The 72,089-nt window shown below is 38.9% G+C and overlaps 2 protein-coding genes, 1 non-coding gene and 1 pseudogene across 3 annotated transcripts in view; all 4 read right to left on the bottom strand.

The window, feature by feature from the left end:
* The window catches only part of LOC122898982 (cytochrome P450 2C41-like), a 19,909-nt gene extending 6,884 nt beyond the window's left edge, over window positions 1–13,025 (bottom strand). The window contains exons 1-5 of the mRNA XM_044236635.1: window positions 12,848–13,025; window positions 10,635–10,797; window positions 10,315–10,464; window positions 6,147–6,307; window positions 3,612–3,788 (exon numbers count right to left, since the gene is read on the bottom strand). Coding sequence (XP_044092570.1) covers window positions 3,612–3,788; window positions 6,147–6,307; window positions 10,315–10,464; window positions 10,635–10,797; window positions 12,848–13,015 — 819 coding nt within the window. The 5' untranslated portion in view covers window positions 13,016–13,025. The remainder of the gene's footprint in view (window positions 1–3,611; window positions 3,789–6,146; window positions 6,308–10,314; window positions 10,465–10,634; window positions 10,798–12,847) is intronic.
* Window positions 13,026–15,574: 2,549 nt separating this feature from the next.
* LOC122901465 lies at window positions 15,575–15,720 on the bottom strand. The gene has a single exon (XR_006383493.1). It is a non-coding gene; the product is annotated as a U4 spliceosomal RNA (small nuclear RNA).
* An 8,782-nt stretch (window positions 15,721–24,502) lies between these two features.
* Window positions 24,503–64,639, bottom strand: HELLS (helicase, lymphoid specific). The gene is made up of 22 exons (XM_044240144.1): window positions 64,298–64,639; window positions 63,755–63,873; window positions 56,390–56,512; window positions 52,843–52,899; window positions 50,708–50,744; window positions 50,553–50,617; window positions 47,755–47,796; window positions 44,722–44,946; window positions 44,190–44,372; window positions 43,399–43,542; window positions 40,171–40,367; window positions 39,880–39,976; window positions 39,214–39,375; window positions 37,998–38,137; window positions 37,775–37,913; window positions 37,074–37,157; window positions 36,874–36,993; window positions 34,082–34,198; window positions 33,621–33,780; window positions 31,538–31,634; window positions 31,368–31,444; window positions 24,503–25,072 (listed from the first exon to the last, which is right to left on the bottom strand). Exons 1-22 carry the CDS (start codon window positions 64,326–64,328, stop codon window positions 24,978–24,980), a joined length of 2,511 nt encoding a protein of 836 aa, XP_044096079.1. The 5' UTR covers window positions 64,329–64,639; the 3' UTR covers window positions 24,503–24,977.
* Window positions 41,272–41,356, bottom strand: LOC122901438 (annotated as a pseudogene).
* Window positions 64,640–72,089: the final 7,450 nt, after the last annotated feature.

Genomic DNA, 72,089 nt, shown 5'->3' with positions numbered 1-72,089 from the left:
AATATGTTATATGTTTATAAAAAATAAAAAAAAAAATTTAAAAATGGTATAAGCCAGGATCAAGAGTTTGTAATTCTCTTCTGTTATAGAATTTATGTGGACTCTATATTGCCTAAAAACTCATTACAAAGTTGGAAATATGCAAAAGCTAACATGGCAGCACATCCTAGAACAGATTGTAGCGAGAACACATTTACAAAGACAAAAGGGGGCCAGCCCCTATGATACTCCAGATGTAAGGCAGAACTATTTGGTTTGGGAAATAAGTGCAGGAATTAGTGAAGATATACAAATAGAAGAAATATTACAGACTTGAAGACAGAAAATTTGGACATTAACTGCCCATAAGGGATGAAGGAGACTATGGGAGTAAGGCAGATGCTGAGAATAAGATACCGAATGAATAGAGATCTCATAACTTTTCATAGGGAGAGTAAAAGCACCTCACAAGGACAGCTAAAGCTGGTTTAAGATAAGGGTGACACAAAATTGAAAACAACAATGGGGCCATTTGAAATATTGACTATGAGATCACTAAAATTAAAAAAAAAAATTTCCTATCCAGTCCTCTGGGCCAACGTTAATTTAATAAGGTTCTTACAGTCCCCAAGTGACCTGTGGCACACCTAAATTGTCATCAACTCCATTAAGACAGGCTTAACCTCCATAACTGTATTTGCTAGACCCATTGGTAACATCAACATCACACACTTTTCTAACCTTTCCAACCCAAAACTACTCTAAAGCCAGGAAAAAGAGTAGGGCACTTATAAACCATTATTAGCATTTCATCTGTTGAAGTGAATTTGAAGAATCAGTGCTTACATACACATAGATGATCAATTTTAGCCAATTTTATGCCTAAGTTTTCTTCTAGGAGTTTTATATTTTTAGCTCTTACATTTAGGTTTTTGATTCACCACATTTCCACTCAAGGCTAAATAAAGTTATCATATGATCTAGCAATTCTACCACCAGGTATGTACCCAAGAGAAATTAAAACATAGGTATACACAAAAACTTGCACACAAATGTCCATAGAAGCATTATTCATAAGAGCCAAAAAACCAGCAGTGCCTGTGTGGCTCAGCTGGTTAAGAATTTGCCTTTGGTTCAGGTCATGGTCCCAGCATCCTGGGATCAAGCCTGGAATTGGGCTCCCTGTTCAGTGGGGAGCCTGCTTCTCCCTCTCCCTCTGCCTCTCCCTCTGGCTTGTGCTCTCTCACTCTCTCTCAAATAAATAAAATCTTAAAAAGAAAAAAAAAAGCCAAAAACCCAGAAACAATCAAAATGTCCATCAACCAAGGAGTAGATATATAAAACATGGTATATTCTCTCTGGAATATCATTCAAGCACATAAAGGAGTGAAGTGAAAAAAGCTAGAACAAAATAAAGTATAATTTCATTAATATGAAACATCCAGAATAGCAAATCTATAGCGACAGAAAGTAGAGAAGTGAAGCCTGAAAGCTGGAAGGGTTTGGGGGACAGTGGAGATAACTACTCAAGCTTATGGGGTTTCTTTTGAGGGTGATGAAAATGTTTGGTAATTGATTGTGGTGGTGGTTGCACAACTCTGAAAATACACAACTACTAAATTATACTTGAAATGTGGGAGGGTATGGCATGTTAATTATACTCAGTGTAGATATTAAGAGTAAGAAAAAATGGAATAATAAGCTAGAATCTAAATACTATAATGAAGTCCAAAGGAACAATGCAGTTTTTAAATATAATATTAAGGAAATACTGTTAATTGATATATGAGAGAGGTCAGCACCCAGGACCAGTGGAAAGGCTTCCTAGCCATAAGGAAATTGCTCAAAATATATGCAAAATACAAAACATTCATATGGGTTCATTCTTCTGGGAAGGTGTCCATACTTTGTGTATGTATGTGTGTTTCAATAAAACTTTATTTATAAAGACAGGTGAGCTTTGCCAGTCTTTGATCTAAATCAAAATGGAAGGGGAACAGAGTTGGAAGATAAAAAACACTGCCCTAACAGCAGAGAAAGCAGACCATGAAAATATTAATTTCTTCCCTCTTCCAGTTTCTTCAAACAATTCCACCACCTTCTTCACTCCATTGCACCTAGAATATGTGACTTGAGCAGTCCAACTGAAATCCAAGGATAATTCTTTGACAATCAATTTCATCAGCATCTTTTTTCCTTCCCATGTTAGCCTACTCACCATTTCTCATTTCTGCCCAAAGCTACAAAGTGATTGGATAAAGTGATGGCCTCAGATGAAGAAATTTCCTTCTCTAGAATAAGCTTTTTATAATGCACTCTGGATTCTGCCTCTCCCCCATTCAAGGATGTTGCCTTGGTACAATGTCCTATGGCATCTACATTACTTTTGTCACACAATTTCCAGCTTGACCCTATCACTCATCACATTCACTATTCAGATTTACTATCTCAATCTTTCACTCCTTTTTTTTTTTAAAGATTTTATTTATTTATTTGTCAGAGAGAGAGAGAGGGAGAGAGAGCGAGCACAGGCAGACGGAGAGGCAGGCAGAGGCAGAGGGAGAAGCAGGCTCCCCGCTGAGCAAGGAGCCCGATGTGGGACTCGATCCCAGGACGCTGGGATCATGACCTGAGCCGAAGACAGCCGCTCAACCAACTGAGCCACCCAGGCGTCCACTCCTTGGTTAAATTTCTCAAATAGAATATCTGTTCTTATTACTAAAATCTCCCATGCAGTCCTTACTTCTAAAATCAGCCTCTATAGGCTAAACCACTAAAATCAGCCTCTATAGATCTCTGAGATGTGACAAAATGACCAATTTGATTTTATTTCAGGAGTCCCTGTATTTCCATGGTCCAGACTTTTTTCATCAAGCCAAAGTCAAGAAATGAAAAATCTCACAGTTGGTCCTTGGGCCCCATTCTTATCATACAGCTCATTCTACAGGACTCCCAGGATAATTTTCCCCAATAATTATTTGTATTCCACTCTTGTTCAGGCTCATACATCTACCTGAGCAAATCTTTTCATGCCAACATTCAGTCTTACAGTGACTTGACAGGCACCAACATCCAACTCTGTATCTGTCCAAATCCATTTTTGGTTACACTCAGTGAAGACTTCCTTTTTCCATCCATCTCATCTCTTTGCCAACACATACTTCTGAACCTCTCATCATACCATTCTACCAGTCTGAAATTCCCTCCCCTATTCTTATTGCAAATATTTTGAAACTCTACATCAGCCCTCAGTATAAGCAGGAAGCCCAGCTAGGTTAAACATTTCCTTCTTATTCTCCCACACACTGAGATAAGATCACATATACCTTCATTTTATAGCTCCACATTTTGTAATTTCTAACTTGTGTTTTTATTTCCCCTAAAGTGTACATTTTCTTTTTCTTCAGGTAGAAACTTAACAAATAGGTTCCACATATCCTAGTTATTTGACAATTCAATCTTAGATTGAGTGATGTTCCATGATGCTCAATCCAGATAGATCCATGCATACAGAAGTACCTAAAGTGTCTGTCAAGCATTTCTTGCCTGATGATTTAAACATCCTCATGAGCACTAATCAGTGACCAAGAAATGCAGGCAAACAAATAACGGATCTGTCATTAATATCTTACCTGTCCCATTTTCATCAGGAAGTAATCAATGAAGTCCCGAGGATTGTTCACTTCCAAGGATTCTTGGTGTTCTTTTATTTTCTCCAAAATGTAATTATTTATAAAAACAGAATTTTTAAGTATTGTGTTATGACTTCCTGGGAGATGATCAAGGAGAGCAGGGAAGCTATTGTAGATCTTAGAGATTAAAAAATATATATTAAATTTTAAAACATGTATTGAAGACATATAGAAGATATGTCAAACCTGGTTAAAAAGGGAGATGAAGAGAAAATGGTCTCTGTCTCCTGGAAAAGCATTTTATATTGTGTATATAAAGTAATTCTCTATGCTCATGGAGATATCTAAGGGAGAAAACTCTGACCAGATGATGAAATACGACAATAACGTCCTATACTCATACATCGTCCACCTTATAGTATCAAAGCATCTTTACATCAATTCTCTCATGTTTTATATTAATTCTTCCCTACAACCTTGAAATACAGAATGCCGTGAATTACTATGATTCACATTTTATAGATGAAGACTGAGGTTAAGGGAGTTTGGACAACCTCATACACAGCACAAAGCTACTCCTTCATCAGTGCATCCTGGCAGCACCTGTGGTCCCAAATGTTTTCTCTGCTTAAAGGAGACATTCTCTTCCTTCCTAGACTAGCATATTTCTGGTAAGTAATGTGATGAAGAGGTCACTAAGTGTGAGTGGAGGACATATCTTTTAGGCAATGGGAACCTTTCGGCAAGGGCCTGGATGCCCACTGAGTGTGCTATCAGCATGTTTCTGGGCAGTCCCAAAACAGGGCTTTGGGATTTAGGGGAAAGACCACTGGCCAGGGAGTCAATAGGCTTGAATTCCACCAGCTCCATATTTGGACATTTATCTTCTTTTTTTTTAAGATTTTATTTATTTATTTGACAGAGAGAGATCACAAGCAGGCAGAGAGAGGGAGGGAAGCAGGCTCCCTGCTGAGCAGGGAGCCCAATGTGGGGCATGGTCCCAGGACCCTGAGATCATGACCTGAGCCAAAGGCAGAGGCTTAACCCACTGAGTCACCCAGACGCCCTGGACCTTTATCTTCTTGTCCGTAAAATAAAGGTTTTGACTCTCTTTTCAACATGCACACTCCATGAGGTTTGCCCTGGGCAGGAGTGTGGTATTCAAAAACTCACTTCACTGAGTATGACCAGTGAAATTGCCAGAGTAGATATCCAAAGACAGGATACTCCAAAAAAAGAGAGCTGAGATTTTTTGGCAAAAACCATGAGAATCAACTTGTCAGAACTCTAGAAAACAAAGGCTTACAGCAATCAAGTGAATGCTGAATCCCGAAAAAGGCAACTTGAAAATGGTGAAAAAGTTTGTGGAACTTTTAATTTGCCCTCTTCTACCTCCTTCCTAGTTTGGCAGTGGTCTTAACAAGGGCAGCTTCTCGTGTGGGATTCTGGTTTCCAGTGCAAGAGACTAGACTAGACCTTACAAAAAATTGTGTTTTCTCTGTTGCAACTGCTCTGGGGCAACCTGAAGGACTGACACAGGCTCTTGTCTTTGTTTCATCGGACTAGAGCTCAGGGTGGAAAGCAGCTGGCATGTCTCAAAAACTCTGTAAGGCAAATGAATAACTTGGGGCAAAGGCTAGTTAAGACATAAGATAGGGCACCAGAATCCTGGGAAGAAAAGCTGGGGAGAAAGTATCTTCTGATATTAGGGCATTCCAAAGTACCCAGGTATATTGAGGCATTTAGACATTTTAAAATTTAGAAACCAGGGGACACCTGGGCGGCTCAGTGGGTTAAGCCTCTGCCTTCGGCTCAGGTCATGATCTCAGGGTGCTGGGATTAAGTCTCACATGGGGCTCTCAGCTCAGCAGGGAGCCTGCTTCCCTCTCCTTCTCTTTCTGCCTGCCTCTCTGGTACTTGTGATCTCTGTCAAATAAATAAATAAAACCTTTAAAAAAAATTTAGAAACCAGGACATCGGCGAAGAAAAGACCCCAGAAGACCCTAAGCTTTCACCTCTAGCTGATCTTGGCTCAATGTAAGCAACAAGACAGAAAGAATCGAAGAGTCGGTGAAAGCAGTGAAGGAGTTCTCCAGTCCAGAACCAATTTGGAAGAGTTCATTTGTTTGTTCCTGTCTTCCTTCCTTCCTCCCTCCCTCTCTGTCCCCTTCTTCCTCTCTCTTTCTCCCCGCACACCCTTTTCTCAGCCCCTCACACTCAAGGAAAACTGCAGCTAACACTACCTGAACACAAAGAAACAGAGATTTCAGAGACCACACATGATGAAGAAGAGGAGACTTAGAAACATGGTCCAGAAAAGTCACGAAATAAACAATTATCTATAGCCTACAGAAAGCAAAAAGCAACACGAACCCAAAGCAAGCAGAACAAGACAAAACAAATCTCAAGGAGGGGGAGGAACCTCGTTTCCACAGTTACATTATAGTATCCAAAATGTCCAGTTTTCATTTACTTCACAGCATGGTCCATACAGAATTTTGGATGTGTCAGAGGAAAGACCTCACATGACTTTACCTGAATCCATGGGGAACTCAGAATCTTGAGGTTTTCATTAAATATTTTCAGGAAGCCAATTAAAGTCTGATCTGTATAATCAAAACGATTTTGGAAAATGATGGAGCAGATCACATTGCAGGAAGCACAGCCCAGGACAAAAGTGGGATCATAGGGTAAGGCTAAAGAATAGGAAAGATTTAGAAAATACCATTAAAATATACATATAAAACTCTTTGTTGTTCATAATAGGAAATTTTAGGATCTCTAAAACAATATCTACCTAGCAATCCCCTTGCCAGCGAAGATTTCAGCATGCTCAAAATCAACACATCATCTTTCCCTTAAATGGGAAGTCCATCCCACCTTAGTTTGATTAATAACAATCTTCCAAATACTCCATTTAGATCAGTACCTTTGTTTACTTGATTCTGACCCAAGGTGACTATTACTTTGAAGAGCAAAAGAAAAAACTTTAAAGACGCCACTTTTGAAAACACCGAATGGTGCACCTGGCCGGCTCAGTAGGTGCAGGCAGCACCTGACTCTTGATCTTGGGGTCACGTGTTCAAGTCCCACCTTGGGTGTGGAGATTACTTAAAAATAATATAAAAATACATTTTAAAAAAAACACCTAATAATTTAAGCTATCAATGCAGAATCACACCTGTCTGGTAAACTTGTACACTCCTGTAGGAAGGAAGAAATAGCTTGGGACCTGGAAACCTATAGCTAATGAATAGTTAAAGTGAATTATGTGTAAAATCAGCAGAGAAAAAGATTAAAGGAGGAAAAATGATGGAAAAATTCAGGTATTTTGATAGAACAAACAAAAAAGCAAAAGGTATCCATGTTGTCTGAGAGGAAAACTAACACAAATGAGTAAAATTAATGTGTAGATTTGTTTGCCTCAGACAGAAGTAAAATAAGAAATTTTCACTTCAAACTTAAATCATAGCTAAGGCAAAAAAAAAAAAAAAAGATTAAATTTGCAAATAGAGTCCTGGGGTACCTGGCTGGCTCAGTAGGCAGAGCATGTGACTCTTAATCTCAGGGTCATAAGATCAAGCCCCATGTTCAGCATGGAACTTGTTTAAAAAAAATTTTTTTATATAAAAAATTGGGGCACCTGAGTGGCTCAGTGGGTTAAGCCTCTACCTTCAGCTCAGGTCATGATCTCAGGGTCCTGGGTTCGAGCCCCACATCGGCTCTCTGCTCAGCAGGGAGCCTATTACCCGCCCCCGCCGCCTGCCTCTCTGCCTATTTGTGATTTCTCTCTCTGTGTCAAATAAATAAATAAAATCTTTAAAATTTTTTTAAACTTAAAAAGGAAAAGGCAATAAATGGAGTTCTTGTGTTCTTGTGTTTATTACAATACAAAAAATAATAATTTCCTTTAGGAAATAGGTTCCCTCATCACCAATCAGGCCCCACATTTTTTGGAGAGCCTGCCCTCTTATGGAATTCTGGAGTATTGCTATATATAGCCATTAGCAGAAGACCATAGTTATAAATTTTTAACTGGACTACTATTTAGGCCAATTCTGTCATTTTATAGATAAATTAAGCAGAGAAAAAATTTTATTTTTTAGTGAGAAATATTTAAATGTAATTGCTATAATCAAATGATCAATAAACTTTATATGCAAAAGGCCCCCAAATTCACATCAGTGATGTAATTAAGGGTAACCAGAATCCAAAATGAGAGGGAATTAAAAAATAGGAAACGTGTTTAGGTAACTGCTTCTATTCCAGACTCTTTTTCTTTTTTTCCTTAAAGATTATTTATTTATTTACTTACTTGACAGAGAGAGCACACGCAAGGAGATGCAGGCTTCCCCCTGAGTAGGGAGCCCGATGTGACAATCTATCCCAGGACCCTGGGATCATGACCTGAGCTGAAGGCAGACGCTCAATAACTGAGCCACCCAGGTGCCCCCAGACTCTTTTTCAGTTGAAACACTTGAGGACACTAAGCTTTCAGAAAAACTTTAGAAGGTAGGGGATAATTTCTGAAGGTCTTGAGATTTATTTCTCTGTGTGTGTGTGTGTGTATGTGTGTGTGTGTGTGTGTGTGTGTAATATTTCACAAAATGAAATTACTCACACATTAAAAGAATGAAATCTTGCCATTTGCAATGATGTGGATGGATCCAGAGAGTGTTAAGCAAAATAACTCAGTCACACAAAGACAAATGCTATATAATTTCACTCATATGTGGAATTTAAGAAATAAAACAAATGAGCAAAGGGGAAAACGAGAGAGAGACAGAGACAGCAGGAGAGAGACAGGCCAAGCAACAGACTCTTAACTGTAGAGCGCAAACTGATGGCTGCCAGAGCGGAGGTGGGTGAGGGGATGGGTGGAGTAGGTGATGGGGATTAAGGAGGCACTTGTTGGGATCAGCACCGGGTGAAGTATGGAAGCGCTGAATCATTACACTGTACACTTGAAACCAATTAAAAAAAATCCTGTATGTTAGCATGTCTGGAATTTAAACAAAAATTTTAAAAAAATAGTTGCTGACAAGGAAATCACAGTTGATGAGGGTGGCATGAAAGATGCCTAAGCAATTACAACCATAAAAAAAAGTATCATTACTGGCCCGAAATGGACACATGGACTTTGGAAGCAACACTCAGAAGATGAATGAAGTTGACCAAACACATATAGACCAACCAAGTAAAAATAAAAATCAAAGCCACAGTGAGATACCACCTCACACCACTCAGAATCACTAAAATTAACAAGCCAGGAAACGACAGATGCTGGCAAGGATGCGGAGAAAGGGGAACTGTCCTCCGCTGTTGGCGGGAAAGCAAGCTGGTGCAGCCACTCTGGCAAACAGTATGGATGTTCCTCAAAAAGTTGAAAATAGAGCTACCCTACAACCCAGCAATTGTGCTCTGGGTGTTTACCCTAAAGATACAAATGTAGTGATCCAAAGGGGCACGTGCACCTGAATGTTTATAGCAGCAATATCCACAATAGTCTGGAAAGAGCCCAGACATCTTTCAACAGATGAATGGATAAAGAAAATGTGGTATGTATGTATGTATATAGATATGTATGTGTATATATATGTGCATAATGGAATACTATGCAGCCATCAAAAAAAACCCCAAATCCTGCCATTTGCATTGATGTGGATGGAACTAGAGTATTATGCTAAGCGAAATAAGTCAATCAGAGAAAGGCAATTGTCATATGATCTCTCTGATATGAGGAATTTGAGAGGCAGAGCAGGGGTTCCTGAGGGGAAGAAAAGGGAAAAATGAAACAAGATGGGACTGGGGATGGAAACAAACTAATCTCAGGAAACAAACTGAGGGCTGCTGGGAGGCAGAGGGGGTGGGAGAGGGTGGCTGGGTGATGGACATTGGGGAGGGTATGTGCTATGGTAAGTGCTGTGGATTGTGTAAGACTGATGATTCACAGACCTGTACCCCTGAAAAAAATAATCAAATAATACATTACATGTTAATTTTTAAAAAAAGAAATGAGGGGCGCCTGGGTGGCTCAGTGGGTTAAAGCCTCTGCCTTCAGCTCAGGTCGTAGTCCCAGGGTCCCGGGATTGAGCCCCCATTGGGCTCTCTGTTTGGTGGGGAGCCTGCTTCCTCCCCTCTCTCTGCCTGCCTCTTCTGCCTACTTGTGATTTCTTTCTCTCTGTCAAATAAATAAATAAATAATCTTAAAAAAATAAATTAAATAAAAATTTTTTAAAAAGAAATGAAAAGAATGCAAGATTTAAAAAAAAAAAAGCACATGTCACTAGCTACAGGTGCTCCATGTGAAAGGTGTGAAATCATTGCCACTGTGTCCATTTGACAAGTATTCCCTGGGGACCTTTTCTGAAATAGGTAACCCACATTTACATGGGAATGTATTATTACTATTACTATGGGAAAAATACCGTTCTCTAACTCTGAAAAAAATGAGTCCCCAAATGTTGTACCTTCATGGTGTAATGATGTGGAAATAAAAAACTTGGGACAGAAAAGGATTAAATGACCTTTTATACCTACACTATAGCATAGTCATGAAATGCCACATGACCAGCATAGACACACAGAAGCTCCCCTGGCTCTTTGCTGCACTCCCTCTTTCCACGCGAGGGCTGAAATGTTTCCAAGGACATCAGTAGATGAGAGAACAGCCTGCCAAGATCAGAGCTATAGAATAACCCACCTTTGGTTTTTCTCAAAGCTTCTACAAGGTGGCAGGCTTCCTCTTGAACTCGGCTCTCAAGGTCACTCTTTCCCATCCCCAAAGTCCGCAGGGTCATGAGGGAGAAGCGTCGTATCTCCTTCCATTTATTTCCGTTAGTGAAAAGGATTCCTACCAGAGGGGAAACAGAAACTGGGCGGGAGGTCCTAAGCAAGGAGGAGGAAGGTCATACTCAGCAGCCTCATGATGGGCCAAGTTCTGCTGAGTCGCTCTTCAAATTCCAGTTTTCCATCCTTTCCAACCCCATAACCAGTGCCGAACGTGTGTACCTGCTCACCTACCATGTCCTTTATTAACTTTTTCAGCTAAGGGGAAACTTCCTCTTGCAGAAAACTCTTCTCCCAGATCAATCAGGGCTTCCTTCACTGCTTCATACCCATACAGTACAACGGTGGGCTTCATGCCAAAATACAGAGTGAATACAGGGCCATACGCTTTTGAGAGCTGAGGATTTCAAAGAAAACATATATGTTAGCAAAAGAAGTCACAATTTAGTCTATGTTTTGTGCATGATTTTGTGTGTGTGTGCGATTAAGCCTGATATCATCATACTGTCGATGTTTTTATTCTACCAAACATGGCTTCAAATATTCCTGGATCTTACCTATAAATAAGATTGTTACAACTGACACATAGAGAGGGCCACTGATGTGACAGGCAATGGTCCGGGGAATTGGTACTCAGATAATTACAACTGATTATTACACCAATGCCTTGAGCTAGGTTTATTTACCCTGTTGTACAGATAAAGAGACTGAAGTTCAAAGAGTTTCCTATATAATCCCAGTGTCTAATAACAGAACACCCAAATTTCAACCCTACTTAGCCAACCTCTTTTGTCTCCAGTACCTATCTCTGAACCAGTACCCAGCTGTTTCAGGAAAGCCCTGTAAAGCCCATCCTCTGGAGATTTCTCTTTTCTTCTTCTTTTTTTTTTTTTTAAGGGTTTTATTTTTAAGTTATCTCTACACCCGGCATGAGGTTTGAACTCATGAGCCCAGGATCAAGAGTCTCAAGCTTAGTGACTCAGCCAGCCAGGTGCTCCCATCTCCTGAAGATTCTGACTTGGTAGCCTTATGATAGTTACTAGAAATCCATACTAAAAAAAAAGAAAGAAAACCACCCCAGCTGGTGCTCACGCCCACTCCACTTTAAGATCTGCTGGTATTACTAACACTAAAGGCAGGGCCAGGACAGGCAACATCTCACAGAACAACAATTGCTTCTATCCTGCAGCATTCCCAGGGTATAGACAGCAGCTTTGTGCGGAATCTGGGGATTATGTTACCATCCAGTTGGTCCTGATGATTTCTTATTTTTTGCATTCATTCAAGCTAGTTCTGGACCCAGTTACTTGCTTGCCATCAGGTACTACTTGCTTCTTCAGGGTTCAATTTTCATGAACAAAACACACGGACTATATAATAGATGACTCTTCAAATGAAATCTCTAATCACAAAACACCACCCTTACCATTTACCTTTAGCCAGAAATCACAGCAAAGGGCTGTGAAACAAAGGCAGCAGAATTCCTGGCTTTTGTCACTTCATTATTGTTTTTTAAAAGATTTAAAGACTTTATTTGAGAGAGTGAACACATGAATGGGGATTGGGGAGAAGGAGAGTGGGGGAGGGAAAGAATCACAGTCTCTGTGCTGAACGGAGCATGGAGCCAATGAGGAGCTTGATCCCATGACCTCAAGATCATGACCTGAGCCAAGACCAAGAACCAGACATTCAATCGACAGAGCCACCCAGGCACCCTGGATTTATAATTATTTTTTTTAAAGATTTTATTTATTTATTTGACAGAGAGAAATCACAAGTAAGCAGAGAGGCAGGCAGAGAGAGGAGGAAGCAGGCCCCCAGTGGAGCAGAGAGCCTGATGCAGGGCTCCATCCCAGGACCCTGGGATCATGACCTGAGCCAAAGGCAGAGGCTTTAACCCACTGAGCCACCCAGGCGCCCCTGGACTTTATTATTTTAATGCTACCACAGAACAGCCTAAATGTTTCTTTACTCATAGAACACATTATTTTATTCCACTTTTTTTTAAGTAATCGCTACACCCAACATTGCAGCTCAAAATTCATGACCCTGAGATCAAGGGTGGCATGCTGTATTGGCAACGCCAGCCAGGCGCCCCTTATTCCACTATTCTTTTTTTTTTTAAGATTTTATTTATTTATTTGACAGACAGAGATCACAAATAGGCAGAGAGGCAGGCACAGAGAGAGGAGGAAGCAAGCTCCCTGCTGAGCAGAGAGCCAGATGCAGGGAGGCAGGGCTCGATCCCAGGACCCTGGGATCATGACCTGAGCTGAAGGCAGAGGCTTTAACCCACTGAGCCGCCCAGGAGCCCCTTATTCCACTATTCTTGACAATATTTCACAAGTATATGCTTTACAGACGTACCTTGATATTTTAATATAATGTGGTTAATTTTAATATATTTTATTTAAAAGTAGAGCTGGAGAAGCATAAAGCATACTTACATTGCTCAAGGACTTGCTGAGGTTCTTCACATCTAACTGGAGGATATTTCCAATGAAAGGGAGAGGAGTGGGGCCAGGTGGGAGCTTCCCCTTTCCAGAGCTCTGTTTCCAGAGTGAAAGGAGAAGCCAACAGGAGAGACAGAGCACCAGAACCACAACTAGATCCATGGAAGCACTCTCTTTTTGGACGACTGTGAGCTTGACATCTAAAGCTTTTATAATACTCCCTGCTAATTCAACCTGTCCCTCTGACTCATAAACTAATCAATCAGCTGGATTACTTTAATCTCTCTTTTGAAAGGACTTTGGCCTACTGATAAAGATAAAAACACGTGTTTTTCTTTTTGCTTCTACTACTTCTGCCCTGAGATTCTGGTCTAACAGGTCTGGGGAGGAGCCCAGGTACTGGTAATGTTTTCGGTTTTGGGGTTTGTTTTTCTTTTTAACATTCTAGGTGGTTCTAGTTGAGAGCCAGTGAAGTAAATCACTTAATCACAAAAACTGCAAAACATTCTGGATTTGCAGATTTTTTTTTAAAAGGATTTTATTTATTTACTTGACACACACAGAGAGAAATCACAAGTAGTAAGAGAGGCAGGAAGGGAAGCAGGCTCTCCGATGAGCAGAGAGCCGGATGCGGCACTCGATCCCAGGACCCTGAGACCATGACCTGAGCCGAAGGCAGTGGCTTAACCCACTGAGCCACCCAGGCGCCCCTGGATTTGCAGATTAATGATCAGTTGAGAATTTATGATTTTAGAGGAAATCCTTAGACACAAAAACGTTTATCCTTTAATGCTTTAGCAAACACCAGTATATTTTGTCCTAGAAAATGAAAGCCTTTTGAAATATTTGTGTATTGTACTAACATTCAACAAAACCTTGGTAACAGAACTCTTGAATATCCAAATACGTAGCAAGTAATTAGCTAAATAAATTTATATATATTTACCATCAAACTCTTATGCCCACCCCCACCCACACACACAGGGAAAAAGAATTTTAATTTTACAAAAGGAGAAGGGGAAATTTGGAGGCAACAGGAGACCCATCCAGTGTTGTACACCTTCTAAGTGACAAAAATGGGATTTGAACCTAGATCTTTTGAGGACCATTATGATGCATGATGGCTTACACCACAGCAGCCTCAATAATTATAGGAAAAACAAAATCGAACCCCCCAAGTACTAGTTCCTCTGTATGCATACCTCACTGACTGTTCACGAAATAGTAAGTTTCACTAAGTAGAAGCCTTTGTTTGATTCCAAGGATAAAAGGACTATAGGCTCTCAAAAGAAAAAAAAAAATAAAAGAAAGGGATTCTCCCCATCTCCATCACTGCACAGGTGAAAGTTGCTCAGGTAATTGAAAAAAGATGCCGTCTCAGAATTTAGGAGGCAAGACTTGAGAAACTACGGTTTCCCCCACCTTCCAGTGACCTCCAGACATAACTTCTGATTTTTTTTGAGGGGGCGGGCTGCCACTGTCAAAAATGATGGAATGAAGTATGCACAACAAGGAAGGCAAGATTTTAAAACAAAAGGTGTGAATTCAGTGGAGAATGGGATGCAGGGAGTTCATTAAATAGACCCATAGGAGTGGGGCACCTGACTGGCTCTGCGGGAGGGGGATTCGACTCTTGATTTCAGGATTGTGACTTTGATCCCCACATGCCATGCAGTGTTGATATACTTTAAAAAAAAAAAAAAAAAGACCCAAAAAACCACCACCACCACACGAAGACCTGAACAGATGACATTCAGTGGTCAGGAGGATCTACCGATCACTGGAATGATAGCTATACATTATCAGATCACTAATAGTAATGTTCGTACAAAATGATGTTCTCTAAATATATTTGTTCTTAATTGATTAGTACAGTTCTTTCTAAGCTTTTAATAAAGAAAATTAACTTTTTTTTTTTAAGATTTTATTTACTTATTTGACAGAGAGAGTAGGTAGAGAGAGAGGAGGAAGCAGGCTCCCCGCTGAGCAGAGAGCCCAATGCAGCGCTGGATCCCAGGACCCTGGGATCATGACCTGAGCTGAAGGCAGAGGCTTTAACCCACTGAGCCACCCAGGCACGCCCCTAAAAGTTTCTTTTAAAAGAAACCTTTCACTGATGCATAATAAACCTAAAGTCCTAAAAGTGGTGCTCAGTGAGTTATCATCTGAACATATACTGTGAAACCAAGGCACAGGCCAAGGAAAAATTTTGCCAGGACACCAGAAGCCCCATTATGCCTCCTATTCAGAACCTCCCCTCGCCCTCACTAAATGTACCCATTGTCATGTACCCATGTACATTGATTGACATGTACCCATGTCAAAAGCTAGTTTTGCCTGTTTGTGAACTATACATAAATGAAATCATACATTTAGTATTTAGTTTCTTTTCTTCATGCTGTTGCAAATAGCACTAGTTATGTTTTCTTATAGTGTCTTATAACTCTTCCACTATTTTTTCCCCACTGTATTGTGATAGACATATAGGTTGATTCTAGTTTGAGACTATTATGAATAGTATGAATTTCCTATAGAAGGCTTTTCTGTATCCCAGTGTATTGGTTTTCTGATGCAATTGTAGATAGGTTCTTTTTCAGTAAATACTTTCAAATAATTATCCAAAAGGTTGAAAAGTTTTTCTATGAGTTGTCAGTTACACTACTTTCTTGTCAATGCTAAGTATATTCAGTTCTTCATTTTAACCATCTGACAGATATGTAATACCCCATTGCAGTTTTAATTCACATTTCCATGACAATTCGTGATGCTGAGTGCTTTTTCAGATGTCCATTGACAATATCACTTCTTAGCAATAATCGCGCCTCGGATAAACCTCATTGGCTACGATACTGCCACTGCGCAAAGCTGACAATATCACTTCTTTTGTGAAGGGTTTGTAGTTTAGATATGAGTCCATTGCTGGCTTCACACACACGCACACACACACACACACACACACACATATACATATTTTACTTTTAATAATTCTAAGTGTATAGAAAAGTCCAAAGTTTGTAGTTTTCCTTATTTTGCACATTTGAGAGTAAACTGTGGACCTAAAGTTCCAAAACCATATTTTGGGTTAAAAACAACGCAATTCTCCTATATAACCCTAATACAACTTTCAAAATCAGGAAACTAAAGTTGATGCTTTAGGACCCCACAATCCTCATTTCTATTAATGTTTCACCAAAAGTCCCTATGATATTTAGTTCATAATCCAGTTTAAAACCATAAGCACATGTTGCAAGAAGTTGTCTCCTTAATCTGTTTCAGTCTGGAATAGTTCCTCAGCCTTTCCTTGACTTCCATGACCCTGCCACTCTTGAAGATGTATGTTGGTTATTTGTAAAATGTCTCTTGATGTGGGTCTGTCTGGTATTTCCTCATGATTAGATTCAGGTTATGTATCTGCCCCCCACCCTTCAAAGATATTAAGTAATCTCTATCCCCAACTTGGGGTTTGAATTTACAACCCTGAGATCAAGAGTCAAATGTCCCACCAACTGGGCCAGCCAGGCTCCCTGAGGTTATGCATCTTTGAAAGGAATATCACAGAATGCTTTTTCTTCTCATTGCATCCTATTGGATGACAATTCCAATCTACCCCATTATGCGTGTTCACTTTTTTTTGGGGGGGGGGTGATCACTTTGATTACTTAAGAGTGCCTGCCAGAGTCTTCTACCACAAAATTATTTTCTTTATATATATTTTTTAACGATTTTATTTATTTATTTGAGAGAGAGACAGTGAGAGAGGGCATGAGCAAAGAGAAGGTCAGAGAGAGAAGCAGACTCCCTGCGGAGCTGGAAGCCCGATGAGGGACTTGATCCCGGGACTCCAGGATCATGACCTAAGCCAAAGGCAGTTGTCCAACCAACTGAGCCATCCAGGCGTCCCTTCTTTATATTTTTTAAGAAGATGTTATATTTGAGAGTGCACAAGCAGCAGGGAAGGGGCGGAGTCACTACTGAGCATGGAGCCTCAGACAGGGCTCTATGCCAGGACCCTGGGATATGACCTAAGCTGAAGGCAGACACTTAACCAACTGAGCCACCCAGGCATCCCCACTACAAAATTATTTTAATAACATTTGTAATTTTTTAAAAAAGGTTTTATTTATTTGAGAGAGAGAGCCTAAAGCAGGGGGAGCAGCAGGCAGAGGGAGAAGCAGACTCCCTGATGAGACGGAGCCTGATGTGGGACTCGATCCCAGGCAGACGCTTAACTGACTGAGCCACCCAGGAGCTCTTTAACACCATTTGTAATTAAGAAATATTTCGAAGGCAGACTCTTTGAAACCTTGTCACTATTCATCAAGTTTTCACTGGTATTTATATATCATTATGAAATCAGACAATTACTTTCATAGGTCACAATCTATTGTATCATTGATTTTTTCAAATTGTCTAATGATGGGATTCTTTTAAAGATTTTTTTTTTTAATTTGACAGACAGAGATCACAAGTAGGCAGAGAGGCAGGCAGAGAGAGAGGAGGAAGCAGGCTCCCCGCTGAGCAGAGAGCCCGATGCGGGGCTCGATCCCAGGACCCTGGGATCATGACCCAAGCCGAAGGCAGAGGCTTAACCCACTGAGCCACCCAGGCACCCCTAATGATGGGATTCTTTACTCTTCACATAACTCCAACAATCTTTGAGCAATTTCTTATTTTCTAATGGAGCAGTATATTTCAGTCTCATCTCCTACTTCTCCTGCTTGGCTCTCCAACCAGCCATTTCTCTAGAGTCCTGGTTCTTAATAAAAAATGTGGTTTAAGGGGCACCTGGGTGGCTCAGTGGGTTAAGCCTCTGCCTTCAGCTCAGGTCATGGTCTCGGGGTCCTGGGATCGAGCCCCGCATTGGGCCCTCTGCTCAGTGGGGAGCCTGCTTCTCCCTTTCTCTGCCTGTCTCTCTACTTGTGATCTCTCAAATAAATAAATAAATAAAATCTTACTTTAAAAACTTTTTATTTATTTGAGAGAGAGAGAGAGACAAGAGAGAGCATGAGAGGAGAGAAGTCCGTGGGAGAAGCAGACTCCCCGCTGAGCAGGGAGCCCAATGTGGGACTCAATCCTGGGACTCCAGGATCATGACCTGAGCCAAAGGCAGTCACTTAACCAACTGAGCCACCCAGGCACCCTAAATAAACAAAGTCTTTTTTAAAAATGTGGTTTAGGGGTACCTGGGTGGCTCAGTTGGTTAAGAGTCTGCCTTGAGTTCAGGTTGTGATCTTGGGGTCCCGGGATCCAGCCCCATCAGGCTCCCTGCTCAAGGGGAGTCTGTTTCTCCCTCTAGCTTTTCCCTGGCTCATGCTCTCCCTCATAAATAAAATCTTTCTTTAAAAAACAATGTGGGGGCACCTGAGTGGCTCAGTCAGTTAAGCATCTGCCTTTGGCTCGGGTCATGATCTTGGGGTGCTGGGATCAAGCCCCATACAGGGCTCCTTGCTCAGCGGGGAGTCTGCTTCTCCCTCTCTCTCTGCCACTCCCCCCTGCTTGTGTGCTCTCTTTCTCTCTCTCTACCTTTCTGTCAAATAAATAAAAATTAAAACAAAACAAAAAAAAAACATTGTGGCTTGGTGGGGCTCCTGGGTGGCTCAGTTGGTTGAGTAACCAACTCTTGGTTTCTGCTCAGGTCATGGTCTCAGCATCATGGGACTGAGCCCTTCATTGGACTCCTTATTCAGCAGGAAGCCTGCTTCTCCCTCTCCCTCTCCCTGCTTGTATTCTCTCCCTGTCAAATAATTAAAAAAAAAAAAATGAAAGAAAGAAAGAAAAAAGTCTTAAAAGAAATTAGGAGTCTCACATTCTCTGAAGAGAATGTAAGTTACACCCACTTTGGAAAGGACAGGCAGGCATAACAGGTGACCTCTGTGGACCAAGGTTTTAAGTGACAGAAACACCTGCCTCCCAGGCTAGTGTTATCAGATCTGACCCATCCGAGCACCCCAGCAGGGCAAGTTCAGAGGTTCAGAGAACACGAGGTTTTTCCTCTGGCCAAAACCAGAGCGTCCTTCTCAGAAAATTAGTTGGTTTACATGACCCCTGAACCTCCCAGGAGTGTGTACTTTTCCACCAGGATTTTAAACTAGGCAGGGGAACTTTCTGCAGAGTTCACAGAATTCACTGGACATCCCGAGAAGGAAAATAACCCTAAGAGCAGTTATTACATTTTTCTATCAAAAATTCTGGGGGCGCCTGGGTTGCTCAGAGGGTTAATTAAGCCTCTGCCTTCGGCTCAGGTCAAGGTCTCAGGGTCCTGGGATCAAGGCCAGCATCAGGCTCTCTGCTCAGCAGGGAGCCTGCTTCCCACTCTCTCCACCTGCCTCTCTGCCTACTTGTGATCCCACTCCCTGTGTCAAATAAATAAATAAAATCTTAAAAAAAAAATTCTGATTTTCAGGGGCACCTGTGTGGCTCAGTGGGTTAAGCCTCTGCCTTCAGCTCAGGTCATGGTCTCAGAGTCCTGGGATCGAGCCCCACATTGGGTCTCTGCTCAGCAGGGAGCCTGCTTCCCTCCCTCTCTCTCTCTGCCTGCCTGTCTAATTGTGATCTGTCAAGTAAATTTTAAAAATCTTTAAAAAAAAATTCTTTCATACCCCTAAAACATTTTATGCAAAAATTTAACTGTTTTCCTTTTTGATTTATAACATTTTAAGTTCATTATTCATCTTCACGTTTGTCATAAATGCTCTCAAGTTCTGCAGTGAATGTTAGTTCTATTCAACACAGTGAGTACATCCACTTCTCGTACTTTAAAATTATTGTGAAATACTGTCTTGGATGACTTCTTTGATCCAAAGACTTAGGAGTTATAAAATTTCCAAGCAATTGTGCTACTTAGTTCACACTTTGTAATTATCCTGAAATGGGATTATAGGGAATGATCTACAGTAATTTTTTTTAAAGGCTGAGAATTTTTTGTAATCCAAAATGGTGAATTTTAATTGTTACAAGGTTATCTGCTAATAACATCTGTCCAACGTCCGACACTTAAAATTTTATCACTCTATTCATTTTAAAGTAGGCTCCGTTGGGTGCCTGGGTGCCTCAGTGGGTTAAGCCTCTGCCTTTGGCTCAGGTCATGATCTCAGGGTCCTGGGACTGAACCCCGCATCAGGCTCTCTGCTCAGCAGGGAGCCTGCTTCCCACCACCCCACCCCACCCCTGCCGCCTGCTTCTCTTCCTACTTGTGACCTATCAAAAAAATTAAGTCTTTTAAAAAATAAATACAGTAGGCCCCGTGCCCAGCGTCGGGCTTCAACTCAGGACCCTGAGCTGAGAGGAAGAGTCCGACTGATGCTCCACCAAACCACCCATGTGCCCCTCCTCTATTCTTTATCTATAGGAGTTTTGACCGCCTACTCAAGCACCTGAATGTTATGTATGAATCTCCAAGGGATAGCCAATGATGGATAGAAGTTTTAGGTTGGAGTTTTTTCCCTGCAACACACTGACAACTTTACGGTCTTCCTTTTGTTAAAATAAGACATGTGCCATCGGATCTCTGTCCCTTTGTGAATGAGCTCTCTAGCCTTTAGATTTTCTTTGATGTTATCTTATCTACAACACATCCAGGTGTAGTTTCCTTGTCTTTTCTTTTTAGCACCTGATAAACTAATCCAATGGAGGTCCTTCATCTTTCTTTAATTCTAGTTAAGAGTCCATACTATTTAATCCAGTGCAGTTTCCCCGGTTCTTCTTGGTAACTGTATTCCTGCTTCATGTTTCCAACTCACTCTTATACAGTGAACAAGACAGATCACAGTACACCCCACCACGTTGGCGTTATGAGAGGCCGACAGATGAGGAAGGGAGAAGGGACAGGTGCGAGACATTCATTCTAAAGTGAACTGTGAGCTGAGGACTTGAATGCCAGGGAGTCAACCATGCAAATATCTGAGTGAGAACAAGACCAAATATCAAGTTCTAATAATAATGAATCGATGAATTATGAATTTTTGATTACCTTTAGCACTGCTGATGCCTCTGTTAGAATCCACTCAAATCTTGGAACTTCCCATTCTCTCCCAAGGAAGGATTAAACCAGTATTGTGCCAAGCTGTTTGAAATTCTAGTATCACTTGCTTTTACACCCTAGTACTTGTACAAAAAGGATTCAATGAAAGGTGGAGAAACAAGGACAGATACAACCTTGGGACCGAGAGAAGTAGGGTAAAGTCAAACCCCCTGCACCCAATGCTCCCAGATGAGTCTGCCCCTAGTTCTGCAGCACAAAGTAGTCAGTCTCAGATCTCATTTGGTAAAATATTAAAATAGGACTCATCTCAAATCTTGCAAGTAACCAGAGAAATAAACTTAAGTGTTGGGGGCAGCAAAGCACACAATCCTTATTTAAAACCCAGTAAAAATGGTACACAGAATAAGAGGAAGGCAAGATAAACATAACAGACCTCTTCTCACCAGAGGTTTTCTTACCATTTATTTCATCTATACTGGAAGAAGTGCTTTTTATTAATTTAAAATGTCCCAAACTTCATTATTCACATGCCTGGCAAAGACTTTTGCAGTGTAGAATTAATTAGTTCATGGTGATAAAGATTACAAAAGTGGTTACCTTGGGGTAGGGTTTAATTAGGAGGAACAGAGAGCCTTCAGAGATGCTAGCTGTAACACAGGCAGTTACGGTGGATGCACGCGTACAACTAAGCACTTGATTCTATACTCTCCTGAAGTTATACATACACCCATAAGTAAAGAAATCTGTCATGTTTTTCTAACAACTACGCTATTTTTATATTTCATTCAAGAACTTATTAAAGCTAGAAAAGGAATGAAACCTGAATCTGACCACCTTAGGTGGGTAAGTGGTCATACAGTACTGAGTATGAAGAGAGGCAGGCATACTTTATAATTTCAATACTTAGAGAAGAGGAGCAGCTCACATAATTTCCTCACACACCTCTGAGAGACTTCTCTTCATATTCAATGAAGCCAGTGATGGATATTAAGTAACAAGACTCAGGAATAAACAAAGATTCAGAGGTGTGACTTGGGGATCAATCTGCTGATTGATATGGTTAGCGCACAGATTTGTGAAAGAGAGATTAGGAAAAATCTATGCTTTTGTTTCTCATAATGGACTCTGCAGACATAGCTCATGAATTGGAGCTAAAGATTTTATTCATTTATTTTAGAGAGAACATGAGGTTGGTGGTTGGGGGAGAGGGAGTGGGAGAAGCAGACCCCCTGCTGAGCAGGCAGCCAACATGGAGCTTGATCCCAGGACCTCAGGATCAAGACCTGAGCCAAAACAAAGAGTTGGGGACACTTAACCAACTGAGCCACTCAGGTGCCCAAAACTTCACTAGATTTTGACAAGTTACATGTTCTCTGAACATAATAGTAATGGTAGTAAATCAAGTCATGACAATAAGTGATTCCAAAGTAGCAAAGGAGATTTAGAAGATTTTTATTCTTAAGTATGATTCCTTGGGCTTAATTTGATAACCATAATTGATGGTGAAGTAAAAAAGTACACTATGTTATTTGTGGAAATGTACTGGCTAATACAACAAATAGGATCACAAAAACTTACCTGCCATTAATTTAAAAAGAAGCTCAAAAACCAAAATAATTGAGTATGGACCTTAAAATAGAAACAACTAATGTTGTGAATATAAGCATTATTGCTTTTTAGTCTTCTCATAAAGTATTACTTCAAACCGCTAAGACTAAAAAATCATATGTAATTGCCAAGACATTAGTGAAAGACGCCATCAAACATGTTTGCATAGAAATGTTAAAGTTCCAGGGCACCTTGTTGGCACAGTCAATTAAGCATCTGAATCCTGGCTCCTGCTCAGGTTAGTCTCAACAGGCTGGCACATGAGTTCATAAACTCAGGTTTGGAACAGTTTGAGTCAGGCAACCAAGTAAGAATGTCAAGTAGTCAGCTGGAAGGGAGTTCAGGACAAAGATTCTGGCTAGAGATATAAATCTGAGTCATCTATTTAAAGCAATGAAGTAAGGACCACCAAGGGAACCCCAAGCTTTGCTTGGGACATTCTAAAGTCTAGGGCTCAAAGACATAAGAAACAAATACTAAGGGGATTAAGAAAGGACCAGAGAAGTAGGAAGGAATACCAGGTGATATGTTTGCTAGAAACTAGCAAAATATAGAAATTGCTTAGTGGAGGTTATACAACTATAGGAAACGTTGCTTAAAGATCAAGCAACCTGAAATGCTGGGTGGCTCAGTCCGTTAAGCAGCTGCCTTCAGCTCAGGCCATGATCCCAGTATCCTGGGATTGAGTCCCACATTGGGCTCCTTTCTCAGCAGGGAGCCTGCTTCTCCCTCTGCCTGTCTGCCACTCTGCCTGCCTGTGCTCTCTCTCTGACATATAAACTTAAAAAAAAAAAAAAAAAGATCAAGCAAACTGAGGTGACAGGTAAGAAATGTTCCAATGGAAAGACAGGGATGACTAGAAGAGGTTCAGAAAAAAAAAAAAAGGAAGAGAACAACCACCACCAAAAAATTGCATACCTACAACTTTCCAAGGAGTTTTCCTTACGAGAAAGAAATGAGACACTTCTGTTGGTTCTAGCTAGGACAATATATCCACACTAGCAGGAAAGAAGGATACATGGGCACAGATGCGGGGGTGGATGGTGGTTATAGATGCTGTCTGGCAACTTTCAAGTTCTCTTCTGCTTCTTTTTTTTTTTTAAAGATTTATTTATTTGACAGACAGAGATTACAAGTAGACAGAGAGGCAGTCAGAGAGAGGAGGAAGCAGGCTCCCCGCTGAGCAAGAGAGCCCAATGCGGGACTCGATCCCAGGACCCTGAGATCATGACCTGAGCCGAAGGCAGCGGCCTAACCCACTGAGCCACCCAGGTGCCCCTCTCTTCTGCTTCTATTTCCTCAGTGCCAACAGGTAGCAAGGTGAGAGAGGAGTTACTACAGATGTGAAGACAGAGGTGGGACCCACGAAATAGTCATTGGAGAACAAAATAGAACAGAGTAGGGAAACTTAGGAGGACTACTAAGCAACCAAGTTTGGGGATGTTTGGTCAGCATGATTGGCTGGTAAACATTCCCACTTGAAAAATACACCTCTCTGTAGTCTTTTCAACAGACTTAATATTCTCTCAAAACGGTTTTCTTCCGAGTCCCAGCTCAATTACCCTCTGGCAAGGATAATATCTACATTGAATATAACATTTTCCCAAGAGACAAACCACCTACACAGAAATGGCTCAGGGAACATTCAGGAACTCTCTTCTTCATAGTCTGATATACATACAGGGCCTAAACTGTTCCTATTTTGGTCTTTATGTTCATCTATCATATACCATGAATTTTACATTACTTACATTCCTACATTCTGTTTTCCTCTCTCAGGTAATATTTACTCCTCCTACTATACATTTTCAAGGTCTCTTCTTCCTTGTTCTATTCTTTGTTTTTTTGCGTGACATACTACCACTTCTTTTATCAAGACCCTACAGTTTTTTCAAAAGCCTGCGCTGCAAGAACCAATGTCCAATTGAAATCTTTATATATGTGTAGAGTACTAATGAATAAAATCAAGTCAACATAATATTGAATAACAACGCCAGTCAAGATGTTTGTTATTATTTCACCTGAGCCATTATTTTTCTGAAAAAAATAATCTGATGAGATCATCTTATAACAAACATTTATTTGGTAAACTATTTTATAGAAATAGGCCCTAAAATCAAACAATTTCTTATTTAAACAACAGAAAGTATAATCCCAATCTTTCCCCCATTGAAGCCTACTCCATAACTGAAGTACCCCAAACCCATGAACTGTACTGCTAAAAGCGGGGAAAAAGACATTAAACTTCCACAGGAAGACTGTATAAATCTGGCAGTGGTTAAGTACACATCAGCCTGTACCCAAAAATATTACTGAGCCTGAAAAATTAACGGAAAATCTAAAGTTACTATGAATACTCTTTTGTTCTTAATAAGGCTCAGAGAATTACCACCTACTGATTATGCAATGGTACAAGAGTCATTATGTAAACTGATACAATCAAAAGGGTAAAGTGGATAATCTGAATTTTAAAACCAATATAGGTAAATCACTAGATGTAAACAAGAACTTTAAAAGATAGTCTTTAGCTCCACTTTAAAACAAACATTCAGGACTGGAATCCTCAGAATTTTCTAGAATCTTGAAAATCCCCATCTTCTCTTTAATCGGTCCTGAGGCATTCATTTGATCTAAGAGAAAAATATATAAACAAGGATTTATTTTTTTAAAAAGTTACAAACCTAAAAATGAATCTTAAAAGAGACGTCCAACATATTGTTATGAGAAGAGTCATCTGGCCAAAGTTTAAAAACCTACAGGAATGTGGGACTTTATTCCTTAATCAATAGTCAACATAGCAAAAGTGAGAAAGTAAAGCATACTCCTCTTATTACAATGAGAACTGGCATCTAGGGAATAGATAAACATCAGTTTGCTAATCAAAATCACTTCTGAATTTAAGATACACAGGTTTAGAGCACCAATTTACAATTACATTCGGAGATGTTTTAAAAAACAAAACAAAACAGAGGCACCTGGGTGGCTCAGAGAGTTAAGCCTCTGCCTTTGGCTCAGGTCATGATCTCAAGGTCCTGGGATCAACTCCCACATTGGGCTCTCTGCTCAGCAGGGAGCCTGCTTCCCCTCCCCCTTCTGCCTGCCTCTGTCTGCTTGTGATCTGTCATATATATTAAAAAAAAAAAAAAGGAAAGAAAGAAAGCCCAATCGTGATTAGTTTAAAAGCTGGAAAGCAAGATACCATGAAAATTTATCTTCATACACGCCCCTCACTGCTAATATGTGGTCTTTTATGTCTTTGTTTATGGAATCTCTACTGATTTTGAATGCTGTTACTCCAATTTCTTTGGATGTTGAAGCATCTTTGAATGTTAACTGCCACTTCTTTCCTGGTAACTGCCTGCTCAAGTTGTCCATTTTTCTTGCTGACTTAGTTATCTATATGTAATAAACACTTCCTGTCTGTTATGTGTTGCACATATTTCTGTGGTTTGTCGCTCATCTCTGCTTATGTTATCATCTGTATTTATACAAGTCTTTAATGTAATAAAATCTATCAATCTATTCATTTAATTTTGTACCTTAACAATTATTTCCCTGTTCTAAAAATCATACAAATATATTCCTCTGTTCGAAATAAATTCATCAGAGAAAGACAATTATCATATGATCTCTCTGATATGAGGAATTTGAGAGGCAGGATGGGTGTGGTGGTAAGGAGGGAGGGAAAAAATGAAAAAAGATGGGACCAGGGAGGGAGAAAAACCATAAAAGCCTCTAAATCTCAGGAAACAAACTGAGGGTTGCTGAGGTGTGGGGGAAGGATAGGGTGGCTGGGTTATGAACACTGGGGAGGGTATGTGCTATGGTGAGTGCTATGAATTGTGGAAGACTAATGATTCACAGACCTGTACCCCTGAAACAAATAATACATTATATGTTAATTAACAAAAAAAAAGTTTTGCTCTTAATATTTAGGTTTTCTCCAATTAGATTAACCTATCTAGACTGTGTCACTGAGCATGATATGAAGTCTCCCAGCTGTTGGTTAGAAATGTCCCCGCATCATGTATTTGAATAACAGGAATTTCCCCTCTCTAGTTTAAATTGCCATTTCTGTCATTCACTGATTTTCCACACAAGTTTGGTTGGCTTTCTCAATCTGCCAAACCACTGGTTCATTTATCTTATCATATCCTAATTCTAGTCTTGGTTATTGTGACCTTTAAATTATGTCTTAATACATGATATGCGATACTTTGTGGTTCTTAAAAATTGTCTTGGCTGTTGGCCCTTTTCCACATAAATTTTTAAAACTGCCTGTCATAGTTCTTTAAAAAGAGTCATACTGGAGCTTTAATTAGGAAGTCATATAAGAAATGTAAGTTAAGGGGCGCCTGGGTGGCTCAGTGGGTTAAAGCCTCTGCCTTCAGCTCGGGTCATGATCCCAGGGTCCTGGGATCGAGCCCCGCATCGGGCTCTCTGCTCAGCAGGGAGCCTGCTTCCTCCTCTCTCTCTGCTTGCCTCTCTGCCTACTTGTGATCTCTGTCTGTCCAATAAATAATAAATAAAATCTTTAAAAAAAAAAAAAAAGAAATGTAAGTTAAGTTGGGGAATAGCAACTTATATTTTAACACATACACATTTCACTATATTCATCATTCACATCCATGAATACAGTTAAATATGTACATTTGTTCAGTCCTATGTTTCATAATTTTGCCCATAATGGCCTTAAAGAAATTGTTCCACTTAATCCTAGGCATGTTACGTTTTGTAGTTACTGGAAGCTTCTTATTTTCAAAATAATTACTGCTGATACACATACTATTAATTTTTTTTCATGAGTTTTTAAAATTTATTTGAAAGAGAGAATGAGAGTGGGGAGGGCCAGAGAAGCAGACTCCCCGCTAATCAGGGAGCCTGATGCGGGACTTGATCCTGGGACTCTAGGATCATGACCTGAAGGCAGTCGCTTAACCAAATGAGCCACCCAGGTGCCTCACACATACTATTAATTAATAGCAACCTTCTTGAATGCTATCTAAACACTTCTCAATTCCCTTATGTTCTATGGAGATGATTATACCCCCCTGTAAGAATTAAGTACTACTTAATTTACTTTTAAAGTACTTAATTAACTACTTAAAGTACTTTTAAGGGTAAAATTAAATACTACTCCCCTAAACCTTTTATTATTTTATAGTGTTAGGACTTCCTTATAAATTGTGCAATATTGTATACTGTACAGTGGGAGTGAGAGCGGTTATCTTTGAATGCTCTTGATTTTAGTAACTTACTGGATAGATGCATTTTACCAGATAAACAACATTCCTCTCCCTGTCTAGTTTAAGAAATATGAGGTGATTATGATGTTATCTCAAGTGGGTTTTCAGTATCTAGTTCTCCTTTATTCAGATAATGCAAATAGTTTCAAATATTATACCATCTTTACATTCCTTCTATACAACTGATTTTTTTTAAGATTTCCCCCCATTTTTAAATTAATTATTTTTATTAACATATAATATATTATGTGCCCCAGGGGTACAGGTCTGTGAATCATCAGGCTTATACACTTTACAGCACTCATCATATCACATACCCTCCCCAAACCCAACCACCCACTCCATATAAGATTTTTATTTTTTAGTCATCTCTACACTTAATGTGGGTCAAGATCACCTATAGATCAAGATCAAGAGATGCATACTCCACAGACTGAGCCAGCTGGGCACCCCATATAACTGATTTTTATTTAATAATGTACTTAAAATTTGGCCATAGGGCTTTATCTTTCTCATTTTCCTGAACTATTTGAAAACTAAAATAAACACGCAAACATCCCAGAATATGGGCTCCTGGGTGGCTCAGTCAATTGGATGTCTGCCTTCAGTTCAGGTCATGATCCCAGAATCCTGGGATTGAGCCCCCCATCAGGCTCCCTGCTCCTCCCTTTGTTTGTGCTCTCACTCTGTCAAATAAATCAGTAAAATCTTAAAACAAAAAACAACAAAGTCCAGAATGGCGGGGCGCCTGGGTGGCTCAGTGGGTTAAAACCTCTGCCTTCCGCTCGGGTCATGATACCAGGGTCCTGGGATCAAGCCCCGCATTGGGCTCTCTGCCTACTTGAGATCTGTCAAATAAAGAAATCAAATCTTAAAAAAAAAAAAAATCTGGAATAGCTAAAAATTATTTTGAAAAAGAACAAAATTGGATTCACTCACAATTTCAAAACTGACCACAAAGCTATAATAATCAAGAATGTGTGGCAGTGGCATAGGATTGACAAACAGATCAAGGGGCCAGAGTTGGAAGTACAAAAATAAACCGTTACATTCATGATCAACTGACTTTCAGTAAAATTGCTAAGGCAATTCATTAGGGAAAGAATAATCTTTTCAACAAATGGTGCTGGGACAACTGAGTAACAACATGCACAAAAAATTTAGACCTTTACCTCATACTCTACAGAAAAATTAATTCAAATACAACAACTAAAACTGTAACTCTTTAAAGACAACACGATGACCCTTGCTAGGCAAAGATTACTTAGAGATGACATCAAAATCATGAGCGGTAACAAAAAAAATAAACTGGACTTTATAAAACTTAAATATTTTTGACCTTCAAAAGACACTACTTAAGAAAAATGCAAGACAAGGAGTGCCTGGCTGGCCCAGAAGGTACAGCATGTGACTCTTGATCTCAGGGTCAGGAGTTCAAGCCCCATACTAGGCACAGAATTTAGTTTAAAAAAAAAAAAAAAAGAACAACAACAACGAACATGCAAGCTAAGCTACAGGCTGGGAGGAAGTATCTGCAGAACATGTATCAGATAAAGGACTTATATCTTGAATATATAAAGACTTCTTTCAACTCAATGATAAGAAGACAAAGAGCACAATTTTAAAAAGAGCTATTTGAAACAAAGTTAAAGACATCAAGAAATTAAACCCAGTGATGTGCTCATAAATGTTTAACTAGTTCCCCTGATGCGCTGTCCCATCAAAAGGCCCTAATTTGTAGTTTTTTCCTATCTCCATGGTATTAAATATCCCTATCATCATCAACACCAAGCTAGCAACATAACAGTGTTGAACTAGGATTGGGAAAAGATGTGCAGAGTACAGCATTATACACTATTTCCACTATACAAATATAATACAATCAAGAGCATAGATACTCGTAATATGTTAATAATATAATCAGGAAATGATGTTTTAAATATTTATTGCATTTGTTTTCAAGATTATTTATGGTTACTATGATAGACATCAATTCATTATTCTAAAGACTGATAAATAAAAGAAGCAACTTATCCTGCCTCACCTGTATGGACTGTATCCTCTATAGAATAACCAAATAATTGATAAGGAAAAGTTTTTAATAAACTAATTCTAACTAATGAAGGAATAACAAAAGAGGAAATATCACAATTTTTGCAATCTTTCAGGAAATAATGGTTCTAAACAATCATCATCAATGGATACTAAAACCAACAGGTCGAACAGAAGGGCAGAAAACTTTTTAAGATCAGCCTGAATCAGCTGACCAATCCTAGCTCACTAAAAATAAGAAACTCAGATATATGTACTCCCTGGAAGGATTTTTAACTCTGACGACAGCTGTTTTGGCTGCTAAGGTACCATCCAGACTAAGAAAGACACAGAAATGTCAGGACCATGTGAACCACAGCCACATTGGCAAGCACCAGAAGCACCCAGGAAGCCAAGGTCATCAACTTCAACAACTATCACCCAGGTTACTTTGGAAAAGTTGGTATGGCACAATACTGCTTTAAAAGGAATCAGAGCTTCTGCACATCTGCAACCTTGATAAATTGGACCCTGTCAGTAAGCAAACACTGGTAAATGCTGCCAAAGAACAAGATTAGAGCTGATCCTATCGTTCGATGATGAAATTCGATCAAGCTACAGAGTTCTGGGATGGGGAAAGTTCCTAAAGCAGCTTGACATCATAGAAGGCCAAATTCTTTAGCAGAACAGCTGAGAATATTAATGGTGTGTGGGCATCGGGGGCTGGGGAGGGTGGGCGCTGTGTCCTGGTAGCTTGAAGCCACATGGAAGGAGCCTCATTAAATGCTAACAAGTGCTCTTCTCAAAGAGAATGAACAAAGTATTCCTAAGAAATGGAACCTAGATCTAATTAAGCTTGTACAGCTACATATATAGCTATTTACACTTTTCAGAAAATAAGTAGATTGGGGAAAAAAATCAAAGGACAACACAAAAGGGTTTAAAAAAAAAAAAAACCAACAACAGCCAATTCCAGAATGCAGGTCATTGCACAGAGCAAATAATCTAGTTTTTGTCAAAGACTTGGAAAAAAAGTGAGGAAGGTGTTATAGAAGAAAAGAGACAAAGTCAACAATGAAATTTGGATCCTGATTCTAACTGTAAAGACCACTGGAGAAATCTCAATATGGCCTAGGTAAAGGATATCAAAAGTAAAACTTTTGATAAAAGTTTTACTGCCAATATTCTTAAATGTAATAATGTAATGACATAGTGACTATATTTAAAGAGAGGTTCTTCTTGGTAAAAGATGCCTGAGTAAAAGATGGGTAAAATCTCATGATTTTAAGATTCTGACAAGAGAATTACGAGAAAAGATTGGTTAAATGCTGTGGACTAGTGGCTGAATGAATTACATAAAGGGGTACATTAAATATTACTACTCTCTCTTTTATTTTTTTAAAAATTTTATTTATTTATTTGACAGAGAGAGATCACAAGTAGGCAGAGAGGCAGGCAGAGAGTGAGAGAGGAGGAAGCAGGCTCCCTGCTGAGCAGAGAGCCCGATGAGGGACTCCATCCCAGGACCCTGAGATCATGACCTAAGCCGAAGGCAGCGGCTTAACCCACTGAGCCACCCAGGCGCCCACTACTCTTTTAAAATGTCTGTTTCACTTTCCCTTAAAGAAAGTAAAAGCATGATACTTGCCAATGAGATCACTTCGATCTAGCAATAACTCCAGATCTTTATCACTAATGACCTTCTCTCTTGATCCTTTTACTTCCCTGTAAGAAAACAAAATATTCAAGTCCATACGATAAATCAAAACTGTGAATTACATTTTTGTAAAAAATGTATATTTTTAAGCAAAATCATACCTTTCATAATCTCTAGATTTTAATAATTCCATTAATTCCTTAGGGTCTAAGAAGTTCTTAGATTGATTTAATCCAGACTGACCACCTTTGAAATGATCTAGAAAAAATGTTCAGGAAATTAGAAACACTGAAAATCACTTTTAAAACCAAAATATACTACATTACACACCAATCAGAATGTCTTATGTTAAAAAGAAAAGGCAAAATCAAGTGTTGATAAGGATAAAAAGCAATCATAACTCTCATACTTTCATGGCAGAAGTGTAAAATGGTATGTCCACTTAGGACAAAGTTTAGTGGAGGAAACTACACCCACCCAAAGACCACGAACAAATAAAGGCGTATGTCCACAAACAGTTGTACAAGAGCAGCTTTTTCATAAAAACAAAAATCTGGAAAACAATTTACATGTCAACCAACTTAAGAATGGATACATGAGGGGCACCTGGATGACTCAGTCTTTCAAATAAATAAAATCTTAAAAAAAAGATGGTGGGGAATTTGCTGGTATAGAGACCTAAACTAGGTTGGCATGACTATAAACATGCATGAAGAAAAACACTGGTGTTTAGATGAGCAGAGGGGCAAAGAAAACCATCCAGGACAATACTTTCAAAGTGCCATATCCTCAATTCTGTCATGGGAATTTGGCATGATGTTAATGCTTATTCCTGATAAGAGATTGCCTGTCGAAAGTCTTCAAGAAAATGTCAAGTTGCTTCTTACTAGTCCAGTATATTAAGTATTAAAGATATGTTGAAGTAGTGCTATTAAAAAAAATGTTTACTCGGTTGAACTCAGTATTTCAAAAAATATTTGGCTCTGTAGAATGTCCATTTCATCATTTCAAACCTAGTATTTTTCAAATACTGTGTTTTTGTTTTTTAAGAGAGGGAGAGAGGGTTGTGGGGGCAGAGGAAAAGGGAGAGAGAACAGGCTCTGCGTGCAGCACAGAACGCAGTGTGTGGCTCAATCGTACGACTCTGAGATCATGACCTGAGCTGAAATCAAGAGTGGAGTGCTTAACTGACTGACCCAGGCACAGATACAGTGTTTTCTTAAACTGGAAAAGATTCCGAGAGGTAGGGAAAGTAAAGTAAGTGAGGCATTGGTATTTTATATTTTATTCCCTAAGATTCTTTGGAGAAGTTCTACTTCTATTCGTTCAATATAAAATTCTATTCAGATAAATTAGCTTCAGGGCTATGTTAAAAAAAAAGTTGAAAAAATCTGTAAGTTATGAAGCCTAGAGAAATGGGAAAATGATAATGTTGAAAATCACTATTCAATTGTTTTATGCTACTTTTCCTACCTGCTCTCTACTTGAAAATACTTTCTCCAGTGTATCTGATTTTGAGGGAGATATGGTTTAGGTTTTAGAAATCTTTAATTTGACTTGCTGGAACATTTAGATTGTGTTAGAATTTACATTGGAGGAAAAAAGAAGAACTTTTCTAGGGGTGCCTGGGGGGCTCAGTGGGTCAAAGCCTCTGCCTTCGGCCCAGGCAGGTCTGACCTGGGATCCCAGGACCCTGGGATCGAGCCCCGCATCGGGCTCTCTGCTCGGCAGGGAGGCTGCTTCCTCCTCTCTCTCTGCCTGCCTCTCTGCCTACTTGTGATCTCTGTCTGTCAAATAAATAAATAAAATCTTTAAAATAAATTAAAAAAAAAGATGAATACCCAACCTTTGAGCCAACATAGATGGAACTGCAGGGGATTATGCCAAGTAAGTCAAGCAGAGAAAGACAATTATATGGTTTCACTCATATGTGGAACATAAGAAATACCATGGAGGACCATAGGGGAGGCAGAGAACTCTGAAAGAGGAGCAATCAGAGAGGGAGGTGAACCATGAGTGACTTAAGAATCCCGGGAAACAAACTGACATTTCACAGGGAAGGCAGGTGGGGGGGATGGGGTGACATGGTGATGGGTATTAAAGAGGACACATGCTGTGATGAGCACTGGGTGTTATACAGAACTAATGAGTCACTGAACACTACATAAAAACTAATGATGTACTACATAGTAGTTAACTGAACATAATAAAAAAGAATATTAAAAAATATTAAGTATAATTTACTTTTGTGGATGATCAACTTTTCCAGTTTCCTTTTAGCAGCTGCTCTTTCCACAATTTTCTGATCGATAGTATTTGCTGTGACAAGACGATATACAACAACTGGCTTTGTCTGACCAATTCTATGACATCTATCCTGGGCCTGAAGATCAGACTGGGGATTCTTAAAGTGAAAAGAAAAATAATATTTAATAGTTTAACTTTAAAGTTATTTAAACTCCTATTGAAGTTAAATGCATGATCCAATCAGAATCTGTCAAAGTGTCTTAACTCATTTTAGATTTCTAGAATAGTTTCAATGATAAAACATATTCAAGACTTTACAAACAGGGCACCTGATAATGATTGTTGTCTTAAGATGGAATACCTTTTACAAACAGATAAAGAAAACCGCAAAGCATACAATGAAAGATAAAAAATTCAGAATGGAAATATAACAGCATATTGCTATACTTCCAACTTACCCAATCACTATCATAAATGATAACTGTATCTGCTGCAGTCAAATTAATGCCCAGGCCACCAGCTCGTGTACTTACTAAGAAGATAAACACATCCCGATCTGTGTTGAAGCTGTGCATCTAAAAGCAAGGGGAGAAAAAAGGTAAACTTAAGGAAAGAAACTGTTACACCTAGAATGTGGATATTGTGCTGCCTGTGGAGCAACCATCTTATAACCATGTGTTTATAGCAAAGGAGTGGGGACAGCAATGCCAAGGGATATAATAAGCCAGCATTCCTTTTTTTAAGATTTTATTTATTTATTTGACAGAGAGACAGAGTACATGTAGGCAGAGCACGCAGAGGGAGAGGCAGGTGAGAATTCTACTACTGAACCACCAATGCAATGCAGAGGCAGAGGCAGAGGCAGAGGCAGAAGCAGGCTCCCCAGTGTGCAGGGAGACTGATGTGGGGCTCAATCCCAGGACACTGGGATCATGACCTGAGGCAAAGGCAGCCATTTAACCGACTAAGCCACCCAGGTGCCCCAATAAGCCAGAACTCTTCAAACTAGGTATGAATTCTTCAGATGTGGAATAAATAAACACTGAAAACCCAGAAGTCATGAAAGTTGGGGGGAAAAAAAATGATTTGCTGAAAAGAGAAAGTTATCAAGACTTCCCATTCATGAAATTTAAAAATCGTTAAACATTACCTACTGCCCAGGCTAAGACTGTAACCCTGGGAAACTCCATCAATTTGATCTTCAGAGGGGCTTGAGACCAGGTAGCTCAAGCCAATCACATAGATACATCATGCCTATATGACTAACCCTCAATGGAAACCACGGACAGCAAGGCTCAGATGAGCTTCCCTGGCTTACTTCAGATGTGCAATTATAAATTGCTGCTGGGAGAATTTAGTGCTGTCTATGTGACCTCACTGAAAAGTCACATCTAGTTTCTCCTAGACTTCACCCTACAACTTTTCTTTTTGTTAGTTTTAATCTGTATCCTTTCACTGTATTAAATCATAGCTATGAGCACTAGAAATAAAGAAAAGAGAACTTTAGCCAAAAGAACTGAGGAGGGAAACTGTTTTTAATTACAGCAATTAAAAGATGTACCCATAGGAAACCGAATCAGTCATTTAGACCTAGGAGCAATTATGTTAACATATTAAACATCTGCTTATGTTACCTTCATTTGTTTTCCAAGCCCCTCTTTTATTAAGGATATTTTTGTTGGGGTGCTTGGATGGCTCAGTCAGTTAAGTGTCTGCCTTCAGTTCAGGTCATGATCCCAGAGTACTGGGATGGAGCCCTGCATCAGGCTCCCTGCTCTGTGGGAGCCTGCTTCTCCCCCACCCCCTCTGCCGCTCCCCCTGCTTATGCTCTCTCTCTAAGAAATTTAAAAAAAAAAAAAAAAAAAAGGACAAAGAAAAATAAATTGAAGGAAGAATACCTAATGTTATTTAAAAAAAAAAAAAAAAAAAGTCTAGACTAACCTCTCTTAAAAATCTTAAAAACATAGTGACCAAAACATCAACTAAAACTCCAAGTGGTTTCCAGTGGATGGGGTAGGCAGGAAAAGTGGGTTCCTTGAGAGGGGGCATGAGAGAACTTGCTGAGCTGATGTTAAGTTTGCATTCATCAAAACTCAGAAAATGTACACTTGACTTTATGCACTTCATGATACGTAAAATTCACCCCAAAAGACAAAATACGCCGGAATAATAGAAGGGAATTATTATCTATAATTTATTTTAAAGTTCTCCCCAAAAGATAAAATGTTAAATGGATACAGAAATAGACTGATTCTGTATCACAAGCATATGACCCAAAAAAATAGTATAAGCTTAATGACAGGTTCTCGGATTTATAGATGTTCCTATAAAACTCTTTCAACTGCTTAGATTTTAAATTTTCAGTGAAATGTTAGGGTAGAAATAAGAGCCAAAATCAGGAGGGAAAAAAAGTATTGTTCTCTCAATATTCTTACAGTGGTAGTGAAGTAAAGTTGGACCAGAAAAATATATAACTTAAGAAACATTAAGGGGCGCTTTGATGGCTCAGTTGTTAAGCATCTCACTTTGGCTCAGGTCATGAATCCCAGAGTCCTGGGACTGAGCCCCACATCAGGCTCCCTGCTCAGCAGGAAGCCTGTTTCTCCCTCCCCCTGCTTATACTTGCTCTCTTGCTATGTCTCTTGATGTCAGATAAATAAATAAATAAATAAATAAATATCTTTTTGGAAAATTAAGACTGACTAATACTAAATAAAAATGTTTGTGTTTGGGGCGCCTAGGTGGCTCAGTGGGTTCAGCCTCTGCTTTTGGCTCAGGTCATGATCTTGGGGTCCTGGGATTGAGCCCTGCATCGGGCTCTCTGCTTGGTGTGAAGCCTGCTCCCCCCCCCCCCGTGATCTCTGTCTGTCAAATAAATAAATAAAATATTTTAAAAAATCAGTTTAGGGACGCCTGGGTGGCTCAGTTGGTTAAGCAGCTGCCTTCGGCTCAGGTCATGATCCCAGCGTCCTGGGATCGAGTCCCACATCGGGCTCCTTGCTTGGCAGGGAGCTTGCTTCCCCCTCTGACTCCGTCTGCCATTCTGTCTGCCTGTGCTCGCTCTCTCCCCCCCCAGCTCTCTGATAAATAAATCTTAAAAAAAAAAAAAATCAGTTTAAAAAAAATGTCTGTGTTTGAGCCTACTACAAGGTTTTTAGTCTATCAATTTGTGATTCTACTCTGAACATTACTTTAGAAACCTAGATAGTTACAAAAGATCATTTGGTATGTATGACTGAAGTAATCTTACATTTTTTTCTCTCTCTGAATAAGACATGGTTCCATCAAGCCTGCTAAAGTTAAAATTTCTGAAGTGGCAATAATCCATCAAAATGTCCAACATTCTTGTCATTTGTGAAAAAAGCAGCACCTGAAATTTAAATATATCTTAGTATCCATACCAATTAATACAGGTAATTAAATAATCAAAAATCCGATCAAAAGTACCACCTTGTGCCCTCTGGCTTTTAGTTCTGGCAGCATTCGATCCAAAATTAAGAATTTCCCAGAATTTGTTATCAATTCTTCATCAATCTTAAAAGCAGAGAAGGAACAGAAAAAACAGTTACAATAATTACCAATAATCTGTTTTTGTCAAAATAAAATCTAGGTAAATAGTTCATTCTCAATGACAAGTCTCCATAAAACTTTAAAAAACAAACTGACCTTATCAACTGATCTTTTTAAATCAGAAGACAATTCTTTCTCAAGGAAAGACATACTCTGGAATTTAAAATGGGGGCAACTGAATGGCTCAGTTGGTTAAGTGTCTGTCTCTTTATTTCAGCTCAAGTCATGATCTCAGCTTCATGAGATTAAGCCCCACATAGGGCTCTACATGGAGGATGGAGCCTGCTTAAGATTCTCTCCCTTGCTCAACATTGAGCGCACACTCTCTCTCAAAAAATAAATAAAATGAACGATTTCACAAAAAATTAATCTAAGCCCAACCTTGAACTATCCTTCTCACTCCTCTCCCAGAGGCTTTATAATAAGAGAATGTTAAGTTTAAACTTACAGCACAAATGTCGATTTCTCTTAAAGATTTATTTATTTAAGGGGGAGCAGGAGAAAGGGTGGGGAGGGAGGAATGGGAGGGACAGAGGGTTAGTTACAGAAATCAAAATAGTACATTATTAAATGGTATTCACCTTAAACTCTTGTGTGACCGGGTCTATAGGGTACTCAATCAAATATGGATGATTACAGCACTTACGAAGGAGCATCATTATATTCTGCAGCTTCAGATTAACCTCAGATTCTATAGGGATATTTGTTTCCACAACAGCTCTATCAAAAACATAATCCATGAATGTGAGAAATACAAAAAGTATCTCGATTTAAAGAACACTTAAATTTATTTTAAACTCACACCTTTCTCGGTCTACTTCTGGCTGCATCTGACTGATCAATTTTTCCAATTCATTAGGGAAATCATCTATTTTGCTGTAATTTATTGACTTTCTAGTTCTCCGTCTTGGTCGTCCAGTGGGACTTAGCTCTACAGTTTCTTTCTAAAAGTAAATAATTAAAAAGGAATATATGTTAAAGAACCTATACACTTAAATTCTAAATACATAAAAGTGGACTGTAATATTTTTACGTGCAAATGTTTTAAGCTATAAAGAAAAAAATAATTTTCTTTCATTATCAAGTTTAGGGATTTCCAAAGGCACAAAATCAAGGCTCCATAAACTTTGGCCACGTGCAAATGTGATCATATTAAGTCTAAGTATTTTAAACACTTATGAAAGTATCAGAGCATTATAGTAAATGCCTCCGTATCTCAGTGGAAAAAATTAAGGATGGATAGAATTGTTTTGAACTTACATAAAAGAATTTAGTAACTTAGGGTTAAGTTAAGGAGCACCACATATCTGCATTAGAGAACATTTCTTTGGACTGGTATAACACTGCAATGAAATTCCTCACAATAAGCAATTATTATAAATTTCTAATAGCTCAAAAACCAGATCCTCTCTTTAATTATAATAAAAATTGGGGAACAGAATCTAAAGGTTAAACAAAACAGAAATGTACAGAACCATAAATGTCTTGAAAAATAGATTGGTACATGGTATACAGCACAAAGTCTAGACATTTAAACAAAATTTAAGGGTCCCCTAATCTTTTAAGATAATCACATTCTACTTTAATGTAATATGGTGGGTAATGAAAGAAGATATTTCTTTCAAATAAGGTATTCTGTTACATTTTTAGAGACCAGTAACCTCCTATAAAGGGATTGTGTATGGGGGACTGGTCTAGCTGGGAAACTTGTATATTGTGTGTGCCTATTATTTCCTAGTCCATCCCCACATAGCATAATTTGGGTTAATCTGGGATAGGAATAAAAAATTTTAACAAACATTCCAGATAACTATAAAGCAATTAATGCATGAACCATCACCTGAATTTTAGTAGGATCACAGAATTATTAGAAGACAACTTTCGTTACTGCTTTATACTCTAGTTAGAAATGCATATTCTGTAAGTCCTAAAAACAGGTGATAAGATCTAAGACTGAAATTAACCAAGGAATTTCCAATACCAACTGTTATTTCCAGTTTATGTCAAAGCCATACTCTACCTCACTGCATCCAAACATGTTTGCAATTGTACGGTTCACAATAGCTGTATAAAAGATCTCTTGTTTCTTTGAAAGTGGTGCATAAACAACTACTTCTCGTTTTGGAGGAACTTCAAGAGCAACATCAGATTTTAGTCTTCTCAGTAAGAAAGGTGTTAGAATCTAAAATTTAAACATGAATAAACGTATGTGAATTCGTATGCTTTCAGGCAATACTCTCTCCACACACCTCTTAATCCCTTCTTTCTCTTTTTTCCTTTAAAAGTACTATCAAGTCTTGGGTGCCTGCCTGGCTCAGAGGCTCAGGTCATGGTCTCAGGGTCCTGGAATCAAGCCCCACATGGGGCTCTCTGTTCAGCAGGGAGCCTGTTTCCCCCTCTCCCTATCCCTGCCTCTCTGCCTACTTGTGATCTCTCTCTGTCAAATAAATAAATAATCTTTAAATAAATAAATAAATAGATAGCTAGATAGATAAGTAAATAAATAAAAATACTATCAAGTCTTGAAAAATGAAGAGTCCCCTACCCCCTTTAGATTTAACTTACTCCCTTGCTCTTCTCCCAGCCCTAGAGGTCACTTTTTAAAAATCTATTACAAAAAAAAAAATCTATGCAGTTCCTTTTTCATTCTGAGTCCACAGTAAGCAGAATAAGACAAAGTCACAACCTGGTGCAGCATATGCAATACGTTCTGTTCTCTTTCTTTAGCAATAATATCTTCAGCAGTTTCAGAAAGACTAGTGATATCAAACCAAGATTCAAAGCTGTAAGAGAAAAAAATGATTACAACTTAACCTACGCCACAAATCAATTATATTAACATATATATACCACAAAGAAGTTGCCAAAAAGCTATCATTTTTAATCCAACTACCTAGGAGAAAGGAATTAATTTTGACTAAGAGCAGATTTGAGGTTAGAAAAATATAGAAAATAGTTAAATAACTGGCTTACCTACCTTTTCAAGTCATCAAATACATCTGGCAACAAAAAGTTTAGCAATGACCAAAGTTCTGATAAATTGTTTTGCAAGGGAGTACCAGTCAAAAGAAGTTTGTTATCTGCATTGAATCGTTTTAACTCCCTGATTAGACGGCATTTCATGTTCTTAATTCTGTGTCCTTCATCTACTATTAAGTATTTCCAATAGCAGTGCTAGAAAAGGAATTTAGGGAAAAACTTTAAAATGATGATCTTACAATTTTTTTTAAAAACAATTCTAAAAATAAAACTTCTTTGGGAATGGATGTTCAATTTTATCAAATGGCATTTCTGTATCTATTGAGATGGTCATGTTTTCTTCTGATCTACTAAAAGGATAAATAAATCTCCTAAAACTAATGCATACTTTTGTTCCTAAAATAGACTTCCCTTGGCTATGAACTAATAAAGTCCACCTGCTATAATGTATTTAAATATTTTCTATTCACATTCTTTATTCAGGCAGTCTGGGGACACCTGGGCAGTACAACTAGTTGTGTGTCCTACTTGATTTTGGCTCAGGTCGTGCGATGGAGCCCCGCACTGGGCTCTGCACTCAGTGTGGAGTCCGCCTGAGATTCTTTCCTTCTTCCTCTACCCCTCCCACTCGTGCTCCCTCTCATTCTCTCTCCCTAAAAATAAATCTTAAAAGAAACGCGGAAAAAAAAAAAAAAAAACCAGTCCGTGGTTTCCCTGGGTAATGCTTTATCAGGTTTTGATTAGTGTTATACTAGATTCCTAAAAAAGAACTAAAGTGCCACATGCTCTGAAACATTAAATATTGGAATTTTCATTCTTGAGACCCTCATCTGGAATGGACATTCTAATCTGATGGTGTTCTCAGTTTCTTAATATAATTACTGATTTGTTTAGGCTTTGCCTTTCTTCTGGGGGCAGTTTTAGTAATTTCTATCCTCACAGAAAGCCATCCATCTACTTTCAGTAAGTTGTCATAAAAATAATTTTAATTTCTCATTTTTCAAAACCTTGTTAAAAAAAAGAAAGCAAAAACAACAAAACTACAATCTTACTCTGAGCATCATCAACTCAAAGGAGGAAAAAAAGGCAAAACAACAACAAAAATCTTCCTCTCATTTTTCAATTAGCAATAATCGTACCTCGGATAAACCTCACTGGCTACAATACTGCCACTGCACAAAGCTTCTTACTCTCATTTTTATTATTTGTGCTTTCTCTTTTATTTTGATCAGGCAGTCTTAAGGTTCACCTATTTTGCTGTTTAAAAATGCAAAAATATGGGGGCGCCTGGGTGGCTCAGTGGGTTAAGCCGCTGCCTTCGGCTCGGGTCATGATCCCGGGGTCCTGGGATCGAGTCCCACGTCGGGCTCTCCGCTGGGCGGAGAGCCTGCTTTCCTCTCTCTCTCTCTCTCTGCCTGCTTGTGATCTCTCTCTGTCAAATAAATAAATAAAATCTTTAAAAATGCAAAAATATGGACTATTTCTGGGAAATATAAATATCAAGCTGGCAATTGTAGGTATCCTTGGAGAACAAGATTGGCAAACTGGGGGAAAGAACATGAAATGGGACATATTTTGCATTTCATTCTAACAGATTCATAGCAGAATTAAAAAAAAAAAAGTTTTGGGGGGCACCTGGGTGTCTCAGTCATTAAGCATCTGCCTTTGGCTCAGATCATGATCTTAGGGTCCTGGGATTGAGCCCTGCATTGGGCTCCCTGTTCCACGGGAAGCCTGCTTCTCCCTCTTCCACTGCCCCTGCTTGTGTTCCCTCTCTCACGGTCTCTGTCAAATAAATAAATAAAACCTTAAGATTTTTTTTTTTTAAATATTATGACTTTTTTTTTTTTAAAGAAAAAAACAAATTGGGACTGCTTTTGCTGGTAATACCAGATAACCTAAGTAATCTCTCACTGTAAGACATCTACCATAAAAAAGCAAAACAAATATAAATGAATATGTAAACGCAAAGAGAAAACCCAATGCAACAGAAATGAGGATTCTGAAAAATGATTTTGTAAGTTGGATGCCTGGGTGGCTCAGTCGTTAAGTGTCTGCCTTCGGTTCAGGTCATGATCCCAGGATTCTGGGATCAGGCTCCATATTAAGCTCCCTGCTTGGCATCAAGCCTGCTTCTTTCTCCTGCTCCCACTCCTTCTACTTGTGTTCCCTCTCTTGCTATCTTTCTCTGTCAAATAAATAAAATTTTCCAAAAAAAAAAAAAAAAAAAATTTCCTAAGTTAACAGATACTTCTGCTGCCAGTCAGGAATAGGTGCCCTGTACCCTCAAAATGAAGATCCTTAAAATAATGTCCTAAGTTCAGTGAAAGGGAAAATTATAAAAATTCTAACCACTAGCAAATGGAATTGACAATTAAGGCTCATCTGCTCCAATATGGTCAGGGTAGGGAGGTCAAAATAACTAGAAAGGTCATGTTATATTATTCAGTAGAAAACTGAATTTTCAAGACACAATAAATAAATTATATCTATATGCTAACAAAAATACTTAATATAGCAGCAGCATTCTCAGAATTACAACTGCTTTGAAGTCTGTATGCTTTCTTCTACAAGCAGTGTATATCACTTTTATTGTGAAGAAGTAACATAACTGTAATTCATAACCCAAATTTCCACCAGCACAAAGTAAATTCTGATATACCAGACAGAAAAAGGAAAAGTTGTAAATTTAGAACTAAATGTGAAATAGGTGGAGCAGTGATAGAGAAGTGCAAATACCAAAAAATGAACTGAGAGACAATGAGCAAAGGTTAACTTTCCAACTACATAACTTGAGCACTAATTAAGTAGCTACAACATACACTAAAACACCATATAGCCATAAGACAGTCTAAAAATAACTTGTCATCATACATGCTATTCTTATTTAATTAAATTAAATGGGTAAGTTCTATATAAACCACATGTCAGACATATCTGGAACATAGTCTCAGATTAGGTTTATGTCTAGCTGAATTTAACACACTAGAATGATATTATGGCTAGAGGTCAAGGTGCTGTCATTTCAATTTTCTTGTTAAAGACTACAACCTTCTTAATCTGTTAATACCATCTTTTGGTTTCTGAAAGAATCTGTAGAACACAATCCACTGCTTCCATCAGGGGGGGAAAAAAAATCAACAAATGCTACCAGATGGTGCGAAAGTGCTATGAACGAAGAAAAATGTGGTTTATGGATCACAAAGAATTCAACAGAGACCAATACCTGTAATGCATTTCGGTCTCTCATGGCTATTTCAAATGAAGTAATTACCACAGGATGAATCTGCAGTGTCCCTTTTCGTCTGTGAATATTCTTTACCAATTTTCGACGTTCCTGCTGGGTCCCATGATATAGCATAGTAGGAATCTAAAAGATTTTTATATTGATTTGTAACAAACTTAAGGACAAAATACAAATTATTAACAATTTGGAAAATACAAAATTTATCATTAAGGAGAAAAAAGATGATTAATCTTAGCTCTATTTTTCTATAGCAAAATGAGTCAATCACCTCTAATAACTTATTTTACTAATAAAGGAGAATAAAATAAGCCATGAAAACAAATCAAATATAAGGGAAGGATATGGCTAAGACGACATAAATATATGAAAGGAAAACACCACAGTAAGAGAAGTAATTTCTACCTATGTCAGTCTTATGTGAATGAAATTATCCAATGCACTGAAAATCATTCAGGGGTATTTTTGGCAAATACTTGAGATTACTAATACCTACTCTTACGTATACACTTAACATGGATTTTGCTAACCTTTGAAAAATAATTCAACTAGGGATTCCTAGCTGGCTCAGTCAGAGGAGCATGCAACTCTTGACCTTGGGGTCATGAATTCAAGCCCCACACTGGGTTAGAGATTACTTAAAAAAACTTAAAACAAAAAACACAACCCCCAAGATGAAGTACAAAAATCAATTATAATAATAATTTTACAATTCAGGCAACAAAACAATTATAGAAATGATAATATATTCAACAAAAGGAAATGTATCTTACATCTGGTGTAAATCTCTGGAATTCTGCCATCCAATTAGGAAGTGTAGACAAAGGGCCACAGACGAGAAAAGGTCCAGGTACTCCTCTCTGAATCATCAATGCAATTGTAGCAATGCACTGAACAGTCTTTCCCAATCCCATTTCATCTGCTAAAATGCCATTAATTCCATTTTCCCAAAGCATCTGGACAAAACAATACACACTGTATTTAAATTCGGACATAAACACCCGCTGGATTAGCAACAGTTTATTTCTTCTTTTTACCCAATGATAATAATGATAAGATTGACATATTCATGGTTATAATACCTGTGGGAAATTGGTTATCAAAACCATAGACGTGTTGGCAATCTTGAATAAAATACCAAAAATTTAGCCTAGATAAATAAATTTGAAAGTTAAGTATTTACACACAGAATTTCACATTTAATAATGAACTTGGAAGGAACAACTCAAGTTATGTTACAGCACATTAATAGGCTGTTATACAGATATGAACCAATATCTTCTATTAAAATTGAGAATTCATTACCCTAAGCCATTCCATGCCTTCCACTTGGTACCATCGCATCACTCCTCCTGTGAAGTGTTTTGGTTGTTGAAAGGGTACTGGCTGTCCATCACATTTCCGAACTGGGTCAAAAAAGAATTTAGTGTTCTGCCTAACCGTTTGAGACAATCTGTCTTTAATTATAGTATTTGAATCTTTGTTTTTCTGAAGGTCTTCTACACAGAGATTAGAAGAACAACTTTCATTCTGTGAAGAAAAAAAGCTTAATTAGAACATTGATACATAATGCTGCTACCCTCGATTTATCAGAAAATTTAATCAAAATTTACCCAGTCCTATAATCATTAAGTATATAGCAATAAAACCATTTGTTGAATAAAACCTTAGAGATAGTTATCCCCATTCTCTCACAAACGCAAAGCCATTGAAAAAAAAATTCTGAGATAACTCTTACAGATTATAGGCACACACTATTGAAATGACCTTTACAACTATACCTCCCATCCAAACTTTTTAAATGAGCGACTCAAGAATTAAACTATTTTCTTAATAATAATTTCTTTCACCCAAATTAAGAATAATGTCTATAAAATAGAAAGGAAAAAAAAAATCCTTTCAAGGAAACAGGAACATTTACTTCCGTCTAAATTACGTTTGTTGAAGAAAAAGGGGCAAAGTAAATAAAGTTTAAGAACTCCCTACATCACACCTAAGAGTAGCAATTTATCTGTAATGACACGCATTACAAACTTATGATAAATGATAGATTTTACTGGTTAGTGATGTCCACAACTCTTTATTTCACATTTAAGAATGTGAAAACGAGGACTGAGTCAATTCAGATAGAAGTCTTATAAATGAGAAGTCACAAATAATGCTACAATTAGACATTCAACTGGAAAATTACAAACCCTGAATTTTACCATTCCATGCATAAAATTTGTGATGTTCATCATAAAGTCAAAACCAAAACCGTAAAGCTTTTAGAAGAAAACAGAGTATCTTGATAACCTCATGATAATTTATTTCTTAAACAGGACAAAAATGCACTAACTACCAAAGGGGTTGGGGGGAAGCGATAAACTGAGCTACTGTAAAACTTAGAAGTTCTGCTAACTGAAAGACACCATTAAGAAAATGAGTAGGCAAGCCACAAGCTGAAAGAAAATACAGTACATAAATCTGACAAAGAACTTATGCATTGTTAAAGAACTCATATCAACAATAAAAGGGCAGGTAACTCAATAAATGGGCAAAAGATGTGAATAGAAACTTTATAAAAGAAAACATAAAGCCATTAAGAACGTGAAAATATACATTAGCAATTAAGAAAATGCAAAATAAAACCACATAAGATTTATTTCACATTCAGTAAAATGTGAAATTCATTTCATAGTCAGTTAAAATTAAGAAGACTAACAGGAAATGCTGGTAGTAACATCAAGAGAAACTTTTATTTTATTTTTATTTTTCTTAACAGAAACTTTTATACACCGCTGGTGAGAGTAAAATGGTGTGTTTACTTCAGGAAAAGAATTTTCTTATAACTTAAAACATATATTTACAATATGACCCAGCAATTCCATTCCTGGGTATATACTCAAGAACAAGAAAACACGTCCATACAGACTTGTACACAAATTATCACGGCTTATTCATAAGTCACAAACTGGAAACAATTCAAATGCCCATCCAGAGAATGGATAAAGAAATTATAATATTCATTGAATGGAATTTTACTCAGCAATTTTAAAAAAGCTACTAATAAACTCAACAATATAAATGAGTATCAACTATGTTGAGTAACAAGTTAACAGGACATAAAAAATACGTATTTGGATTTTATTTGTATGAAACAGCCTGTGAAAAAGGTTAAAAACTGGGCAAAACTGGTCTTTGAGAAAAGTCAAAAGGTCGTTGCCTCCAGGTTTGGTGGTGGGAAAAATGACTAGCAAGGGATACAAGGGATCTTTCTATCATATGAAAAGGTTCTAGATCCTGATTTGGGTGGTAATTACACGAATGCATACATGTATCAAAATTCATCAGAATTAACATAAGCATGGTACACATTTACTTACTGCATACTATAAAATGGTCAAAATTCCATAGTAAGTCATGGGAAATTAGACTGAAGCTTTATCTTTGAAAATGTAACTAAAGGGGCCCCTGGGTGACTCAGTAGGTTAGAGGTCTGCCTTCAGCTTAGGGTCCTGGGAATAAGCCCTGCCCCACCTGCTCAGTGGGGAGCCTGTTTCCCAGTCTGCCCCTTCCCCCAGCCATGTCCCTCCCACTGCTCATGGGCACGCTCTTAAATAGAATCTTTTAATTAAATAAATATGCAATTATATATTATAAAAAAATGCTTACTCTTATTTATATTTAACATTGTTGAGTTTTAACTGTATCATAATCTAATCCTTATACGGAACAAAGAATAAAAATTAGTGCACTGATATAAGATACAAATTTTGGTCAAAATTATGATGGGCAAAAAGAATAGCTCCCATTTTATAATGTCATCAATTTTCCCAAGAGCCTATTAATCTTTGATAGGTAAGTTAATTTTTATAACCCTTGGTAAGCATTTTCATATGAAATCTTGAACTTGACCTAAGAAATCTTGTACTTGAAGGGCTATGGACAGTGAATACTCAGGTAACAAGGAATCTCTCCAAAGAAAATGGGGATGGGGTGAGAAGTCTTCCCAAATAGATCCAAACACAGTATTTCACGTGAGAAACAAGATTAAACCTCTTAGAGCTTCCACAAGCTGTGGAATATATACACATGGAATGCATTTTGTTATAGGTACTCGCATTACCGCTAAACTCCAAAGGACCCATAAACTAATATTTACACATTAAAGACCATGCAATAGAACACCTTAAGTTGATTATGTAAGTAAGCAGCACGACAGGATAAGAAAGAAGTAATTTTTTTTTTAAGGTTAAGAAATAGAATAGTGAGGAAAAAATGTACAAGAGATTAAAGGAATTAATGATCAGAGAAACAGATATGGCTCCTATATTTAATTTCTCATAAATCTCTTACCTCATTCTCCTTTTTATTTTTTTTAGCCACAGACAAAATTTCCTAGAACATTGAGAAAACAGAAATAAAGTAACAATATACGTAGTTCATTCATTTATTTACTCAACAAGTATTTATTCTGTTCTGTTATATTCTATTCTAATATTCTATAGAATATTCTATTCTGTTATATCTTCATGCCAGGAAATGGGGATAGGCTCTCAAGGTAATTAAAATACAGGACTCAAAACTGGTGGACTCAAGCAAAATTAAGGTTACAGTGTCTTATAAAACTCTGCCTTAGTTAACAATACTTAAAAATTGGGTTATTTGCTCCTAAAATTTCCAGGGTTTTTGTTTTGTTTCTTTTTTAAGCCAAAGCTTACTGAAGAGACTTAAATCCGAATTCACATATGACAATAATCCTCTAGTACAGGGATTGGCAAATATAGCATGTAGACCAACTCCAGCTGGCAAGCTGTTTTTGTAAAGTTTAATTAGAACAAAGTTGAGCATATTTGCTCAGTTTATGACTGCTTATGACTGCTCTCAGGCTACAAAAGGCCAAGTTCAGTGTTGACTAGTTACCCACTCAACTTTTCAAAGCCAACAACTATCTGACCCTGCACAGAAAAGGTTTTCCAAACCCTGCTCTACAGTCTAAGTTGTGGATACTCCTGGTATTTCAGGATTCACTTCCAAATGTATTATAGTCTCAACTCTATCCCACTTTAGGCCTCTGTGGATAGACATCTGAGTTTGTAACTTTGAGCAAGAGGCAAAGACAAATAAATTAAAAATACAGAATAGAAGTGTTCTGATTTTGAAGTACCTACTAGATGCTAAGGGAATGGGGGCACCCAGGTGGCTCAGTGGGTTAAATCCTCAGCCTTCAGCTCAGGTTGTGATTTCAGGTTCCTGGAATCAAACCCCACATCCAGCTCTCTGCTGAGCCGAGAGCCTGCTTCCGCCCACCCCCCAACCCCCACCCGCTGCCTCTCTGCCTACTTGTGATCTCTGTCTGTCAAATAAATAAATAAAATCTTAAAAAAAAGAAAAACAGATGCTAAAGTTATGAAGACAAGCAATACCTGAATGTCACTTCATGAGTTAGGGGAGTATTATATCAAATTATCTGAAAAAGTTATCATCAGGACATAATCATTAAAGATTTAAGTTAGGGTAGGTTTCAAGCAGAGAATAGCATGTTCAGAGGACAAAGGGGATGAAATGGTAGATACTTTCAAGAAACTTCAAATGTATCTTAAACTGAAGTTATGTAGGATGATGGGACACATGAGTTAAGTGGCTGACAAAAATATATATACATACTTACATGTGTTGTCACATGTGTATGTAAAGTACTATTTAAGTATAGATATTCATACCCTAAGGCTGAAGTGATAAAACGAACAGAGCTGTCTTTTAAACTAAGTAAAAATAAATAAATATAATGACTAAGCTAAACCTTCTTGAAAAACAATGTGTGAATCAGTCAAAACAAACCTAATATTATCTATGAAGCACTATTAAAAATTAAACCTTGTAACTCAACTCCTGACCCTCCTTACCTCCTTTTCATTTATATACAAACTGGTAACAAATGTATTTTAAAGTTTTTGAAATTGCCAGGATCTCTCCTGCCTCTGGACGTCTGTCAAAGGTTATTCTAGCAAAGGTTATTCACTCTTCCTAGAACACTCTTCACTACCTTCTCTTTATCTTATTATTTCCCTATTAACTCTCCCCAACCTTTAAATGATTTTACTTTTATGCTTCAAGTCACAACTCAGATGTCACCTTCTAAATGAAAATTTTATGAACTTAGTGCCTCAGTTTAGAGTCCGTTTATAAGCTCAAAAGAGCCCAAATGACTACTTATTTCTCACTGGATGAAAGCGAAGACAAAGACCGTTATCTACTAAGCTCCTTGATCAACTGATCATACACATGTGAGACAAAGTTTGCCCATACCTAATTTGCTACCAACATTTGATAAATGTATAACTGCCTGAATTTCAAGAAGTCTAAGTAATAGTTAAATAATAGTGTTTTTCAAATTGTAGGCTATGTTCATAATCAATCAAATGGGTCTTGACCATTATTTTTAAATGAAAGAAAAAAAGGATAGACCAGCATCAGGTTCCCTTCCCTGCTCAGTGGGCAGTCTGCCTCTCCCTCAAGCTTGTGCTCTCACTCTCTCAAATAAATAAAATCTTTTAAAAATAAAAAATAAGGGGGGGGTTGGGAGAAGGGGGGTAGGGTTATGGACATTGGGGAGGGTATGTGCTTTTGGGTAAATTGGAAGGGGTGGTGAACCATGAGAGACTATGGACTGAAAAACAATCTGAGGGGTTTGAAGTGGCGAAGGGGTGGGAGGTTGGGGTACCAGGTGGTGGGTATTATAGAGGGCACGGCTTGCATGGAGCACTGGGTGTGGTGAAAAAATAATGAATACTGTTTTTCTGAAAATAAATAAATTGGAAAAAGAAAAAAGAAAAAAAAAAAGATAAAAATGACTCTATGATTTCAGTTCCCTAAAGGTCCTCAACAAGGAACAAGAACAAAGTTCTGAAGATCTTCAAGTCATGAGAAATATCTGATAATAGTAACTTTTCATTATAATAGTTTCTAAATAGGCCAAGCTCACATTCCCTTAGCAAACAGGAAGACAGTGCCATTTTCTTCCCTGAAATAGTCCCTTCACAGCCTGAAAAGCCAAGTAAGTAATAGCAATCCATACAGATTTAAATGTGGTTCAAAATCCACAAGTTTTACTCAACAGTGAATATTAGGGGCCCTCCCCACTTAATTTTTACCTCTTTTGACATGACCTCTGAAATATTGTAGGATTCATCTTCTCTTCCTCTCTTCTTTCTCAGGACTATTTAAAAAAATTATTTTATTTTATTTTTGATAGCAATAAAAGTGAAAATATAAACATATCCTTCAAAAGTAGAATAAGGAAGTTTACCTGGATTCTCCTCACTTGCATCAATGGAATTTTTACCCTACAAAACAAGAATTTAGGATATTATTTTTCTAGGGACTTTATGGTATTACATATTAAAAGACACTAAGCAAATAAATGCCAAATGTCTTTGCATTTGAGTCACATCCACAACTCTATTACTCCTACCAACATGTAACCTCTTTCTACATTTCCCCACTAGAACTTGCTAGTGAGTGTATTCCTTTTTCTTGATGACTCTACTTTCCTCATTTTTTTCCCATTTGATATATTTCCAAATTAAACGCAGAAGGCATTTTTATTTTGCCATGTACATTTTCTGTAACTGCAGGTTTATGCTAAAGATATTCAGTGGGTATGATGTGGAAGGACAACTCATTTTCAGTAAAATTTTTAAATTAAATATAACTGAAAGCAGAAATAAAAGAGAATAATGATTTAAAAATATTAGTGAGGGGAAATACAGGAAAGGAAGAGATGTTCAAAAAAAAAGTTTCAAAATGAGAGGAGGAAAGGAAGATCAAAAACAGGGAGAAAGTATGTATAAGAAATCAAAATAACAAAAGTAAATTTTTAAATTTCTTACATAAACCCTACACCCCACATGGGGCTCAAACTCACAACCTGAGATTGAGTCATGTGCTCCACCAAACGAATGATTCAGCGAGGTGTCTCAAGAAGGTAAATTTAAGGGGCACCTGGGTGGCTCAGTGGGTTAAGCCTCTGCCTTCGGCTCAGGTCATGAGCTCAGGGTCCTGGGATTGAGCCCTGCATCCAGCTCTGCTCAGCAGGGAGCCTGCTCCCCCCCCACCCCCCCACCCCGCCTGCCTTCCTCTCTCCCTACTTGTGATCTCTCTCTGTCAAATAAAATCTTAAAAAAAAAAAAAAGAAGGTAAATTTTAAAATAAAGTTAAAAAGTTAGAGGACTGGGGCGCCGGGGTGGCTCAGTCATTAAGCGTCTGCCTTTGGTTCAGGTTGGGATCGAGGCCCAAATCAGGCTCCTTGCTCGGCAGTAAGCCTGCTTCTCCCTCTCCCATTTCCCCTGCTTGCTCTCACTGTGTCTCTGTCAAATAAATAAATAAAATCTTTAGAAAAAAGTTAGAGGATTAAAAATACAAAATACCAAAAGGGACCGGTGAAATGGAACAGGCAGAACTTAATGGTTGGCACCTATTGAATATAGCGGCGATGGCAGGGTGGGAACAAAACCCTGACATAAAAAGTTAGCTGGGCAAAAGTGAACAACAGATTAAACATATAGGTTGAAGAGTAGGGAGTAAATGATTAAACAAGTCAAATTATCTTTTAAGTTTATATTCTTCAAAAACCCAAAATAAGGGACACCTGGGTGGCTCAGAGGGTTAAGCCTCTGCCTTGGGCTCAGGTCAGGGTCTCAGGGTCCTGGGATCAGGCCCTGCATCAGGCTCTCTGCTCAGCAGGGAGCCTGCTTCCCCCTCTCTCTGACTACTTGTGATCTTTCTCTCTGTCAAATAATTAAGAAAAAAAAATCTAAAACAATAATAATAAAAATAAAATAATAATAAAAAATAAAAAATAAATGTAAAGCTTAGAATACATGACACACAGTAAGTACTCTAAATGTTGCTCTCTATTTTCACTAGTACAACTGTTCTTTATACAAATTCCAACAATAAGGCATTAAACAGCCTCATGTTAAAACAAATTTACTCCAAAAGATCCCATCTAAAATTCAAGCTACCCCTAAATGAATGCTCTATTATCTGAAATGTTATTAGCAGATAGAATAAATTTGCTCCAATTTTGGCTTCACTGCTGCAGCTATGCACAATACAAATTTAAATTATTATGGATCCATGCTGACATGATGAGGTTGGAGGCATTAAGGGGAAAGAATAATCACTATGAGCACCAAAAGAACTGGCCACTTAGAAGAGTGAAATTTGAAATTAAGAAAAACAGAATAAGAAACTGAAAGGGTTATACTTTAGAATATTGAGAAAACAGATTTTATATGTTCCTCTGCAGCTTATAACAAATATAGGTTTCCAGATAAAGAAGGTTAAAATTAAGTAGATGATCTATAAAGTTAAGACTACAGAGGAATTTCCTCAATGTTTAAGGTAACATAAAGGACTTTCTAGCTTACTCTATATTACCTTAGTAACCTTTAGGGATTCCTTTTTTCTCTCCAATTTCTCTTTCTTCTTCTGTTCCTGTAAGATACTTTTTTCTTAGTGCCACAAGTAGAAAATGCAAAGTATAAAACACACAGCTCAAGTAACATGTACACAATGAAGAGCTATATAAAGATATAAAAACAAGGGAGCACTTCCACTTCAAACCTTTAAGGAGCAACAGGGGAACAGTCCTGCCTTACACAACTGAAATCCATAGAAGTGTATTAAACAGTGATTTTCAGACAATATGCAGCAAAGGAGAATGAACACTGAAAAAGGGAAACAAATGAGACAAATCTTGATTGTGCCGTTTACTGCCTGAAGGCAATTCTCAAGTGCAAATAGTGGAGGAAGAATTCAACAGCTCAACAGCCTCCCTGAGTTGAAGAGACAAGAGGACAAAACTTAACAGCAGCTAGCTTACTCAGGGTCAGGTACACAAAGAGAGCCCTCAAGGTACATAGGTGAAATTTCAGGTTGAGAACTATCAGTGACATGATTGTAAAACCAAGACAACTAGAAAATAGCAAGTAAAGTAATCCCTGTGCTTACAGGGGATCGATCAGGAACAGTTCATACCCATCAGGCAAAGTGACAAGAGCACTCAGAAGAGGGGCAAGTTACTACCAGACTAAAAGCTGTTCCATATGTACCCTAACAAAGCTTTAAAAGACAGACAAAAAGGGATTCAAACCATTTCCAAATGGTGGTTAAAAGATGTATGCCTTGGGTGCCTGGGTGGCTCAGTTAGTTAAGTGTCTGCCTTTGGCTCAGGTCATGATCCCAGGGTGCTGGGATCAAGTCCCACATTGCACTCCCTGCTCAGGGGGCGTCTGCTTCTCCCTCTCCCCTTCCTCCCTGCTTATGCACACTCTGTCAAATAATAAAATCTTAAAAAAAAAAAAAAGATACACGCATTATAATAACTCATTAAGTGTGGATTGTTTTGCTCTCCTATATTTGTATTTCATTTTACCATACAAAAGTTCATGAGCAAAGGAAAAAATACTTAGCAAAAGCAAAATCTTGATTGATAACTGAACTGTGAATGATGGGGACACAGGGGATTACTGTAGCCTTGATATTTGCACAAGCTTTTAAATCTTCATAGGTTATAGTGGGCAATAAATAAATTATATAGTATCTTATATAAGCACAATGGGAAGAACAGACAAGGTAAAGGGGGTCAGGAGTGTGCATACAGAAAAGGTGTCAGACAGCAATTTCACTTAAGATTGTTAGGCCAGGGGGTGCCTGGGTGGCTCAGTGAGTTAAGCCGCTGCCTTTGGCTCAGGTCATGATCTCGGGGTGCTGGGATCGAGTCCCGCATCGGGCTCTCTGCTCAGCAGGGAGCCTGCTTCCCTCTCTCTCTCTGCCTACTTGTGATCTCTCTCTGTCAAATAAATAAATAAAATCTTTAAAAAAAAAAAAAAAAGATTGTTAGGCCAGGCTTCATCAGGAAAACGTGTAAGCCAAGCTTAAAGGTGATGAAGTAAGCTATGCAGATATCTACAAGAAGATGGTTCCAAGTACAAAACAGCTAGTGCAAAGGCCCAAAGGCAGAAACACACTTTTCTAGAATGAAGTGTAGAAAAGTAAGAGGGTTGAAGGAGACAGTTAAGACTGCTTATTGTCTTGTGGCATTAAGCAGTTACCATTAAGACTTAAGGCTTGTTGGAGCACCTGGGTGGTTCAGTTGGTTCAGCATCTGCCTTTGGCTCAGGTCGTGATCCTGGGGTAGAGTCCCACGACCAACCCTGCTGGAGCAGGGAGGCTAATTCTCCCTCTCCCCCTGCATCTCCCTCCTCCTTCTCCTGCTCCGCCCGTTGTAATCACTTTCAAATTAAGTAAAATGTTAAAAAAAAAAAGAAAGAAAGAAAAAAAAATTTTGGTTTTGTCACAATCAATGTAAACTAGAAAACAGTGAAACATCATAGAAAGCAGTGAAACATAGGGGATCACCTGGCCAGGAAAAAGGAAGCACTAAAGAAAAATAAATTCTTCACTCAATAAAAATACTTCCAAAAGCAAAAGCAAATGAGGACTTTTTCAGAAATACAAAAGCTAAAAAATATATCCTCAAAAGAAAATGCAAATCAATCTATTATAAGGGAAAGCAGATCAGTGACTATTTGGTGAGGAAGACAGGAAGTGAAGGATGGGAGAAAATTTAAAAAGGGGCAGGAATTCAGTCATAAAAAAGAAGAGAACCTTGCAACTTGAAACGTGAATGGACCTTGTGGGCATTATGCTAAGTGAAATGAGTCAGAAAGATAAATACCATATAATCTAATTTGTGGACTCTTAAAAAAACAAAACACCCCAAGCTCATAAATACAGAGAAAAGACTGATGATTGGTGGTGGTGTAATGAGTGACAGGTTAAAAGGTACAAATATCCAGTTATAGTCAGTCAGGGCTATGCATTATACAGCCTGGTGATAGTTGGTAATACTCTATTGCATATTTAAAAGTTGCCAAGAATAAAGCTTAAAATTTCTTATCATAAGAAAAAAACTGTTGGGGCGCCTGGGTGGCTCAGTGGGTTAAGCCGCTGCCTTCGGCTCAGGTCATGATCTCGGGGTCCTGGGATCGAGTCCCGCATCGGGCTCTCTGCTCAGCAGGGAGCCTGCTTCCCCCCCCCCCCCTCTCTCTCTCTCTCTGCCTGCCTCTCCATCTACTTGTGATCGCTCTCTGTCAAATAAATAAATAAAATCTTTAAAAAAAAAAAAAAAAGAAAAGAAAAAAATTGTTAACTATGTATGGTAAAAGATGTTAACTAGACTTACTGTGGTGATCATTTCACAACATACACAAATACTGAATCATAACCTGAAACTAGTATGTTATGTCAATTTTACTTTAATTAAAAAAGAAGGGGGGCATAATTTTTTGAGTTGATGGCTATGTTGATTACCTTGATTGTGGTGAATTCATGGGTATATACATGTGAAAACATACAAAACTGTACATTATATACATGTGTTTTGTATGTATCAATTATATCTTAATAAATCAATTAAAAAAAAAAGACTAAGTAACATAAACATAAAGTCCACAATTTCCAGCATCCAAAAACTATCACTAGACAGGATAAAAATCAGACAAATAAATAGAGGTATATTCATACAGTGGAATCCTTCTCAAGAATAAAGAGAACAGCCTACTGAATAAACACAAGTGAATTGCAATATGCTGAGCTAAAGAGGCAAGACACAATAAAGTGTTTAATGCATGTTCCATTTGTATATTCTAGAAAAAGCAATACCAATCTATTGTGACAGAAAACAGAAATCAGAGGTCTTGGAGGCCAGGCATGGGGATCACGGAGACAAGAAAAGTTCTTGGGGTAACGGAAATGCTCCTCATGTTGACTGTGCTGGTGGTTACACAGATCTATACACTGGTCAAAACCCATCAAACAGTAAACTTAAAATGTGTAGAGCTTACTGCATGTGACTTTTAGCTCAATAAAGTCATTTTTTAAAAATGTAAGCTACTGGTTCTAATCAATTACATACACATACCTCTAGTTGTTGCTGTTCCATTTTAGTCAATAAAAATTTGGAGTAGATATTGCTTTTCTCAAGTAAATGTTGAAGTCTACGGTACCGAATGTCCACAGACTCTCTATCCCAAGACATGCGAGCCTATCCAAAAAGAAAATTTCCATGACTGTTAAGTTTTCTGACATACATGATGTTTTTGCACACGACGTTAAAAAAAAAAAAAAGGCTAAATAAATGCTCTTTGAGTTTGATATATTTCCTGTAATTAATGGGGAAAAAATATTTTTCTAGTATTAACTTTACTAACAATGGTTTGTTTTAACCCAAAACCAGGACAAATAGCTTAAAAAATAGGATTCCGGGGTTCAACATGCCATTTGGTATGATACAGCTTAGATACCAAAATATTGACATTTCAGACATTGGCCATGTTTACTGATCCATCAATTTTTGAAAGTTACAAAATTAACATTATACACTAAATACTTCAAGTAGATTTAAGTTTTTTAAACAATCAAATGATTTCAGAAAATTTTTACATACCAGTTTTATTTGAAAGAGCATCAGAATTAATAAATAATTTAATTGGCTAGGAACTAGAACAACTGTTCTTAGAATTTTAAAACTGTATTGTCTAGATGCCTGGCTGGATCAGTCGGTAGAGCATGCCGACTCTTTTTTTTTTTTTTTTTTAATTTATTTATTTATTTGACAGAAAGAGATCACAAGTAGACAGAGAGGCAGGCAGAGAGAGAGAGAGAGAGGAGGAAGCAGGCTCCCCGCCGAGCAGAGAGCCCGACGCGGGACTCGATCCCAGGACCCTGAGATCATGACCCGAGCCGAAGGCAGCGGCTCAACCCACTGAGCCACCCAGGCGCCCCAGCATGCCGACTCTTGATCTCAGGGTATGAGTTCGGGTCCCAGTTGTGCCTAGAGATTGCTTCAGAAAACAAAAAACAAAACAAAAACTGCACTGTCAAAATATTTCAACATGCTAAATCTACTTATGATTATTACAAACTTCTTCCTCCTCAGCATTGTGTCCCCAGTTTTGCCCTTGTTTTTAGGCTTGTTTTATTCCTACTCTTAGTTCAACCTTCCTCTCCTATACATTGTCAAATTACAAACCTGCTTTCTATGTTACTTTAACACACCATTTATTAAGTGATTTCTTAATCTACAGTAGGCTAGTGGTTAAGGAGGAATCCTCTCTCAGTTCACAATGATAAAGTAAAATATTTTAAAAAAATACCAGAGGGCACATGATGAAAAACATAAAAGTAACAAATAAATAGTACAGTTTAGTGGTCCACAACTTCTTTCTGTTAAGGGCCAAAGGGTAAATATTTAAATATTTGAGCATATGGCTTATAAATACTCAATTCTGCCTTTTTGGACAAGAGCAGTAATAGACAATATATAAACAAATGGGCAAGGCTATGTTCCAACAGAACTTTATTTACCTAAACAGGCACGATCCAGTTCATCATCTGTCAACTCAGTATAATCTGAATTTAAAAACAAAAAACAAAAAAAACCTACAACACACTAAGTGCACTGAAGTGAATCCAGTTGAACTCATCTATCAAAGATAAATATAGGGTGCCTGGGTGGCTCAGTGGGTTGAGCCGCTGCCTTCGGCTCAGGTCATGATCTCAGGGTCCTGGGATCGAGTCCCGCATCGGGCTTTCTGCTCAGCAGGGAGCTTGCTTCCCTCTTTCTCTCTCTCTGCCTGCCTCTCCGTCTACTTGTGATTTCTCTCTGTCAAATAAGTAAATAAAATCTTAAAAAAAAAAAAAAAAAAGCAGATAAATATATGCAAACCTTACCAACCTACTCCTGAGACAAAGTTTGTTTGTACATGAGGGTTCACATACGCATGTATGCATACATGCATAGAGGCTGATCTTGTACTTCAGAGACCACTGTATTTCCTAGATGTTCTTTTTTTTTTTTTTTTAAAGATTTTATTTATTTATTTGACAGAGAGAAATCACAAGTAGACAGAGAGGCAGACAGAGAGAGACAGAGAGGGAAGCAGGCTCCCTGCTGAGCAGAGAGCCTGATGCGGGACTCGATCCCAGGACCCTGAGATCATGACCTTAGCCGAAGGCAGCGGCTTAACCCACTGAGCCACCCAGGCGCCCCTCCTAGATGTTCTATCTTCTCTCCAGCTTTTCTTTCAAAATAAACTTTTCTTTTTTTTTTTTTAATATTTTATTTATTTATTTGACAGAGAGAGATCACAAGTAGGCAGAGAGGCAGGCAGAGAGAGAGAGGAGGAAGCAGGCTCCCTGCTGAGCAGAGAGCCCGATATGGGACTCGATCCCAGGACCCTGAGATCATGACCCGAGCCGAAGGCAGCGGCTTAACCCACTGAGCCACCCAGGCGCTCCAAAATAAACTTTTCTATTACAAAAGCAATGACAATAAAATGTGTAAGGATAAATAACATGAAAATAAATAAAATGAAAATAAATACACATTTTAGAGAAATATATAAATATATAAATATATTTATATATAAATATATTTAGGGGCACCTGAGTGGTTCAGGGGGTTAAGGCCTCTGCCTTCAGCTCAGGTCATGATCCCAGGGTCCTGGGATGGAGCCCCACATCGGGTTCTCTGCTCTGTGGGGAGCCTGCTTTCCCCTCTCTCTCTGCCTGCCTCTCTGCCTACTTGTGATCTCTGTCCAAATAATAAATAAAATCTTAAAAAAAAAAAAAAAGAAATTATATATTTAAAAAACACCCATAAAACAATTCTATCAGATGCCTGGATGGCTCAGTGGGTTGAAGCCTCTGGGTCGTGATCCCAGGGTCCTAGGGTGGAGTCCCCTGTCCCCTGTCGGCCTCTCTGCTCAGCGGGAAGCCTCCTTCCCTTTCTCTCTCTGCCTACTAGTGGTCTCTGTCTGTCAAATGAATGAGTAAAATCTTTAAAAACAAACAAACAAACAAAACCAATTCTGTCCATGCAGATAATCTCTGTTGACATCTTACAAAACTATTTTCAGTTCTTTTAGAACAGTGTTTCTTTTACTATTACCGATGTTAAGGATTACAATAGTCAATGAATGAAATAGATTATTATAAACTGAAAGATGAAATTACTTAGAATTTGAAAAAAAGATTTTTTTTGGTAAATATTTTAAGTAGTCTATACCCAACATGGGGCTCAAACTCACAAACCTGAGATCAAGAGTCGCATGCTCCAGCAACTGTGCCAGACAGGTGCCCCTGAAAAAAAAAAAATCCTTAACTTCTGGGGCGCCTGGGTGGCTCAGTGGGTTAGGGCCTCTGCCTTTGGCTCAGGTCATGATCCCAGAGTCCAGGGATCGAGCCCTGCATCGGGCTCTCTGCTTAGCGGGGAGCCTGCTTCCTCTTCTCTCTCTCTCTCTGCCTGCCTCTCTGCCAAATAAATAAATAAAATCGCTTGGCTGGCTCAGTGGGTTGAGCCACTGCCTTCGGCTCAGGTCATGATCTCAGGGTCCTGGGATCGAGCCTCACATCGGGCTCTCTGCTCTGCAGGGAGTCTGCTTTCTCCCTCTGCCTGCCTCTCTGCCTACTTGTGATCTCTGTCTGTCAAATAAATAAATAAAATCTTTAAAAAAAAAAAAAATTCTTAACTTTTGGGTGCCTGGGTGGCTCAGTGGGTTAAGCCTCTGCCTTCAGCTCAGGTCATGATCTCAGGGTCCTGGGATCGAGGCCCACATCAGGCTCTCTGCTCAGTGGGGAGCCTGCTTCCCCCTCTCTCTGCCTGCCTCTCTGCCTACTTGTGATCTCCCTCTCTCTGTCAAATTAAAAAAAAAAAATCCTTAACTTTTAAAATTTGTTTAAACTTTAATTAAAGTATTCTGGGCTTACTTTAGATATTAGATATATATGCTACCTTAAATCCTGTTCAGAATAATTTAGCAACCATTTTTTAAGTAATTAAAGATTAAATGTGTTACACTAATTTGTAAATAATATAATTAGGAAACTAACTCAATTATTAACCTTCAACACCAACCTTCCGTATTTCAAAATAATTTGGTAATAAGCCTTATCTACCATTACTGTTCTTAACAATTTTATCTGTTATATTAAGGTAAACTGTAGCTCTGTGGAAAGCACTGAGCGCCTGGCAGGAATTATCTTTTAACTAGAGTTGAAGAGTATGCCAATGGACACCAAAGGCATAAATTCCCACAGTCTACATCATTATCTCTCCAAACACCAACATCAGATTTGGGAGTAGGGGCGTAGTTACACTTCACTCTCCATAGTCTGAGCTACTTTCCTTTTATCTAACACTTATCATAACTTTTTACCTTTCCCCTCCCCAACAATATACACATTAATGCTATTCTTCACCTCTTCTAGACTAACAATAACTTCTTTCTAAAGGAAATACAGGTGAAAAGCCAAAGAAAATAACTGTAGCAAATCAATGTAAAAGCCATTCTCTACTCTTTACAAACTTTTTACAATCTCCTAAAGCAAAGTTAATGCTCCTCATTAAGAATCTTAAGCAAGCTCTTCTTAAGTACTTCTAAATATATGCCCATAAATACGTTTTTCTCCCAAAAGAAAAGGAATCTTTATTTTTGTACTTCCAATTTTTTGGTCTCCAAAGACAAGCAAGGAGAGACTAATTCTTACAATTTTCCCCATGGTCAAGTAAGGAACAACTTATAAGTTAAAAGTGCAAAAATTAATCAAATTCTTTCAATACTATAAATAAAAAGGCAATATAAGAATAATAGACCATAATACTACTAGCTTTTTGGCAAAGCACACACTGGTTTTAGTGTAAGAACTGAAGAGAGCTATACAATTTATTCATGGAGGGATTGAAAATAGATTAGAAATTGCTATTTTAGGGGCACCTGGGTGGCTCAGTGGGTTAAGCCTCTGCCTTTGGCTCAGGTCATGATCTCAGGGTCCTGGGATCGAGCCTGGCATCTGAGCTCCCTGCTCCACCCGCCCCCATCCCGCCTCTTTGCCAACTTGTGATCTCTGTCAAAAAAAAAATAAATAAAATCTTAAAAAAAAAAAAAAAAGAAATTGCTAAAGTTCTATGATGAATAACTGCTAAAGAGAAGCTAGCTTTACCATACCTATCCCTCAACAATAACAATTGCAAAAAATTTTTGGACTGATGCAAAACGTTTGTTCAAAAGCTTAAATATTTCGCTTAAAAGTATAAGTCATTTTGATTCTTTGTTTAATCAGCAAATACTTATGGTACTATAAATTTTGAGAGATCTTTGCAAAATGTGGAATTGGGGACTTGTGGCTGGCTTTCAGTGGAACATGTGACTCGATCTCAGGGTTGTAAGTCTGAGCCCCATGTTAGGTGTATAGATTACTTAAAAATAAAATCATTTAAAAGAAAAATGTAAAAATGTTTCATCCCTTGAATTAATGCATTCTGGAAATGTATTTTTATTGTACCTCATAGTCTTTCTTCAAATAGTACTATCTTTCCCAACAATCTTCATGAGTCACAAAACTGAAGATATACTACTACTCAAAATGAAGGCTTTATCATTCTTACAACCTCTGCAGTTGATTCAGTTCTAGACACATGCCCCAGGATTCACCCTTTGTAATTATCCTCTGATTACATGGCTAGTAAGTACATTTATTTTATTTACATAATCTTATATATGCTGTATAATAAAGTATTCTTTTTCCATAGTTTAAAATTCAATAAACAATTTACTGATTGCCTATATGATAGGTGAACAGCCAACAAAAACAAAACAGTAAGTGACATCCTCTCAGTAAGCAAAATGATAAGTAATGATAACGCTACTTAGTACTAGATAGTACTACAAAAATTTATACAGTGAGGAAAGGCAAAAGGTGATTCATGGTCGACTTCCCAACTCTATTAAAATTTGTTTTTCTATTACAATTTCTTAGCATTACCGTAACTGGTTATGGTTAACTATAGTAGACGAATAATAACAAAACCAATATTACTGGAGTGAAAGTACAGCATGGTGGTTAGAAAGTGTGAATTCTGGAATGACATGGCCTACATTACAATCTTGGCTCTATTAAAGCTGTGGAACTCCCCGCTCCCGGCACATTCTCTACATGCCTCAGTTTTCTCATCTGTAAAATGAAGTGAAAACAGAACCTACTTCACAGAATGCTTTAATAAAAATAATAGTTTATACTAGTAATTAAGCTAGTAAATTTAATAGTTATAATGAATAGCAGTACCTACTTTATAGTCTAGTTAAGGAGCCAATTAGTAAATACATGTACAACATTCACAACAATGTCAGGAGATGTTAACAGTGCTAGCAGAAGAATCATTTCTGTTAATATTAAACAGCAGGGAACCGACTGATTCATTAATTGCCTTTGAGGTGCAGTATTTCCCAAATTAAGTAATTCTGCACGGAGTTAATTAAATATTAAAGTATACTTCCTAAGGTATAGGGTTAAGGATAAGAACGCCTAAGACAGCCAGAGTTCAAATTCAAGTTCACTGGTGTGTGACCCCACCCAACTGCCCCAGCTTCCTCATATGTAAATGCAGAGATATCAAAAGTACCTACAGCATCACAATACCCGGAGTGCTAAATAAATTACTACAAGAAAATAATTTAGGCGGCAGAATGTAAGTGGGGGTGGCTATCACTCCTTTTTTTTTGAACAGGGGATGATGAAGCAACAAGGTGGGGCTTTATTACTGGGAGTGAAATACACTTAAGAACTGAAATTTCGGGGCGCCTGGGTGGCTCAGTGGGTTAAAGCCTCTGCCTTGGCTCGGGTCATGATCCCAGGGTCCTGGGATGGAGCCCCGCATCAGGCTCTCTGCTGGGCGGGGAGCCTGCTTCCTCCTCTCTCTCTGCCTGCCTCTCAGCCTACTTGTGATCTCTGCCTGTCAAATAAATAAATAAAATCTTTAAAAAAATTTTAAAAAAACCCTGAAATTTCAAGTGGTTAAAAACTGCTTCGGTCATCTGCAAAATATATACTCTGTAAAAGAAAACCACTTATCGCCGAAAATGTACACCCCATTTTTATCTAAACAATCTCACTTAGCACTAGTCCAGGAAACCAAAAGGAAAACGGCAAGTTTATCACTTTAAGTGGTCAATAGCACTAAATACCTAAGAAATAGCACAAAATACCGATTTTGGAAGAATTAATCTAGCTAAAGAAGCAACTTGAAACGTTCTCCGACCTAGACTACAAATCTCAGAAGCATCATTGAAAGCATGAGCAAAGGTGTCTCAAAGACAGCGTTGAGTAAACATACTAACAGATAAATAACAGCCCGTTTTAAAGATCAAGAAAAAAGCAGACGGGAGACCAAACCTCCGAGGAAGGTCCCTGCTGGCTCAAACGACGATGAACTTGATTCCTAAATTACCTTTTCGATCATCTTCCGCTCCCTTTCAAGTCCAGCAGCCTCTAGCTGTTCTTCCTCCTCCAGCATGGCTTGAGTAATCACGGCAGGCTCCGGTTCAACCATGTCTGAAGTCGGGGACCCTAAGAGGGAATAAAGTTTTCAAATTGCAGTTTTAAAAAATTACCGGTTACTCAACTCCCACATTCAACAACCTTTCCCGGATGCATCTGAGGCAAAAGCTGAAGACCCACGGGACGCCACCATCAGTCCTCTGAAAACATCCTGGGTCTCCACAATGTCAACAAGTGGCCAGGACCCCAGCGGACCAGTAGGGATGCTCGCGAAAACGCGGCCCCGCTGTGTGAAGTCTCCTACACCGCGCACATATGCGCATCTGGGGCCCTCCACTCACCTTCCACAGCTTCTTGCCCTCCCTCCCTCAGTCTCTGCCTGGAGTCAGCTCTACCCACCAATCTCGGCTGTAGCCTCCATGCTGCCTCCCTCCCCTCCCGCCCCCAGCCCGGACGCCGCCGCGGGCGCCGGAGGAAGGGTCTCCGCACTCACCACCGCTACTCGCGGGCCGCTGCGCCGGCATGGCTGGACACACACTCTGGAACCCGATCCTCCGCTCTCAGGGTCTGCAACACCGCGCACCGAAGTCTCACAGACGCTGCCTGCTCAGGCTCCTCACCAATCCCCCGGCCAAGGAAAAACGCGCGCTTCTGCTTCGCGGGAAAACGTCGTCATCTCGCGATACTTTCTGCTCTCCGCCCCGCCCCCCGAATCCCGGAGGCGCGAGATTTGGCGCAATTTAGCTTTCATCAGAACCCACCTGGCTGACCTTGGGCGATTACTTAGATGTCTATCTTGGGAAAACTGGGTTCTGCTGCTAGCTTGTTAACTAGGTCTGTAACACTGGACGAGTGAGTCTGCCCACTGTGGAGGGCCCAGTTTCCTCACGTATTGGATGATGGTTCAGAATTACACTTCAGGAGCGCTCTTATTTGCAAGGCCCCTTCACCAATTGGCTGATATGATTAAATCCCGTCAATCGATGATCTTTTAGACAGGAAATACGTATGACTATTCAGGTGAGAATGTCAGAGACAAATACCGCCAATCTCACTCACCATCCTTGGTGCACAGTGCCCATTTTGGGTGAAAACTCCCCGAAATGACCCAGAAGAGAGCTCCGCTGGGGGTGACATGGGAGAGAAAAATAGGCTAGTAAGATTATGGCAGAGTTCAGGAAAGGTATTTCAGGATAAGGGAGAACTGATTGTAGTGATAAAGCAAGCGGAGTGGCCAGGAGAAAAGAAGATTCAGGAATAGACCAGGGGGCGCTTGGGTGATTCAGTCGGTTATGCGAATCACTTGATTTCTGCTCTCCCAGGATCTGAGGGTCATGGGATGAGCCCTTAGGCAGGCTCCCCACTCCAAGGCGGGGGTCTGCTTGAGATTCTCTCCGCTGCCCTTCTTCTGCTCACCTGCAATGGCATGCGCGCGCGCTCTCTCTCTAAATAAAATAACCGAATCTTAAAAAAAAAAAAAAAAAAAAAAGGAATTGACTGGGCACCTGGGTGGCTCAGTGGGTTAAGCCAGAGCCTTGGGCTCAGGTCATGATCTCAGGGTCCTGCGATGGAGGACTGTTTCGGGCTTTCTGCTCAGTGGAGAGCCTGCTTCTCCCCTTCTCTGCCTGCCTCTCTGCCTATTTGTGATCTCTCTGTCAAATAAATAAATAAAATCTTAAAAAAAAAAAAAAAAAAGGAATAGACCAATAACTAGAATGGGAACCCGAAAGAAGAGACTGGACTTTTGTTACTGGTTTTTTTCTTCAGCCTATAATTCCACCCTTTCTTGTCTGCAATCCCTTTCAATAAATTCCTTGGCTCCCTCCCCTTCTGGAAATTGTATACCTGCCATGTTACCATATGTTTCCTTCATTTCTGACTTGGGAAAACTTTAATAATTGTACAAAATTAAGAGCTTGCAACATACATCCATCATGAACATCTTCAGCAATCTTCATAACACTCTGAGATTAGATTTATTTCTAATCATTTCTGAAGAGTGTTATTCTTCATAACACTCTCAGATTATTTTTATTCCTACATTGTAGGTAAGAAAACTGATTCTCAGTGACACTGACTTGCCCAGAGGTCTGTGGTCATTTTGTGATAAAACGGGAGCCAAGCCCAGGCCTTTTCACTCCTACTTCAGTATTATCTTAAGATAAAACATAATCTTGATTAATACTTGTTCTTAAATCCTTCCTCCCTCTAACCTAACCTAAACAATAGCTATCAGTATCACTTAACATTTTTTTTAAGATTTTATTTATTTATTTGACAGAGAGAGAGATCACAAGTAGGCAGAGAGGCAGGCAGAGAGAGAGGAGGAAGCAGGCTCCCCACTGAGCAGAGAGCCCGATGCGGGGCTCGATTCCAGGACCCTGAGATCATGACCTGAGCCGAAGGCTGAGGCTTTAACCCACTGAGCCACCCAGGCACCCCTCACTTAACATTTTTTACTTCCCCAACCTATCCCCTAAAATTTGTTCCCCTGACTTCTGAAACACAGCTTTTCACAGGGTTTTCCCCTAATGTATTGCCAGTCTTCTTGTTCCTTCTTTTGAACTCAATCCTGGCCCAGCTCCCAAAATCTTTCCCATATGTGTTTCTTTTTTCTATATACCATATTCTATATACTTGTAGCATCTGCTTTAGAGTCTTCAATGATCAGCTCAAAGCTGACAACTTCCCTTCTAATTCCTGAGAGAGAGAGAGTAGGGAAGATTTGTCTAAACACATGAGATGGAGTTCAAGGCAATTTCATCTGATTTTCAAAGGAAATACATCTCATCTAACATCTGGACCCACACTTGTTAATACAAGTACACTGGTGCATTTATTTTCTGACACATTTGCCATTATGCCAGCCTTCCCTCAGAGTGGCTGTTCAAAGTTTTGTTCAGTCCCTTTTATTTAAGGATCTGCATTTTTTTTTTTTAAAGATTTTATTTATTTATTTGACAGAGAGAGATCACAAGCAGGCAGAGAGGCAGGCAGAGAGAGAGGAGGAAGCAGGCTCCCTGCTGAGCAGAAAGCCCGATGCGGGCCTCGATCCCAGGACCCTGAGATCATGACCTGAGCCGAAGGCAGCGGCTTAACCCACTGAGCCACCCAGGCGCCCAAGGATCTGCATTTAAATGTCTCCTGGGTACAGAAACATTTCTAGGAGCTGTACAGCAATAAACAAGGCAGACAAGGTCCTTGTTGATATGGATCTTAACATTTCAGGAGTTAAAGCAAGTAAGCATGTGTAGGAGGAGGTGTGTGAAGAGTACCCTGCAAGAATATTAGAATAGAGTGATGTAAGAGTAACTGGGTAGTTATTTTAGACTGGATAGTCAGGTATCTGAGGAAGTGATGGCCATTTAAGCTAGAAATTAAATGTCAGGGGACCTGGGTGGCTCAGAGGGTTAAAGCCTCTGCCTTTGGCTCCTGTCATCAGTCCAGGGTCCTGGGATTGAGCCCCACATTGGGCTCTCTACTCAGGAGGGATCCTGCTTCCTGTTCTCTCTCTCTGTCTGCCCCTCTGCCTACTTGTGATCTCAATCTGTCAAATAAATAACTAAAATCTTAAAAAAAAAAAAAAGAAATTAAATGTCAAGCAGCCAGCTAGCCCAGGGGAAGACAGCTGTAGGGAAGAAAAAAATTCCTCCTACCTTACTGGGTTCTTTTGTCTGATCTATTAATTAAATTGACATACAATAGATTAACAGGAGAAACACAAATTTAATTACTTACGTACATATAGGAGTCCCATAGAGTCAATGCAAGGCTCAGAACAGGCAGGTAATGCCAGGCTTATATGCCATTCTAAGCTAAGAAGGGAAAGAAAAGAATTCACAGGAAGATGGGAAGAGCAAATGTTTCATAAACAAATGTTTGCCATGCCATGCAAAGGAGGATTGGGAAAATTCTAACAAATAGGCTCCCCAAATTCCCCCCAGTTTCCCACACTTAGTCTCTAATCTCTGTTAATTGTTTCTAGTGATAGCTCTCTTCCTAGACCAGGCCCTCTATGTAAATTCTTTTAAGCATTGAGGGGAAGGTTAAAAAAACTTTTCTTGACCCTTTCGGGTCTTAATTGTCTTTAGCTCAATATAATCTGCATGCATTCTGGTGAGACTTATTCTGAACCACTTGTCTGAAACTTCTCTGTAAGTTGCACACATTAAAAGCTGAGCTAGTGGCCAAGAAGAATCAGGTGAGTAGCTGGGCAGTAAGACATCTGGAAGGGAAGGAAAAAAAAACCGTAGAATGAAGATGAACAAACAGGAAAGGACAAATTGAAGCACTTTTTTCCACAACCCATTTAACCAGTCTCAATCCTGGGAATACATCAGTTCAATAAAATGGCATTGCTTCATTTATTTGATGGAAAGTGTTAATCTTCTCTTCCTTTCTTTAAAAAAAAATATACATACACACACACACATATATACATATATATGTATATGTATATGTACATATATATATAATTCCACAAATATATATATATATATTCCCCCCCACCCCGAGGTAAAGTCCACATAACCTTTACCACTTTAACCATTTTAAGTAATCTCTACTCCCAACATGGGGATTGAACTCATGACCCAGAGATCAAGAGTCCCCTGCTCTACCAACCCAGCCAGGCAGGCACCCCCTTCTCTCCCTTTTCTTGAACATAAACTCAAGATTTTATTGTTTCCAGGGCCACCTGGGTGGCTAAAACATCTGACTCTTTGTTTCAGCTCAGGTCATGATCTGACACAGTGCAGTCTGCTTGTCCCTCTCCCTCTCCCTCTGCTCCTTCCCCAATCCCCTGAATCCACATATGTACACTAATAAATAAAATCTTGCAAAAAAAAACAAAAAATAGGATTTTTTCATGTTTAATTTCATAATAAAACAGGTTTCATAATAAAACAAAATATGGAGCTTAGGACTGTACCACATGGAACTTTCCTTTGCCTATCTCCTGCCAGTTCAAAATATTTGCCTCTCTTATTAGCAGCATTCTCTTAGATTTGCAGTTGAGTTCAAACTATTCAAGCCTCAACACAACCTTCTTTGCAGTTTTAGCCTTTTTTTTTTTTTTTTCTAAAAAATTGGCTTAGTCTGCCCACCATATCCACTCTCCTTGTCATGCTGCTGCTTTCCCTGGACATACAGAGAATCCTTGTTCTTCTCGTACTATGTTACTTTGTGGGTTTGGTGTTTGCCACACTTCTTACAGAAAGTCCAGCAGGGGGACGCCTGGGTGGCTCAGTTGGTTGGACGACTGCCTTCGGCTCAGGGCGTGATCCTGGAGTCCCGGGATCGAGTCCCACATCAGGCTCCCAGCTCCATGGGGAGTCTGCTTCGCTCTCTGACCTTCTCCCCTCTCATGCTCTCTCTCACTGTCTCTCTCTCTCAAATAAATAAATAAAATCTTTAAAAAAAAAAAAAAAAGAAAGTCCAGCAGGTTTTAGGAATGTTCACCACGTTTGTAAATGCATTACTGGCAAGGAAAGAAAGGAATCAGGCTGAAATGAAAGTATTAATATTCTCTTTTAATAGACATAAGTTAGACACTATTTGTCCTGTCTCATTTACACAGAAGCAGCATTTTTCACCAATGACTACACAAGCTCCTCCTTGTTAAGGGTCAGTGTGTCCAGAGCACATCAGCTCTGGAGTACCACAGAGGCTAAGCTATTAACTTCAGATTGGAGTATTGTCAAAGTCTGCATAGTAGGATTGAACCCTTGTTCTCTGCCATGGAGAGATTTAAGCTCATCTTTTTCAAGACATAAATGACAAAATTTGGGAATAAGGTCCTCAACGCTTAAAAGAATTTGGGGGGCGCCTGGGTGGCTCAGTGGGTTAAGCCACTGCTCAGGTCATGATCTCAGGGTCCTGGGATCGAGTCCCGCATCGGGCTCTCTGCTCAGCAGGGAGCCTGCTTCCCCCTCTCTCTCTCTGCCTGCCTCTCCATCTACTTGTAATTTCTCTCTGTCAAATAAATAAATAAAATCTTTAAAAAAAAAAGAATTTGGGAGTGCCAATACACAAGTAAGTTTCCTATAACTTCTTACCTCATATGTTTATGTGGCATGGCCTTATGAAAAGAGGAGCCCATGTTTGCAATTTGGCTGGCATTTAAGATAGAGTACCTGGTGGGATGCCAGGGTGGCTCAGCTGGTTGGACGACTGCTTTCAGCTCAGGTCATGATCCTGGAGTCCTGGGATCGAGTCCTGGATCGGGCTCCCAGCTCCACAGGGAGTCTGCTTCTCCCTCTGACCTTCTCCTCGTTCATGCTCTCTCTCACTGCCTCTCTCTCAAAAAAAAAAAAAAAAGATGGAGTAACTGGTGACAAAGGAGCCAGGTGTGAGTCCACATGGTCCTGACCATTTAAGTGGGAAGCCCATATAAATTTTGCTGCCACATGAGATAAAAAAAAAAAAAAGCCAGTGCGGTTCAGACAAGGTCAGAGCAGAATCTGTAATTTTCTAGATCTGGGACAACCCATGACCTTTGTTATTAGTACCATTAGCATCCATACATCTTTACTTTCCATGTACTCCTGCCAGTTTGTTAGAACAGAACAGGTTGCAAAATACTTGCTCTAGAAGGCATGTAGTCTGGCTTTGGCAGCTATAAAACTTAGTTTCGCCACCTGACCAAGAGTTCAGATTTTTGATCTACCTATATATAGTCGGAATATTGGCCAGACCAGTCAAGGGAGCAGTTAAGATATCCCAAGTTGTACAAGGATGGCCTGTGAACCATCCAAAACATTTGGTGATTTGCCAAACAACTCTGCTATAGAAGGTAGTGCCAGAGTCATTTTTAATCTTCTTGACAGGTTTGAAGATACTGTCTCTATTTGTGGAATCAAACCACAGGGTTTGATTGTAATACTGTCCTGGTATATCATCAAGGAAAAGTTTTGTGGCATCTTTTTTTGATACAAAGGGAAACTTTTTTGCCTATTGTGTTTATCTGGGCAAGGGACAGTTCTTGAATTTTTTTTTTAGATTTTTTTTTAAAGATTGTATTTATTTGAGAGAGCGGGGGTATGTGAGCAAAACAGAGGGAGGAGCAGAGGGGAAGGGAAGGGGGGAAGAATCCCAAGCAGACCCAAACCCAGGGATCATGCTTAGCCAACTGAGCCACCCAGGCACAACAGTCCTTGAACTTCTATAGAGGTTTTCCTGGGTCCAAATAACTCAACAGAAGAGGCAGAGTGGAGTTTTGCTAGTCGTGGATACCTTACCCTGTCATACATACATCTTCCATACTTAGTCAGCCACACATTCACAGTGATAGGAACAAAAAATATTCAGGTTCTTTCTTTCTTTAAAAGATTTTATTTATTTATTTGACAGAGAGAAAGATCACAAGTAGGCAGAGAGGCAGGCAGAGAGAGAGGGGGAAGCAGGCTCCTCGCTGAGCAGAGAGCCCGATGCGGGGCTCAATCCCAAGACCCTGAGATCATGACCCGAGCCGAAGACAGAGGCATAACCCACTGAGCCACCCAGGTGCCCCAAATATTCAGGTTCTTTTGCGCTATGTATATGCTAGATATAATCAGCAGTCACATTGATTAATGTGGTCAGGGTCTATTTGGTCTGCCCCCAACTTGTTGGAAAAGTGAGGGTTAATAAGAGCAAGGCACAGGTTGAAAGAGTCTATAGTGAAAACTCAGGGAAAGGAGGGTAGATAAAGCACTCTCCAATCAGCTTCTAATAAATAATGAATAAATGAGAAGTGTCATTAATGAGAGAAGGTGGCATTTTGTGTGTGTGTGTGTGTGTGTGTGTAGTCTTAAAAGGTGGAGGGGTATAGGTGAAAGAGAAGTTTTTTGATCTGTGATGATAGCAGAGGCTGCCTACCTTTTTTTTTTTTTAAAGATCTATTTATTTATTTGAGAGAAATAGAGCTGATGGGAGGGAGGGGCAGAGGGCAAGAGGGAGAGAGAATCTTAAAGCAGACTCCATACTGAGTGTGGAGTTCGATGTGGGGCTTGATCTCACAACCCTGAGATCAAGAGTCAGATGCTCCTCTGACTGTGCCAGCCAGGTGCCCCTGGGGCACCTTTTGAGACCTCTGAGATATTTCATGTCTGAAGTAGGTAATAGTTGTTTGCACCTGTTGAAGTCTCGATCTGGAGGCTCTATGGCCTTGTTCTGTTAGTGCCTTTAGGAGAATGAGGAAGTCTATAAGAGCTCCCTGCCTAGTTTGATTACAAAGTAAAAGGTCATCAACATACTGAACAAGAGTGGAACCTTGAGTGAAGGCTATAGAATCCAAGTCAGCTTTA

The sequence above is a fragment of the Neovison vison genome, chromosome 2 (genome assembly GCF_020171115.1).
Source record: "Neovison vison isolate M4711 chromosome 2, ASM_NN_V1, whole genome shotgun sequence".
NCBI classification, from domain to species: Eukaryota; Metazoa; Chordata; class Mammalia; order Carnivora; family Mustelidae; genus Neogale; species Neogale vison.
The sequence above is the reverse complement of the archived record's forward strand: the minus strand, read 5'-3'. Positions and strand labels throughout refer to the sequence as shown.

Bases quoted from the DNA above. Each gene is read 5' to 3' on its own strand.
- HELLS (XM_044240144.1), bottom strand. From the start codon at position 64,328: ATGCCGGCGCAGCGGCCCGCGAGTAGCGGTG. The intron at 52,900-56,389 runs GTATGTGTATGT...AGTATCTTACAG, and splicing joins TGGAACAGCAACAACTAGAG to GAACAGAAGAAGAAAGAGAA. The intron at 50,745-52,842 runs GTAATATAGAGT...CTTGTTTTGTAG, and splicing joins AATCCCTAAAGGTTACTAAG to GGTAAAAATTCCATTGATGC.